This window comes from Primulina eburnea, chromosome 3 (assembly GCF_022965805.1).
Source record: "Primulina eburnea isolate SZY01 chromosome 3, ASM2296580v1, whole genome shotgun sequence".
Taxonomy (NCBI): domain Eukaryota; kingdom Viridiplantae; phylum Streptophyta; class Magnoliopsida; order Lamiales; family Gesneriaceae; genus Primulina; species Primulina eburnea.
Genome location: NC_133103.1, coordinates 45,147,117 through 45,219,205, shown reverse-complemented (window position 1 = coordinate 45,219,205; position 72,089 = coordinate 45,147,117). Strand labels below are relative to the sequence as shown.

At 34.6% G+C, this 72,089-nt stretch overlaps 2 protein-coding genes across 5 annotated transcripts in view; both read left to right on the top strand.

Moving 5' to 3' along the window:
• Positions 1-1,040, top strand: part of LOC140827627 (uncharacterized) — a 12,533-nt gene extending 11,493 nt beyond the window's left edge. For all 3 annotated transcript variants that reach the window (XM_073190382.1, XM_073190380.1, XM_073190381.1), the window contains 2 exons: positions 396-453; positions 546-1,040. In XM_073190382.1, the coding sequence (XP_073046483.1) occupies positions 396-453; positions 546-602 (115 nt within the window). In that variant the 3' untranslated portion in view covers positions 603-1,040. The remainder of the gene's footprint in view (positions 1-395; positions 454-545) is intronic.
• Positions 1,041-28,949: 27,909 nt separating this feature from the next.
• On the top strand, positions 28,950-33,879 carry LOC140827626 (probable xyloglucan glycosyltransferase 12). Of its 2 annotated transcripts, XM_073190378.1 has the most exons (6): positions 28,950-29,070; positions 29,578-31,089; positions 31,236-31,544; positions 31,985-32,275; positions 32,516-32,629; positions 32,730-33,879. In XM_073190378.1, exons 2-6 carry the CDS (start codon positions 30,334-30,336, stop codon positions 33,351-33,353), a joined length of 2,094 nt encoding a protein of 697 aa, XP_073046479.1. In that variant the 5' UTR covers positions 28,950-29,070; positions 29,578-30,333; the 3' UTR covers positions 33,354-33,879. The 2 variants fall into 2 exon arrangements, with proteins under 2 accessions (XP_073046479.1, XP_073046480.1); XM_073190379.1 differs by lacking the exon at positions 28,950-29,070 and having other exon boundaries at positions 29,516-31,089.
• The last annotated feature ends 38,210 nt before the right edge of the window (positions 33,880-72,089 follow it).

The window sequence follows — 72,089 nt, the reverse complement described above, 5'->3', positions numbered from 1 at the left end:
TATTTTCCTGATCTCTCCCGTAAACTTTGAAGGTGTATTATATGTGTTCCTTTTGCTACTCTTTTAGTTTTTGCCACAATTATATGAGCAAAAAATAAAGTAGATAAAGATCCAAATGGTTCTACAAATTGTTTTGTTGTGATATTCTAGCAAAGAAACATTGCCTAAAATCCCAAATTTCTTTTGTTGTGCCGAAACAATATCGGTAGACGCTACTCCATCTATCAGTGTATGATATAATATAGTGCCTGTACTCCACTTGGATCTTGAACTGCAACCATGTTGCGGGTATGGGACAATTGTGTTGTGAATGATGGGACCTTTTTAGTTCTTCATGTTTTTGTATTTGCTCGTCTAATTGTGATAATCTTTCGTATCTCCTACATTGTTCACAGTCAGCATTCAGAGTTAAGGCAAAGGAATTTCACCCTGATCAGAATCAGGACAAAAAAGGTGTTGATTTCACTACCGACTGCATATTTATTTTGAACTTTCTTTCGTCTGATTGATTAGTTGCTCTACCTGCTCCACTGTGTCTCATCCAGAGTTTGCTGAAGCTAAATTCAAGGAAGTTATGGTTTCATACGAGGCTATCAAGATAGAAAGAAAGAATAATAGGCAACAATAAGAAGCTTGAAGGAAGTTGCTACTCTCTGTTCCCAGGGTGTCGTGAAACTGTTGGTTTGATCATCTCAACGTACATGTGATGGTGCAAAATTTTCATTTCTCTAAAGTTTATGGCAATATGCGACGCAAAACTGTCTCATCTTTTCTGGGTTGGTGGCATTGTTGACGATCAAGAATGAAATCCAGTTTTCGAGGTTGAGTTGTGCTAGGACAACTAAAGGTTGTGATGCTTGTATTCAAGCATACAACCAACCATGTATAAAAGAATATACACACAAACATGACTGGAATAGTTGGAATATTACGATTTAGCATCGAATGAACGATTTCTACCAGTAACTAATTCCTGTGTGTTCTTACTCTGAAAAAATTATTGATCCAAGCTGCTAGAAGAGTTGATTGTACACACCAACCCTTACAAGTCTCTTTGTGTCACCTCAATATTTCAATGAATCCGTTTTCCTGAAAACAAATATTTGAAGAAATAACAAATTTTTAGACCTTGTGTTTTGATCCATTTTGTGCTATTACTCGCTTATTCATGCATCAAAATGTACATATTTTGTATGGAAAAACTTCTTTAAAATATGAAAATTTGTTCACTCCTACCGTCCATTCTTCCTTTGGTGCATTATTAGTGTATTAATTATCATGGATGGCATCTCTTCACGGTGATATTGTGATGCAGGACCAAGTATCTTTATCATTCCAATAACAGTGCACGTGACTATTTTATGAACACCTACTAGTCCAAGTGCTTCAGTCATGGTCTAAATCTAATCATCTGTAAAAAATTTGTTCTTTCGATTACAACTCGAATTATATATACTCGAACTTGAAAGTTTCGAACTATGTCGTAACTTTTTATCGGGAGATTTTATTGATTGTGATTTTAGTTCCCAAGTATAGAATCAAGAAGAAAGTGAAAATTTTGGTTGTCTCTTTCTTGATTAAGGGAAAGCTTTCCAAAACTTTGGTCTCTCTTTTTAAGAGGTGGTCCTCGGTTGTATTATACACTCTTTATTTTTGTTTTATTTTATTTTTTATTAGGGACAAACCATTAAGGACACAAAGCCCCAACAACCAAGGAGTTTGGCTACAATTTTGAGTGGTTGAATATGAGTGATGATCACACACTTGACACAAGTTTTTAAGATCAATGCAATACACACACAAATACATATATAAGTTTTTAGGGAATTTATTTAAAACTTGGACATGAACAATTCAGTTCAAGTAGATACATATCCCTTTGCTCGGTCGTGTGCTCGATTATAATTTATACATGGTTCTTACAAAAAAATCATTGATGAACTATAAAAAAATGGCAAAAACTTGTGTGAGACGGACCCACGTGTCGTATTTTGTGAGACGTATCTCTTATTTGGGTAATCCATGATTAGTGTGTATTGTTTTCATAATTAAAGACATGTAACATGTGCATTGAGGAGTAATTAAACCTTGTAGGGTTGATTAAGCACTATTGCAACAGAAAATTAAACTATATTATAATTGGATAGATAACAATAACCGATAATTTTAATGTCTTGTTGATCTCTAGAGAGGTGGTGAGCCCTTTGAATGATCATTAAAAGTCTATGTCTTTATGTGGTACCTACCATGCACATTATTATGAATCAAAATATATATTCTTGATTTTTAAATATATTTGATTCATTTTTTCTCATTATTTTGTTGTTTTTTTCATTTACGAAATCCATATTCATGAAGTGTTTAAGGTAAAGTGATGGCTTCAATTAGGCTCAAATTAGTCGTCATTGTTTTGTTTTTTCATGGAGTCTTTACCCAAAATCAATATCTCGAAATTAAGATTTTTATTATGCTGAAAAAACAAGTTTTTTGTCATCCTCGTCCCGTCTCCGAATTTCATCTCTACTGTCATAGTCGCCTCGATCCCCATTTTTTTCGGGTTCAAAGAATCCCCAAATTCGAAACCGCGGAGATCAACTTCTCATCCGTGCTCTCATCTTCATTTCAAAAATATTAATAGAGCAAGACGAAGACGGGTTCGAGGATTTTCTAAAACTAAAACTTATTATTATCTATTATTATTATTATTGATAATATTAATATCAATATTAATAATAATATTATTATTATTAATATTTTAATGAATAATAATATTATTATATTATTAATATTAATAATAATATTATTTTTATTATTGATATTACTTTTGAGACAGGTTCGGGGATGGAAATAATAATTCCATATCCGTTCCGAACCCGAACCCAAATCTGAAAAAATCGAGATCTCTATTTTCGTTTCGGGTTTGGTGACATCCCTGCTAGTGGCAAGCAATGTATTCTAAAATCTCTCGCCTAATAAATTTAATTGTTTTACTTTCAGTTTTATTATAACAAACAATTTGATTGTGCATGCCTACGCGTACAATTTTTTTTTATAAAGTAAAAAATAAATAATATAGACTAAGTTCTAAATTACCAAATCAAATTATTTACACGTATATTTTGATTGGAGCAAAAATATTATTTTTAGACCCCTTTTGTGTTTTTTCCCCGAATGAATTTATTATACAATACAAATACAAATTGCAAAATAATTATTTTCTTTGAGTGCTAACATCAGGAATTAAAACAATCACTTTCCATGAGTTTGAATTTGCCGTACCAATTATTTAAAGAATATATCTATTGTGAGACGATCTTATTGAATAATATTGTCGTAAGATGAATCAATTCGGTCTATATTTAAAGTGGAAATTAATATTTTTGACGTAATAATAATATTTTTTCTTGTACATATGATATCGGTTTAATAAAATTGATCTGTGATACAGTCTTATACGAGTTTTTGTGTTATTTTAAAACATTATAATTCTAGAGCGACAATCCGGACTTGCTTCGTAACAGCTAATTAATTGATCATGTAATTTTTCTATTCAATTACTAAAACGTGTTGATTTAATTGTACAGAATTTAAGAGTCTCCGACAATTTAATTATCATATTATTTAATAGAATTAATAATGAACACAGGCATGCTTTTTTCTGATAATCGTATTTCATTTATAATTGAACAAATATTAAAAATAACAAATATATTTACTGATTAGTTTTAATTTTAATTTTAATTTTAATTTGAACATATATAGTAATAATTTATTAAGTAACTAAAATTTGACTAGTTTTCACGGTACTCGTTAATTATATTTCACTAGAAAAATAGTCTAAAAGCTACTTTTATTATCTCTTATATTTTTCACTGTTTCTCAAAAATATTATCCACTCCGCTAAAAAAGTTATTGAGACGTGATATTTGAGATAATGTACGATTTAAGAAATTAAGGTTACGTTATTCTCATATACTATAATTTTTTATAAAACAACAAATATTTGATCATCCATTACTAGAATTTTTGGAAGTTGAATCGAAAAATGTGATGTGTTTTGATAAGTTTTCCAAAAATATACACATTTATCTTTTATTTTAAATTTCATTTTACATCAGATTTTGTTCAATTATCAACATTAATTATATATATATATATATATATATATATATATATATATATATATATATATATATCGAGATACAATATAGTAATATAGTAAAATAGACATCACATAGTGTGGGATCATCCTTTAGCACAAAGTGTCGGTGGATGTTTTCGACATTTCACAGCCTTTCAAAACCATTGATTGAAGGCAGACAGACAGCACATTGTGAATTGCAAACTCCATGTGGATTGTCATTTTTCAGTAAATTTTTATTTTAACCATATACTTGGATTGATGAATAAGTATTAAAAATATGCAGATATATTTTAAGGTGAAAGGTGTTTAACTTTTTTCAAATCATGATAATTTCATCTATCAATTAACTATTTTTTCCTAAAATTATATGTTTTATATCACACATGTAATGTTAGCATAACAAATGTGTTCCTAGGGAGTGAATAAATATTTTAATTTTTTTTTAAAACTTAAGTTGACCTTAAAAGTTTTTAGTTGTTAATGTTTGTTTTTAGACTGACTAGATGAAGATGATTTTTTTTGTAGCAGAAAAATCATATATATATATATATATATATATATATATAAATCAAACAGTATTTTAACATAGATCTACCATGCATATATCTGAAAACATATAGAAATTAAATGACTGAAACTAAGGAATACAATATATATGGAAGTTCGAAGGTAATATCATTCTCTGTCTCCTTTTTCTTCACTCAAAGATGAAATCCACTAAAAAACTTTGAATTATTCAACCCTTACACAACTAACTTCAACTAGTACACTGAAACTCTTAGTATCAGTTCGACACAATACAAACTCAAATTGTCCATTGAACCAACCCTTGGTCCAAACATATACAAAACAACTCTTGTAACAAATTTTGAGCAGCTAGAGTTAGTAAGGTACCATAAAATGATCCCAAATGATTAGATATGACCAATATATGTGTACTATATAGCAGCTTGAAGATAGATCAGTAAAAAGTGCTTGAGATTTTGATAAGACTTTGTGAAAGTTTCAATAGTCTTCTTCAACTTTGAATCATATATTTATATAGAAGAACTCATTTTAATGGTCAGATCTTCATCAAATGGATATTTGCACTGATGTCGACATAAAAACAAGTCTTCTTTCCTTTCGTAGTACACAATAATTAATGTGACTTGGCATATATCTAAATAAAACAATAAACGGCTTCTGAAAGTTGAGATATGAGAGAGAAAATCAAGCATGTATCTTTGTCTTATTAGAAAACATTCTTAAACAACTTGAGATATCGGATAATGTGCATTTATTAGTCAAGTGATCTTCTGAAGTGTCGGGCTGGTATGTACATAGACTGACTTCCACAACAACTAGATCTTTTGTGTACTTAGCCTAATTGATGAAAATGTTGTTGTCTAGTTTCTCGACTTGCAATCCAAGAAAGATTTTTAATTCTCTCATTATGCTCATTCCAAACTTGTCATGCTTTAACTTAGAGAATTTTTCACATAACTTCATGTTAAGAATGCCAAAGATAATATCATCAACATAAATTTAAACAAGTAAAGTATGATTACCTTTAATGAATTTAAATAACATTGTATTTCCAATAGCAAAATCATGATCAAGCAAAAACATAGGGAAAGTATCATACCAAGCTCGTGGAGCTTGCTTTAAACCATATAAGTCTTTCTCCAGTTTAAACACATAATTGGGATGTACATGGTTTATAAAATTAGGTTGTTGTTCAACAAATACTTCTTCATTTGATAAGCCATTAAGGAAGGAAGATTTAACATCTATTAATATACTTTAAATTTTTTAAAGGCGTAAATTTAAAGAGGATTCTAATAGTTTCAAGTCTAGATACAATAGCAAATGATTCATCAAAATCTATGATCTACCAGTCACTTTATTTCTCACCACAAAATCATTTTCATCTTGTTTGTTTCTAACTACTTATCTAGTTTCAATAATATGTTACTACAATTTCTTCGTTTAACAACACCATTTTGCTGAGGTGACATACGAGCAGAGAACTCATGTTTGATTCATTGGTCATCTAAATAGGATGAGAGTGTTTTGTTTATAAATTCCGTACATTTATCCTTTTTAGCCTGTCTATCACAATGGATTTCTCATTTTGAAGATCTTTTAAAATTTAATTAGTTGGACACTTGTCTTGTCTTTTGATGGCGAAAAGATTACCCAAGTAAACCTAGAATAAAAATAATCTACAATAACTAGATTATATCTCATTCACCTAAAGCTCTTTACTACTGTAGAGCCAAACATATCCATATGCAGAAAATCCAAGCATTTGGTTGAAGAGTTACACCTATTATTTTTAAAAGTAGGTCTCAATTGCTTATCAAGCTAAAATGCAATACAAATCTTATATTTGGTAAAATCAATTTTAGGCAATCTAGTAACCAACTCTTGCTTACTCATATTGAAAATAGACTTGAAATTTTGGTGATTCAATTGTTTTTTCGTCAACCAATTTGTATTTCCATTTAAATAAATAAAGCATGTAAGAGCAACAAGCTGTTTATCATTCCAGCTAACTTTATAGGTGTTTTTTTATCGTAATCCGTTAGCATGATATCATTATTAGCATATGTGACAGTACACGTGTATTTATAAAACTCAATAGAATATTCATGATCACATAACTGACTAATGATAATCAAGTTATAGCAAATATTTCAAATTAGTAACACATCTCTAATGATTACTTTGATATGAATAATGTTAAAATTACAAACAGTCTTACACTTAAGAGTCATACAATGGTGATTCTTTGTCTTTTGCATTCAATGACTTCCAAGAGTAGCTTGACATTTCCTGTAAGGCCCAAGAATTATAGAATTGATAAACCAAGATTATTAATCTTCATTAATATGAGAATCGGAAGATATGGGAATGCATGACATGCAATGAGGGTAGAGAAGACATGAGAAAATAGGGTTTGTAAGACCGCACCCGCACTCAGAACAGGAGTGCACCCGCGGTCATGCAATTATGGAATTTTGAAGGTGAGGCCGAAGCATCACCACACCCGCGGTGCAACCAAGACCGCACCTGCGGTGCATGGACAGAAAGTTGGGGAATTTTACAGAAGCCACACCGCACCTGCGGTAAGAACAAGACCGCACCCGCGGTGGTGTTACCGCACCCGCGGTCTAAGATGTACCGCACCCGCGGTCGTGCATTTTAGAAAATGATAAGCATGCCGAAGCATGAGCGCACCCGCGCTGCTGAACACACCGCACCCGCGGTCATGCGTGGTTGCTGAAAAATAAGCCACGTTTCCCAGCTTTTGCATGCAATATATATAGACGAAGGACACATTAATTCCTCAGAAAATTCAGTAAGAGGCGAGGCTTTTAAGAGAAAAATCCTTACGCCTTTTAAAGTTGCGATTGTGAGAAATCCGCCCGTCAGAATTCAAATCCGACTTCAGTTCTGAGTTCCTCTTGACACGAGCTACACAAGGACGTAAGTTTTGTTACGTTTTGAGATGTTTTGAAAATATGATGTTGTCAGAACTGAATATGATTCAGATATGGTGTTTCTACTACTGTAGACATGGTAGAATTGAAGTCAGATTAAAGAACAGATTGTTTCGGTAATTGTTATGATTTTTTTGAAAGATATTGACTATGATTTTGATATCAGAATTGTGTATCACTGATTTTGAATATACCGATATTGAGATTATGAGTTCTAGTATTATATCTGTAATGTTGAGTTTGACGGGGTTATTGAGACTATATCGATATACCGTCGAGATATCAGTTGAGTCAGATTGATCAGATTCAGATATGATTTCGATTATATTGTGATGTCGATGATATAAATTGAATTGTATCTTGTTCAGATATTGATCAGATTATGTAATGAGTTGAGTATTGATCAGAACAGATTGTGAATTGAGATATTCACTGATACAATGTATTCGATATTGTCATTTCAGATTTGATATGGACAGATTTGACTTCGATACTTCGTCTTCGTCAGACCAGGACGATAAAGGTATAAGTCAATGTGGTATTGGGAGATCGACTTGAGTCGGATTAGACTTGAGTTTCCCTAAATCACATACTTTACTTTATTGCATTGATTTGACTGATGTACTTGTTCTCTGGAATTATAGATAGCAGGTATCAGATGAGTAATCTTGTGACAGAAGTTCCTGATAGTGGTGGAATCGCCACGGGAACATTGCACGATGTCTCAAGATAGAATATTAGCGATAGAGCTATAGTCCATGACGGTTAAGTCAGGACACCGGATGTTGGTTATATCGAGTAATAGGATTGGAATTCTTCTATTACGGAATTCGATATAGGAACATCATATTTGGTTATATCGAGTAATAAGAAAAGAGTTCCTTCTATTACGGAATTCGATATAGGAACACCACATTTGGAAACCGGGATCCCTAGACTAGGATTGAGTCTAGTCTGAATGATTGTTTATGTTTCAGATTTTGATACATATATCTGTTACCTGATTACATGCTTTATATTTGTTTATATGATTGCATATTTCATTGATTTATACTGGGGATTTATTCTCACCGGAGTTATCCGGCTGTTGCCTTGTCTGTATGTGTACATGACAACAGGTGGGACAGGATCAGGGTCCAGGAGAGGAGGAGAGATCGTGATTAGAGTGGAGACTCCGGACTTGGATTATGATGTATAATAGGGTTGTAACACTGGACATTAGTTGTTAAACCTTAGTTTATTTTGAATGCATGCAGTACAGGACTTGTATTGTAGTTTATACTGATATGTATATTAGTTTGATTTCACGACGTTCCGCATTTTAAAAAAAATTAAGTAGACCCTGTTTTATAATTGATTAATTAGTCCCAAAGATGATTAAGGAAAAGATCAGCGTCCGGGTCCCCATATTTCCAGTTATATGTTTGGAATAACCACTATCCAGATATCAGATAGGCTCTTTGACAATCTTTTTATTTTGTACCGACAGTAATTGAAATAGAATAATTGGTATCTAAATCTTGTTGGGTCCTAATCAAATTAAAATTTTCGGGACTCACTGTGGGAGCCCGGATGCTAATTCATTTCTTAATCATCGTTGGGAATAATTTAATTCATTAAGATAAACAAGGTCTAAATTTTTTTATACAAGTGCGGAACGTAATGGAATCAATCTTATATACATATCAAAAGTAAAAGTACATGTTTTGTACTAAATACATTCCTGTCAGACTAGGGTTCACTACCATATATCAAGTGCTGAATCCTAATTTACTTCTGGGCCGGATCTCCACGTTAACTGTAGTCTCTTATCCTCTTCTTGACCCTGATCTTGTCTCACCTGTTGTCATGTACACATACAAACAAGACAACATCCGGATAACTCTGGTGAGAATAACATTCCCAGTATAAACAACGTATACATGCAATCATATAACAAATATAAAAGCATGAAACAGATATCAATAGCATGTATCAAATCTGAAAGACATGAATCGATATAAAGCTGTAAATAAACTCTGGACTCGTCATCTCAAACTCGACTCATCTCTAATCTAGGGATCCCGGTTCCTGGATATTACAATATACCGAATCTCCGCAATAGAAGCCGGCTGATCCTACGCAACATCGATATAAATCAAACAACCAGTGCTTTGGCATATCCGCCAAAGACTTGGCATATCCGCCAATACCTAGGCATATCCGCCCATGACTCAATACACGCTTTGCTATGACTCAATAGACTAAGCATATCAATCTCATAAATTGCAAATATCAATACAATAAATAAAGTATGTGGTTTTTGGGAAACTCCAGTCTAATCTGACTCGAGTCGATCTCCCGGTTAACATTGATTTATACCTTTCTTTATCGGTCTCTAACTCTGTCGAAGTCTTGAATTCGAAGCCTGTCAATACTCAATCTGGCAATGACAATATCGAGGAGTATAATATCAATATACCATCTCAAATCAATACTGGATATAATTAGAACTCAATCAAATTCTATTTCAACGGCATAACGGCACAAACTCAATATACCCAGCAATACAATATCAGTCAGATATCAATCCCAACATCTCATAATCGATAACAACACAAATCAGATATCAAATCTCAATCAAATCAGCTCTGAAAATCATAATAATTTCATACGGTATCTGTTCTTCGATCCGGTTTCGATTATACGATATCTACCTATCAAGAACACCATATATGAATCATATCTGATTCCTTCAATGTCATAATTTCAAATCATAACAAAATGTAACAAAACTTACGTCCAGTTGAAGCTCTCATCGATAGAAACACGATACCAAAGTCGGATTGAAATTCTGACGGACGGATCTTGCACAAACTTCAAATTCCTAAAATAAAAGGCGTAAGGATTTCTGGAAATTACTCTGAAGCTTTCCTCGGCCTTTTTTTTTGTTTCCTCTGCTGAGTTATGAAGGAATGAAGAGATTATATATATATCTCGTGCATGTCCAAGCCATATGGCTAAGTCTTTGCGCTGCACGTATCGCGCATATACGTGACCCTCCTCGGCGCATATGCGTGAGACATTCTGTCTTGGCGAGGGTGAGGGCGCGCATATGCGCGAGGTTCTCTGCCATACTCGCAAATATGTGCGGGTCGTGTCGCTTATATGGGCGAGGTTCTCTGTCTACCTCGCGCATATGCACCCGGCTGGGTCGCGCATATGCGCGAGGGCTCATCCTCGTACATAATTCCAATATGTTTTCAGGCTCTCCCGGTTCTATCCGTTCCGTCTAAAATCACATCAATTATCAATAAATCATTTCAAATTATAATAACAAAATTCTCGGGCATTACACTCATTGTTGAATTAGCCTAATTGGTTTACCAGTGTATGTATCCAAAAAAATGTGAGGTTGTGCATAAACATGTGTAGTTGTATGTTGTATTCTCTGCCTCACAGAATTTTGTTTGGGCATTTAATCATTTTCTTTCATTATGTATCTCTTTTTTAACATGCTTGCAATTATAATATCGGCTATGTTTTTCTTTCCAAAATAATGTTTGGCTGGACTAGGCTTTTGGCAAGACCAGTTCGAATTGATATATTAACCATGACCAGCTGAACTTTTTTTACACTTATCCATGTATTTTTAGATTTGGAACTCTCTAGTTCAACATGTCCAAGTCTTTTAAGCTTAGCCTTATTCTCATAAGTCACAATTCGATTTGTTTAGACTTTTGGCAGATCATGTTCGTATATCGTTTTGGACTGAACAAAGTGCATCATTTTATACTTGCATTTGTCCAAAAACGATTGAGTTGTAGCCTCAGAGAGGATGCATTCGTTGTTGTCAAACCCTAGGATAGTTCTATCATCGAGTGGTTTTTTGCATCTCGTACATTTTCTCAATAGATGTAAAAGACTTGTTCTAAGTGTTGAGTATTATCATCGACTGCATATTTTTATTGTTTGTGACTTGTAACACTCTCCACAGATCATCATTTAATTTTCCAGTAGATTAAGCTTTACCCTTAGACCGTCAAGCTCTTTTCAGTGTATGCAGCTAGAGTCCATATACTTGTCTATTAGGTTTTTTTTGCTGCCTTTACTTCCTCAAATGAGTGTGAAAGTCTATTAAACCCATCGAGCATGCCATTCAGTGCAATGATAAGGTCCTCTAGTGTGAATTCATAGAGTTGAATTCAAATATCATGTCATCAACAATATTCATCTCATCTTATGCAGTTTTCAGTTCAATATCAGCCATCAGGCACTAAACTTTCTTTTCATCGCTCTCGCAGGATGATGTTTCTGAATTGGATGGATCTGAATCTGAATTTGCCTGCTTGTTTTTGTTTTCCTCAGAAACAAGTGCTTTCTGATCCTTCTTCTTCTTTAATGATCTCTTATAATCTCTCGATCTTCTCTTCTCAGAAGGTTTATCTTCGTTTTTATTTTGCGTGTTACATTCTGCAATAAAAAGATCGTTCTTTCTACAGTTAAAACAAGCTTGATTATAATCAACTTGATATTTTTTAATAAAATAATTAAATTTAGATTGATAATTCTCATAACTTTGCTAAATTTATTAACACACAAAGACATAGCCTCATTTCTTACCTGGCCAGTATATTTTCTTCTAGATGATTCTTTACCAACAGTTGATATGGAAGCATTAGCAGCCAGAGCTTCGATAAGTTGAGGTGTGGAAGGATCTTCTTATGTCCGAATCTCAACTCGAACTCATAGGCTTTTAGATCTGCAAATAAGTCACGCATTTGGAGCTTTTTGAGGTCTTTGAACTCTCTCATAATAACTGTCATCATATTTCATTCTCTGGACAATGCTCTCATAATCTTTTAATGCAAGTTTACAGTTAAAATATTATTTTCTAAGAGAAGCAAGCTCAATAAAAATGCTAGTGAAACGTTCATCAAATTCATTTAATGTAACTTCAGGTTTCATCTTAGTATTATCAAATTTTTTAATTGCAACAATAAGCTTATTATCTTTAGTCAGATCATTTTCTTCGCATAATGAGCTAATTTTTCCTATATCTCTTTAGCAGATGTACACATTTAAATCTTACTAAAATATTCTTATCAAAAGTATTGTAAAGAATATCATTAGTCACATTGTCGATGTTGGCTTTCTTCTTATCATCATTGGTTTACTCTGACCTATACTTTTCAATCATTAGAGGTGTACCCTCAGAGATAGCTATAGCAGGCTTTCAGGTTTCCCCGTACCAGCCCCCGTCTTGCTCTATTAATACTTCTGAAATGGTGATGGAGTCGGAGATGGGAGTTTGATCCCCGCGGTCCCCGAACCCAAAAAACGGGGATCAGTGTGTGTATGAAGGCTGGGATAGAATTCAGAGACGAGGATGGATGGGGATCGCAAACTCGACCACGCCCCTCCCCATTTCCATCCCTATATATGATCATATATCAACAATATACGTGTGCTATAGAGCAACCTGAAGATAGACTAGTAAAGAATTCTTAAGATCTTTCATAAGGCAGATTTTGAAAACTTCAATAATCTTCTTCAATCTTGAATCATGTCTTTATATAGAATAACTCCTTCAATAGTCAGATCTTCATCAAACAGATATTTGTACTGATTGCCGACACAAAAGTAAGTTGTATTTTGTATTGTTTTCTTTCATAGTATATATCATTTCCACCTTATAATGTCTCCAAATATAACAATAAATGACATCTGAAAAATTGATATATGAGAGAGAAAAACACCAGCGTATATTTGTCTTATTAGAAGACATTTTTGGACAACTAAAATGTCGGTGTATCTTTTTCTCCTACCCAAGGTACAGCGGAAGTTTAAATTTTTATTTTGATATTCAAAATCATGATTGGGGTACTTTTATGATTTTAATTTGACAATAGGAGGTTTATTTTTATTTTTTTATCTTTAGTGAATAAATCACTTGACTCCAACTATTTAGGGATTAGCGGAGATATCTCTTGTTGTATATCCTTATGAATAATAAACTAGACAACGTTGTTCTTCAACGGCCAATAATCAAGTCCATGATTTTTATCTACAATCCTATTCTAGTTTGCACTAGAAAATATGAAAGATTTTTGCATTGAGAATAAATTAACACGATGAAAATTATAGTGCAACGGGAGCACGATGACATAGAGACTGACTGTGTAGTGTGAAGGTGAGGGATGGCAGAGAATTGTTGAAGACAAGGATGTAGCCAGATTCTTGAAGATGCGAGGAGAGACAAATTTTCTAGCATCGACCTTTGACGTGTTATCTCATATTTATAGATATCATGGATAAGGTAAAATCCAACTACGATTCTCATTATGAGATTTAATTGTCAAATATTGATTTGATTGTGTTATCAACTTTTGATATGATATATTTATTTAATCTATAATCTATACTTGATAACTCTACATGTATTATTTATAATCTTATTTAGAATTGTATCATATCATCCACAATTTTATCTAGAATATTAAATAGATTATCTAGAATCTTATCTATAACTTTATATAAGATTCTACTTATGTGATTTGACCAACTAGTACATATACTAGATAATGTTTGATTAAGACTTTGGATCATTATGTCAAAAATTCTAGTTAAATTTTGATTAGGGCTCCAGTCTAATTATTCAAAACTCATACTGGGTGTTTTTTCTAACTAGGACTCCTGCTAGTTAGAGTTTTACTAGTATACTTCAAGTCTAATCCACAAAACAATCCATGATAGTGGTTTCTTTATAATCACGATTGACGATTAGACATCATTGATATGACTATGGTAAACAACTCATTGTAATGATGTAAAATCAAAAGTTTCAAAAATCACTGATTCAAAGTCAACTAGTCAAAGCTAACCATCCACTTACCCAAATTTTGGCAGTTGTCAATTTTGGAACTCCTTCACAAAATTTTGACAGTTGCACTCTCTTCACAATTTTAGTAGTCTCCTAACTCTCAAAACTTCCAAATATGGAATCCACTTATAAACCTTTTTACTAGCCAAATATTTAATCTTCATTAAACTTTAATCACCAAATTCAAATACTTGAATTTGACTATCTCGAAGAGAATACATAAATCAATACTTGTGTGACTCTCAATAGTTCAGGAATACAACTAATTGTGAGTTCATAACTCATGTGGTTCGAGAAAATGTGTGTCCCTTATACAGGCTTACCCTAATTAACCTTATTTTATGCATCAACCCCTTGATCATAAGAATATCAGAACTTATTTCTGACTGTACTTATCGAATCATGGTAAGAGGGTCTAGTTAACATCACTTCATTATTTCCTAAGTATTATTGATATTGTACGCAAGAATTAGTAGGTTATGGTTAACCTATAGTACAGTCATTTTATCACATATATCTCGATCGAATCTACAATTGTTGGTATATCAAGTGTTGCATATGAATTCGATAACGATGCGATGTATCTTTGACTGATCATAGTGGTATTGCATGTATAACTAGGGAACCAATTTACCCTATAGCATATCTCTCTGGCCAAAGATTCCTTGCACTATTAGCTCATCAGATCACATATAATATCCATACTTATAAGTGATCAGCGAATCCTAGACTAAAATTTATTGGCTCCTACATATGTTTATACTACACTAACATTGCCACCTGATGACCCTTGTGAAGCCATTAAACGAGTCAAAATGTAGAACTAGTATGTATAGCCTCTATGTTGTCCCAGATTGTAAGGACTAATATTGTACAACTATAACCGCGAATTTATTCACTCGATAATTGATAACCAATTGAAAAATTAGAGAAATGGTTGTTCAATGAACTCATCATATTTTATGTGGCTAAATCGAGTAGAAACGTATTTAGAACATATAGTAACATTTAAATGTGTTTCATTATCAACATCATATTTACGACCTCGTTGTGCTATAGTAGATTCAAAGTCTTTATCTATACATCTTACATAGATATACATATTTAGTAAATGTCATAATATATAAAAAACGTAAAATATTATTAAAATAAATATCATTTGTAACATAAGAGTCGATAAAACCAAACTTACCGTTGGCTTGTTAGACACATCACTACAAGAAAAATGATTTTCCGCAGCACGTCATCAACAACGTGCATTAAAAGCACACTGTGAATACTACTTTTCACGGCATGCATCCATATGTGCGCTGTTAATAGTATTGCACTTATACTATTAACGGCGTGCATTAAAAGCACGCTGCGGATAGTAATATATGCAGCGTGCTATTATGTGTGCTGCTAATAAATTATATAAACCACAGCATACAGTTATATGTGAGTTGTTAATAAATAAACTATGCAATTTTCGCAGCGTACAATAAAGGCACACCGTTAATAGTATTATTAACAGCGTGCACATGTACGCCGCGGATAATCTTGAACTTTCAACAGCTTACAACTTTGCAGCGTGTAATGCGCGTTGCGGAAAACCTATATGTGCGCTGCGGAAAGCCATTTTTGTTGTAGTGCATACTCTAACATAAAAATGTAGGATAATGTGCATTGATTAGTCAAGTGATATTATAAAATGTCGGGCTGGTATGTACACAGACTGACTTGCACATCAGGAAGCAATAATATTGTAGTTTGAGCTTTCTAATGCAGTTCGGTTAAAGTCTTAGAAACTGCTTGCTAGACATGCAACTTTACTATCAATATGGCTTTGATATATTCAATCCAGCAATATCTTGAAGATTAGGTTGTCTAGGTTGACTTTATATTGTTCAGCGAGAGAACTATAAATATATCAAAATAGCAGCTGGACTCTCAAACAGTTTGAAACTATTTGTATCACTAAAACGAAGATATTTTTCAATCTAACATGTAATATATATGTTTTTTTTTTATCTAGAAGAAGGATTTGTTATAATTAGGTCGCATACCCGAAATCTTATTTTAAATTTAAGAACTTGATACCTAATGAGTTATAAGTCAATTTTACATGTTCTAAATATGTTGATTATCTTATTGTGCTACAACTACAGGGGTGTATCGGCTATGTTTCATTAGAATGTTTTTTCTTCCTATGTTGCATGCCTTGCAAGAAACTACATATATAATGTTTATAAATAATTTACCAAGACACGTAGATCCCTCAATATGTAAATAATTTGGTATATAATATATTGTAAATATTAATTTTAAAATAAAATATGCTCATATATGATCATAACTAAAAAAAATTACCAATTTCCTTTTTTAAATTGTGTCCGGAATCCTTGCTCGTTTAATATGAAATAAATTTGCATAAAGTCATAAATTGAGTCTGAATTAGTTAATTCATTTAAATACAATTTTGCACAATAAGTTCACACCAAGGATAATTTTAGTATCGCTTTGAAGTGGCCTAGCGATTAGTTTGAGTTGGTGGAGTAAATCATGAAAACGGTGTCTAATAATCACGAGATTGATTATATTACCAACACTTTCTTGATCGAGTTGCACAGAACCTGCCTAACAGAGTGATCGACTGACGTGATTTGGAGCATTCATCTCTGTCATCATATATACACAGAACATGTCTAACAGAATGATCGAGTGAGTAGTTCCCAAATCACGTCAGTCGATCATTCTATTAGGCAAGTTCTGTACAACTCGATCAAGTATACGTGTGTGTATATATATATATGTGTGTGTATTACTATTATTACTATTTAATAAAGCAAGATGGTATATAGTAACAACTTTTGGTATTTTAAGTGAACTTCCAAAAATAACCCTGTAAATTAAAAAGTAGATCGAATATGTAATTAGTAATTTCAATTTATTTTCTTACAACTTTTTAACAATTTCACCTGTCACGTTGGCATATTTTAATTTCAAAAGTAACTTTCACCCGTATATAATTGCTTGATGTTGGTTTCTTATTTTTTTGAAATAATTAACAAGATTTACATATAAACGATATTTTAATAATGTAATTTAATAAACACATGTAATATATAATATTTATTGATTTCGTCACACAATTAATACTTGTGTGTGGTTTCCTAGTATATATACAGTTTTGATATATTGCACACTTACCGTAAATATAGATAGAAAAATTGCGCATACATTGAGTGTCATTTTATTGGTAACTAGTATTCCACCCGTGCGATGCATGGAGTGTTATTTTATATAATTAATAATTAAAATTAGTAAATATTAAATAATTATTTAAAATTATTGATTTAATATAATGAATATATTTAATTTTTAAATATTATTATCAAAAATTATTAAATCAAAATATTAATGTCATTTGAAATAACGCTCAAATAATGATAACAATATTTTATCGTTGAATTGATTTATTATCTTGGTTAAGTGGGACTGCTATAAATATAAAAAATAGAAAAATATTTAAAAATCTTATATTATTTTGTTTATCAAAATTTTATAGAATAAATAAACATTTTTTAAAAATTTCAATTTTTTTTTGTCATTTATTAAATGAATAAATTTTGACTAAAAAAGTAATTATTTTTTGGACATGTTAAAAATATTTATATTAAACTTCTATTAAAATGCATATTTTAAATGTCTATTAAGATACATAACAATAATAACAACAATTTATGGACACTATTTTAAAAAAAATTGTAAAACATAATATTATATAAAAGATTTTAAATTTTATTTAGTATGATAGAGAATAGTAAACATAAATTCTATAAAAGTAACACACAATTTAAAATCATAAATGAAATTAAATAGAGTAATATAACCAATGTAGATACTTAAATGTAGTTTATAATTTCAAAAATATCAAATTTGAATTTAAATTTTAAAAAATAAATTGAAAACAATTCATATTTAATTACATATTTATTTCCTATTTGTTTCAAATATTAATACGGTACGTGTGGGGACCCGGACGCTAATCAAGTTCTTAATCATTATTAAGACTAATTAATCAATTATAAAACAGGGTCTAAATTTTTTTTTTTAAAATACAAAGCGGAAACGTAATGTAATTTACTCAAATTACATATTAAACATGAACATGCAAATCTTGTGTTATCTACAAGAATTCAACTAGGTTCAACTACATATCAGTGATGAATCCTATGTTGCTTCGAAGCCCGGATCTCCACGCTATCTAATCTTCTCTCATCCTCTTCTTGACCCTGATCCAGCCCCACCTGTTGTCATGCACACATACAAAACAAGACAACAGCCGAATAACTCCGGTGAGATATAAATATCCCAGTATAAACAATGTATACATGCAATCATATAAAAACATATACGAAAGCATATAAGAATTATTCATAACATATCTCATAGCAGAAACATAAAGCAATATCAAGCATTCAATAAACATGAATGATATAACCAATGTAAATCAACATGGCGTATCAGACTCAACTCAACCGACGCGTCGTCTCAGACTCGACTTCACTAACGCGTCGTCTCAGACTCGACTCAACTCTAACCTAGGGATCCCGATGTCTGGATATAGGTAATTATATCGAATCTCAGTCGATAGGAATGAATCAATCCCTAAACGGCATTGATATAATTCATATATCAGTGTCTGGGCGAATCAACCGCAGAATTGACGAATCAGTCAAGAATTAGGCGAATCAGCCACTAACCAGAAGAATCAGCCTGTAATTAAGCGAATCAGCTAAAGTTTAGACTAATCAGTCAAGATTAAGCGAATCAGCTATAATTAAGCGAATCAGCCAATAAATAGACGAATCAGTCAATAACCAGACGAATCAGCCGGTGACTAGACGAATCAGCCTATGACTCAACTACTCAATAGTCAATACATGCATTCAGTATTTAAGCAAATCAGTCGATGACTAACGAATCAGCAGTCATTACATGCAGTGGCTATAAATCAATAGACTACAAATATTAATCTGATCATACATTAGCTATAACTCAATAGACTACAATCATAAGTCTCATCAATTGCAAATATCAATGCAATAAATGAAAGTATGTGATTTAGGGAAACTCGAGTCAAACCTCACTCGAGTTGTGCAATCTCAACTCAACATTAATTTATACCTTTCTTTCTGTTATTCTGACTCTGTCGAAGTCTCGAACTCCAAGCCTGTCAATATTCAGTGTCCAGTTGTAGCCTACGTCGATAGGAACTCAGTACCGAAATCGGACTCAAAATCGGACGGGCGGATTTCTCACAAAAGGTGTAAGGATTTTTCATTTCTTTTCCCGAACCTTTCTCGATTATCTTTTTAAGGATTTCTGAAAAATTGAAGCTTGATACATATATTTATATATTGCATGCAACCATAAGATACGTGGCATGATTTTTCATAAACCACGTCTCGTGCTCGGGCGGTAAGAAAGTACCGCTCGAGCGCGGAACTTTCTGCCCGGATGCTCGGGTTTATCACACATTGGCGCTCGAGCGGTAATATTCTTCCGCTCGGACGCCACAGGTTCTGCATGAAAATCACATAACTCATGTGTTTTAACTAATTTGATCTCGGAGCGGTCCAAATATACTCACATCCATTCGTAATCACTAAATCATCTCAAATTACAGTAATCAAATTCTTGGGCATTACATTTCTCCCCCTCTTAGATCTGAGTTCGTCCTCGAACTCGTAAGTAATCAATTCAGATATATCAGAAGAAATGTATATAGAGTTTAAATCAGAAACTCATCTCAATGAATCTGTTCTGAAATTTCAATCTCATATCAAGTTCTATTTCTGGAAATAGCTCTGATAAAGTCAATCTCGCAATACTGGTTATACAACATCTGTATATACCCAACTACCAGTTCGTAACAGCTCAACAGCATCCGCTGTTATTAAATCTGTTTATCTCAATCAAAGATATATTCGATCTTTGGTCTCAAATACCAACAGTCATCGTCCGATGTTGGCATATTCAGTCTGTTTATTATGAGCTGTTTTCATTTTCTTCTGAATTAGCTTCATCTTTTCAGTCATATCTCTGATCATTTCAGATCTAATCTCAAGAATCTCAGCGATATCATTTCAATAAAGAGAGAATCCATATATCTTTCCGTACAATGCTTCGAAAGGAGTTATCTTCATACTCGTTTGATAGCTGTTATGGTACGAAAATTCAAAAAATATCAATGAATCCTACCATTCAGTGTTAAAATCAAGCATTACAGCTTTCAGCATATTCTCCGAAATCTGGATAATCCACTCTGACTGTCCATTAGGTAGTGAATACTATTCAGTATTCAGATATAATCTAATATCTAACTCTTATTGTACATTCTGTCAGACGTGCAAAATCAACCAAAATCACGGTCTAATATACTCAACTCTCCACACTCCGTGAAATCTAATCACTTTTCTGACAAAATCTCAGTAATATATCATATTTGTACATCTTCATGTACGGTTTAGCACTCGCAGACTGGGTCAGTCTGTCATTCCTAACTCAATCAATACTCAATTCCGAGAGGAATGTAGTAACTTCATCACGATATCCCTGGAAATGTAATCTCATTTCCATTCAGGAACCGACAAGTTATATAACCCATCTCTTGGTTTCTCTCTTTCTATCTTTATCTGTCTGTAGTTCAGACATTTCAGTCCAAACTCTGCCATATCTAATCTCATCTGTTTCTATCAAAACATTTTCTGCTATCAAGATGCTTACTAAATCAAGTATTGCACCATTTCTGACAATCTATGTCATTTCACATTCGAAATATCGGGCACAAGCAAATCAGTTATTAACATACAATACAGTATTACTTACCTGATTCAAAAACGGATTCAGAACGACAGCAAGATTCAATCAGATTCAAAACATCACTCATCGGTATTGATCTGTTAAACTCATAAACTGCAAATGTCTGACATCGATTTCAACCTCGGCTGACTAATCACGGTTTAACTCTGCTAAAATCAACAGATACATCATTTTCAGATATAAAAATCCCTGAACATTGTGTCTCAATCAGGATTCAAAATTTCAACAATTTCTACTATCATTTCAAGGCTAAACTCAATCTCTCTGATTGGAATCAAATCTGAAGTCTTATTTGGGGAAAACATTAATAACTTTTTTATCATTGGTAAATCAGCCAATGATAAAATCAACTTCAGTAAATCAACTGAATACATAAGGAGTCATTCCGCTCCTTTCTGTAATCATCGACTCATAGCTAGTACGAATATCAAAGGAATTCTCAGTCTAGAATTCTTATCGTACAATATTCATCCCTTAGCCATCTCAGGTTCGATTCTCACCATCTTCTGGAATTAATCTAGGGTAGCTCTGTACTTGGTCAGCATATCAATATCAGTAATGCAGTCCCAAAATCAGAGAACACTAGCACAACAAAAGCTACCACACGATCTAACTCGATCTCATTCTCATCCTACTGTAGTATACAAGATCTAACAGAAATCACTGATACAAGATCTTTTCCCGGAGGGAAAGAAACAAATACTACAGTAAATAGGGACTCAACAGATAATGCATGCATCAATGTAAATCTTTCAGAAATAAAGGTATGTGAAGCACCGGCATCACTCAATACATATGCAGGATAATCAAACAAATCAGTTACCTGCAACATCATCATCTGGTGCTTCCTGAGCCTGCTCCTCGGTCAAAGCAAATACTCTGGCCTGCTGTCTAGGAGGCTGGCCAACTGTCTGGCTTCCTCCTGGCCTCTGCTGTGACTGAGATAGTGCTGGCTGAAATGAATGAACAGCAGCTGATCGTCTACTTCCCTGTGCCGCTGATCCAGATGATTCGGCTCCCTGGAATCTTTGGGAACCCCTCTGTGGACATACTCTGGAAAAATGTCCCTGTTGTTTGCAAAAATGGCAGCTACCAAGTACTCATTGGCATTGTTCAGTAGAATGTCTCCCTCCACAATTTCCGCAGTAAGCCCCGGTATAACTCTGCTGAGAACTACTGGAGCTAGAAGAACTGCCGCCAGACTTCTTAAACTGCTTTCCTCTAGCCTTCAGAAAATCTTTCCTTCCACCACTGCTACTGCCACTCTCGAATCGGGGAGGTGGTTGCGGTGGTCTCGACACTGGAGGAACAAATTCAGCTCCTCTCTGCCTTATCAGGCCCGCTTCAGCGCCCTTTGCTCTATTCATGGCATCAGCAAAATTATTCGGTCGCCCTGTGTTCACCAATGTAAAGATATCGGGGTTCAATCCATTGATGAACTGGTCGGCAACCGCTTCGTCATTTTCAGCCACATGTGGAGCAAACTTCAACAAGGTAGAGAACTTGGTCACATATTCTTCAATGTTCAGCTGACCCTGTCTCAAATTGAAAAACTCCGCCCCCTTGTCTTTCCTGTACGACACTGGGAAAAATCTCTGATAAAACTCAGTTTTAAATACATCCCAAGTAATAATCGTACCTCGTTGCTCCAAGGCCCTCTTCATCGTAATCCACCAGCTTTTTGCAACATCCAGCAACTGGTGCCCAATCAATTTAATTCGGCGCTCATCACTGTACTCCAGTGAATCAAACAGCATCTCAATGTTACCTAACCAACTCTCACACTCAACTGATGTCTCAGTACCCTTAAGAGTCGGTGGTTTGGATGACTGAAACCTCTTCAGCAAGGTTTCCATTGGAGTCGGTGTTACATCCATTGGAGGATTTGATGTACTACCCTGTTCTGGTATTCTTCTGGGAGGCATATCTGAATATCACCAGGATTAGTAAACCAATCCAACAAACATGTTTCAATTCAGTCTCTCCTCCGATCATCTTACTGCTGATCGAGAATCAGTTCGAAATCAGTTCGAATTCATTTCAAATAATACATACTACAAAATCAAATCAGATAATTCAAGTAACATGTATTATATAAAGCAGTAAGCATAATAGATTGCTAGCATGCAAAAGCAAGGAAGAAAACTCAATCTACCCCGCTCACTAGCCTCTTCTATCTCAATCTAAAGGATCTATCGCTCTGATACCACCTGTTGTGGGGACCCGGACGCTAATCAAGTTCTTAATCATTATTGGGACTAATTAATCAATTATAAAACAGGGTCTAATTTTTTTTTTTAAAAATACAAAGCGGAAACGTAATGTAATTTACTCAAATTACATATGAAACATGAACATGCAAATCTTGTGTTATCTACAAGAATTCAACTAGGTTCAATTACATATCAGTGCTGAATCCTATGTTGCTTCGAAGCCCGGATCTCCATGCTATCTAATCTTCTCTCATCCTCTTCTTGACCCTGATCCAGCCCCACCTGTTGTCATGCACACATACACCTGTTGTCATGCACACATACACCTGTTGTCATGCACACATACACCTGTTGTCATGCACACATACAAAACAAGACAACAGCCGGATAACTCCGGTGAGATATAAATATCCCAGTATAAACGATGTATACATGCAATCATATAAAAGCATATACGAAAGCATATAAGAATTATTCATAACATATCTCATATCAGAAACATAAAGCAATATCAAGCATTCAATAAACATGAATGATATAACCAATGTAAATCAACATGGCGTATCAGACTCAACTCAACCGACGCGTCGTCTCAGACTCGACTTCACTGACGCGTCGTCTCAGACTCGACTCAACTCTAACCTAGGGATCCCGATGTCTGGATATAGGTAATTATATCGAATCTCAGTCGATAGGAATGAATCAATCCTTAAACGGCATCGATATAATTCATATATCAGTGTCTGGGCGAATCAGCCGCAGAATTGACGAATCAGTCAAGAATTAAGCGAATCAGCCACTAACCAGACGAATCAGCCTGTAATTAAGCGAATCAGCTAAAGTTTAGACTAATCAGTCAAGATTAAGCGAATCAGCTATAATTAAGCGAATCAGCCAATAAATAGACGAATCAGTCAATAACCAGACGAATCAGCCGGTGACTAGGCGAATCAGCCTATGACTCAACTACTCAATAGTCAATACATGCATTCAGTATTTAAGCAAATCAGTCGATGACTAGCGAATCAGCAGTCATTACATGCAGTGGCTATAAATCAATAGACTACAAATATTAATCTGATCATACATTAGCTATAACTCAATAGACTACAATCATAAGTCTCATCAATTGCAAATATCAATGCAATAAATGAAAGTATGTGATTTAGGGAAACTCGATTCAAACCTCACTCGAGTTGTGCAATCTCAACTCAACATTAATTTATACCTTTCTTTCTGTTATTCTGACTCTGTCGAAGTCTCGAACTCCAAGCCTGTCAATATTCAGTGTCCAGTTGTAGCCTACGTCGATAGGAACTCAGTACCGAAATGCTGGTAGATCGTATCAACGAACTAATAAGAGTAATTTTTGTTTTTTAACAGTTTGGGGAATAAAGTTTAAGCTCTAAATGTATTTTTGAATGATTTAAAAGTAGATTGAGTTTTCAATTGAGTTCAATTTTAAATTGAATAAAATATATAAAAAAACACATAATTCATAGATTACATATAAATTGATATAAAAATGAATTAAATTTAAATGTTAACTAATAAAAGATTTGATATAATCAATTCAAATAGTAATTGAAGTTTATATTTTCAAATTTTTTTCAATTCACATTTGATTTTTTTTTTAAAAAAGAAAATATATAATTCTTTATTACAAAATATCAATAATATCGCATAAAATTAATTGTTTTCAATCATTTATTGCGGTACTTATTTCGAGATTAATGATATATCTCTTTTTTAGAATTATCATTTTTAAAATTAATTGTTTTCAATCAAATTTTATTCAGCACAACCTCGTTGATATGAATTATGTGATGGAACAAAGATATTAAATCATGTGATAAAACCGATATCAAATTTTTGAATGTTATTTATTTTTTCAAGATAATTAGATTTAAATTTGAAATTAAAAGTGAAATTTATATTTTCAAGAAATTCAATTTTAAAACTGAAATTTGAAAAAGAATTTGATATATTTTAGAAAAATTTTATTAATTTTCATAATTTATTTAATTACATATTATTTATCAAATATATCAAATTGTGATATCCAATAGGCATGGAATTTCGAAAAAAAACTTTGAAAAGACAACTCATTTTATTGTTATTAAAAATTGTAATATTATTAAATATATTAGGAAATAATTTTTCTTTTTTTTATTTTCTAATTTAATAAAATTTTTGGCGGGAACTTACTAAATATAGTACAACTCTACTTTTATATATATATATATACTAGTATTTAACCCGTGCGAAGCAAGGGATGATTTTATTAAAAATTAGTGAAAAATGAATAGAAATTTAAATTGAAAAAATAATATAATTATAAAAACTATTTTTTCGCTAATTTTAAAAAACTTTTTTAAATATAACGCATGTCGATCACCAACCTTAATACAAATTTAATTCTTTAATTTTTTTAAGAAGCTATATATTATTATTTTTTAATATGTGATAAAAAATATTTTTAAATCAAATTCAATAAAATCAAATAGAAATACTTTTTTTAAAACTCAATAATTTCATCTAAATCCACATTCACAAACAATTTTGTGACATGACACGCGTTTGACAAATTTGAATGATAACAATTATTGTTTCATCAATATCTTTATCAAAATGGGTTGTGATTTTATTTACAAAAACTCTTCCATAATATACACAACAGCCTATTATTTCTAAATAAAAATGAAATGCGATTATATATAAATTATATATAAATCAGAAAAGTTATTTTATTAACATTTACTATGTGTATTCCAAAACAATGCCAATAAATTTAATAATGTGTCTCCTAATAAGACGCGTAATTTCTTTAGAATTGCTTTAATCATTTCCATTACGGTCATTTATACTATCATGTATTCATGAACTTTGTAGTATAGAATAAAATTATCACATTAGTAAATATGTAATAATTAAAATTTTGTACAAATAAGAGTCAGATTTCAAACTTAATGTCTCGTTGTTCCCATATGTAGGTAGTTCATAACAACGAACAAATCTAAATTTAAACGAACATTACATCTTGGAAGGATTCAACTCACATATAGTGCTGAAAAGATGAGTCATTTCAGAATTCAATTTTGAAATAGATAAATTTAGTAAGATAAATAGAATAAAATTGGTTTTTAATATAATAATACACAATATTACATTATTTATAATTTAAAATTCAAATTCTCAAGGGCCAAAAATTATACATTGGATGCTTTTGGTAGAATTATATCATATATTAACTCTTTGAAATTATGAAAATCTCGAATTACATGCATTGGGTGTCAACATTTTTTTTATTGAGGGTAATATACATATTTATTGAGAGTAATTTAATATCCACTTGAAACTAAAACTCTTTTGAATTTATCTATTTTAATTTTCTTATGCTCTCTTATTTGAATGTTTAAGAAAACAATTCTAGATATACAATATACGTATGGTTTTGGAATAAAACTACAATACATTAATTCTTTCAAATTAAGGTAATCTCGAAATAATATGCATTTGAGATTTAAAAAAAAATTATGATTATTAAACGGTAATTTAATGTCCATTGGAAAACCTTGTTGTACTAATAACTTTTAATACTCGATCGATATTATTTTTAGAAAATTAAATTAACTAATTAAATATTATATTTCTTTTTTAGTAAGTAATTTGTACAGAAAATTACTTAAAATAGAAAAATATATTTTTGAATGATTTATCTCATGAATGATACTGAACATTGCAATCATTTTTATTTTAAATTTATTTATACAGTTTTTCATTAAATTGATTGATATAATCAATGCAAAAATTTTAATATAGTTTATGTTTTCAATAGAGTTTAGTTTTGGTTTGAATAAAAAAATTAAAAAAAATATATAACACATAAATTACATTTGAAATAATATTAAAAATAATTAAATTCAAAATTGAATTAAATAAATTGATATAATCAATGCAAGCAATAATTGAAGTGATAATTTATTGCAGTACACATATTTCAATATTCATGATATATCTTTCTTTTTTTAGAAATGACATTTTGAAGGTAAATTACTATTTTTGACAAAAACTCTGCTTATATATATATAGAGATATATAGATTACATAAATATACACCGTGGATGTGAATATATCAAAACAATATGTAAATCATATATATATATATATATATATATGTGTGTGTGTGTGATGTGGCAAAGTTTTGGTTTCGACATTATATTTGGCTTAGCGCAAATTATGCCGATATCTAGTCAAAGTAAGCAAACGATTAGCCGTTTTGGGAACACCCTAAATTCTAAATCTCTTTGCAATCAACGCCTGGCCACCTTTTACCAAGAAGAAACTTGGTCATTGAATTGACATTTCTTTTCTTTTGTTTAATATATATATATATCAAGCGTAGAATAAATGTTTAATCGTAAAAAGTGAGACGAAAATATAATTTTTTTTTATAAATACTATTACCTTTGAATATGCCAGGAATGTATATTAATTTTAATATAAAATATAATTATGAATATATTAATTTTTTATAAAGTAATTGTGTTGGAATAATTTTTTCAGAAAATATACTAATTTGGTTTTGTTTCATTATATTTATTTTTATTTGTTTTTTGTCATTATATATATTTTTTATAAACATAAAAATTTTATGAAAAGAATTTCCTTGGGGAAATTGGTACGTTTTAAAGACTAAAAAGTAGTTTTTTTTAATGAGTGTTACAAGTCATAATTGAAAATATAGTATTGACGATATTTTAATTTTGGAAATAATTAGGTAACCTAAATTTATCAATTTTTTTATAATATTAGAATTTCAATACGTACTGAATAAAGAGCGAGTCTCATGTGAGACCGTCTCACGGATCTTAATATGTGAGACGGGTCAACCCTACCCATATTTACCATAAAATGTAATACTCTTAGCATAAAAAGTAATAATTATTCATGGATGACCTAAATAAGAGATCCGTCTCACAAATACGACCCGTGAGACCGTCTCACACAAGTTTTTGCCTTGAATAAAATATAAATTTATCACAAAAACTTTTATGAAACCGTTCACAGCTGAATTTTATAAAAAAGATATTTTATCTGACTCGTTCTATGAAAAAATATTAATTTTTATGCTAATAATATAATTTTTCATTTTGGACATAAACCGAATCCACGCGTTTCATATTATTTATATATGTTAATTCATATATACAGATACTTTTACCATCGAAGCCAAACCCATGAAAATTTATTACTTAAAACAGTAAATAAAATAAAATAAAAATATAAATATATACTTTAATTCATATATATTTTTGAGATTTTTATCATTATCCAATTAGATAGAACAAATACATATATTATTTTCCAGCCTTTTTTATTTCCCCCTCCTGCATGCAGATTAAGCAGCTAGTTTGCATGATTCTCAGATGCAACAAATCTCTGCAAAAAATATTAATTAAAGAAATTTGGAAATCATTTCTTGAGGGGTCAAAGGTTAGTGAATGCCACCATTTATTTTGCAATTTATGCTCATTAATTTTCACTAAATTCAGTATATTGATGAATTCATACGCGTAAAGGGTTAATTTAGAATGGTAAAGGAAATTGAAGTTTCCATCTTCCCGTATTAATTATTGATTGATTGCATCACGGAAATTCAGTCAATCATGCGTTCTTTTTGCCCATTTTTTGTATTACGACTACGAAATATTAAATCGGCACTCTTGAAATATTTATTTGTTATTATTTTCAAATTTGAGGGAGGATTATCTGCCGTATTCGATTAAAAAAATGCAGCTGTAATGGAAAGATTATTGTACTACAAAAAGCCTATTGCCCACTTCTTCTTGTCGGGATTTTTATATTTCTTCTGTTTTTTGTTTTCTCAATTATAAGTTCTTTCTGTAGTTTAGACGATTTCTGATTTGTTGTCGTTTCCAAAGGGTGAGTGAATTATTCAAATTAATGTTGTTTTCTTTCGTATTTTCTTGTTTCTTGCAGGTGAAAACTTAAAAAAGAGAGATTTTCTTGCTAAAGCGATTTTAATTTCTTGTTTTTTTTTTTTTGTGGAAAACGAAAGGTGGGCTGGTGTTGTTGGTGGTGATTTTGACACAGAACGTGCTCCAGTCCTATTTTCTGTGTTCACAATTAGTGTTTTTCAAAAACAAAAAATTCAAATTTTGAATCCAAATCAAATACGTGAAAAAGAATTTTTAATTTCTTTTTACCGCTGTGAACGTGAAGAATCGTTTTAAATTGGTAATGCTTCGGCCATTAATGTACAGTGTTCCGATGGAACTACACTGCGCCCCCCACGCCCTGTCCTTTTCAGTTCTTTAATCTTGCAAGCTTTAAATGAAACTTAATATTCCCTCGATTTTATATTTTTCACCACAGAAAATGGGAAAATAGTTTAATATGTTGTAGTAATTTTTGCTTCTGCTTTGGAATTTCAGTTCCCTTATAATCTCCATACGAGTGTCTTCTTCCATCTTCACCTTCCCTGTGCTCCGAATCTAGGTGTCATTTGAAATGAAGCTTTAGTAGCATTTTTGTGGCCGTTTCTCTTTGTATTCTGGTGTTGTTTGTTCAAGAAAAAAAGTTCCCAAATCCTTGATTCTCCAGCATTTCATGAAAACTATTCGAAATTTAACTTTGAGGGGCATTTCTTGATCACGTTAAATAAGTGTAAAAGATACTGATTATATATACACTTTGGACACATTTCAAGAAAACAAAGCAAACTATTGTGGTATAATGGCACCATCTTTGTATTGGTGGGAGAAGGAAACTCACGGGGGCACCCCTGTGGTAGTAAAAATGGAGCATCCAAACAATTGGTCAATGGTGGAGCTAGAATCCCCCTCGGAAGAAGATTTCATGTACCCGAACGGTGCTGTTTCAAAGGGCGGCCGCAACAAGAACGCCAAGCAGCTCACTTGGGTTCTTCTTCTAAAGGCCCACAAAGCAGCCGGCTGCCTCGCATCAATCGGCGCCGCATTCTACTCCCTCGTTTCCATCGTCCGGCGGCGCGTCTCTGCCGGAAGGACCGACTCCACCGACACCTCGGAGGCCGAGAACCCCGCTGTCAAATCTAGATTCTATACTTTTATCAAAGTATTCCTTGCGCTATCTTTAATCATGCTTGGTTTTGAAATGTCTGCATATTTCAATGGGTGGCATTTCGGGGCTCCAGATCTTCAATTGCAGTATCTGTACACTTTAGCCGATCCTCAAAAAGTAAAGGGTGTGTTTGATTCAGTTTACTCCAGTTGGGTTTTGATCAGGGTTGAGTATCTTGCTCCACCACTCCAGTTCTTGATCAATATATGTATATTGCTCTTCCTTATCCAAAGCGTGGATAGGCTAATTCTTTGTTTGGGTTGCTTCTGGATCAAATTAAAGGATCTCAAACCAATTGCCAAACAAGGCCTTGCAGATCTCGAGTCTGGAGATGGAGATGGTTACTTCCCAATGGTCTTAGTTCAGATCCCAATGTGCAATGAAAAAGAGGTAACACTCTCAAATACATTTCTTGTTTCTCAAAAGTTTGAAACTAAACTTGCGAATAATGGTCCAAACAGAGCAATGAACTGTTCTATTCTGGTTTCCTGATTGGTTTGAAAGAGTAAATCTTGTTAGTTTTTTACTTGTGACAGGTATACCAACAATCTATTGCTGCCGTGTGTAGTTTGGACTGGCCTAAAGGGAGATTATTAATTCAAATTTTGGATGATTCGGATGATCCAACGACTCAGTTGTTGATTAAAGACGAGGTTCATAAATGGCAGCAGAACGGTGCCAATATTATCTACAGACATAGAGTTATTAGGGATGGATACAAAGCTGGCAATCTGAAGTCTGCCATGGGTTGTAGCTATGTTAAGGACTATGAATTTGTTGCTATTTTCGATGCCGATTTTCAGCCTACTCCGGATTTTCTTCAAAGAACTGTGCGTCATTTTAAGGTATTCATCTCTAAATTTGAATCATGACTTAGGAATGAGTACTTCAACTGGAATATTAAATCTGTTATCTTGAATTTCGATATTTTCCATTGACAGAACCTGTTGTACTTCATAACTTCGTTACTATGTGTATTATTTTGATTATTGTTAATGCATGATGGCGAGTGGTGAAGCGAGAGGAATGGCAGTGACGGTGTCTTCTGAAGTATAAACGCAAATATAATTTTGACCCCTAAAAATTTCAAATTTTTGTTTTGCCCCCTCAGCCGACTTTTGGTTCCGCCCAGTGGGAGAACCAAGACTTCAGAGCTGACGGCAGTCTCCACTAGTTCTTACTTGCACCGTGGCCATATGCATAAATTTTAGCATTTATATGTGTAAAGTTTGAATTTTTCTAACATATAAGGAAATAAAAGACGTGCCTTGGTTTCAAATTGTAGGACAACGAGGAACTGGGATTGGTTCAAGCGAGATGGTCATTCGTGAACAAGGATGAAAATCTACTGACAAGGTTGCAGCTCATTAATTTAGCTTTTCATTTTGAAGTGGAGCAGCAAGTCAATGGACTTTTTCTAAACTTTTTTGGGTTCAATGGCACTGCGGGTGTGTGGAGGATCAAGGCATTGGAAGAATCAGGCGGATGGTTGGAGAGGACCACAGTCGAGGACATGGATATTGCCGTTCGAGCCCATCTTCATGGTTGGAAATTCATTTTCCTTAATGATGTTGAGGTAATTAAAATACGCACTAAGATATTGCGTTTCGATGGAAACAATATGCTATAGATTTTACGTAATTTGCTTTTGAGTTTTGAAAGTGTCGTGTTAATGTGTAATGGATTGTATTGTTTAGTGATGTTAGGTGAAAGTTGCCATTTTGAAATGCATGGTGAAACCCTTTGATCAAAATCTAAACTAGATTTAATGGCATTTCTCTGTTTGAGTTGCTAATGACAAATTTGAAATTTTCAGTGCCAATGTGAGTTACCAGAATCTTACGAAGCATACAGGAAGCAACAACATAGGTGGCATTCGGGGCCGATGCAGTTGTTCCGTCTCTGTTTGCCAGCCATTATTCAATCAAAGGTTTGTGCTAAAACTATGCGCTGTGTTGAGCATTTAATTTTTTTGCTCATTGCACCACAGTTAATCTTGTTTGCTCTCAAAATTCGCCGTATATTTGCAGATCAGCATTTGGAAAAAAGGGAACATTATATTTCTCTTCTTCCTGCTACGAAAACTTATACTCCCGTTTTACTCTTTTACGCTTTTTTGCATCATTCTTCCGATGACCATGTTTATCCCAGAGGCAACACTTCCATCCTGGGTTGTTTGTTACATTCCGGCTGCCATGTCGTTTCTCAATATTCTACCTGCACCCAAATCGTTCCCTTTCATTGTACCTTACTTACTATTCGAGAACACAATGTCAGTAACCAAGTTCAATGCCATGATCTCTGGTCTTTTTCAACTTGGAAGTGCATACGAGTGGGTTGTCACCAAGAAATCTGGCCGTTCATCTGAGGGTGATCTCATATCCATGGTTGAAAAAGAAACGAAGCCTCAGAGAGGCGGCTCGGAGTCAAATTTAGAAGAAATGCGAGTGGGAAAACAGCAAGAAAAGAAGAAGGATTCTCGTAAAAAGAAGCATAATCGAATATATACTAAGGAGTTGGCTCTAGCTTTCCTTCTATTGACAGCTTCAGCGAGAAGTCTATTATCTGCTCAAGGTATCCATTTTTATTTCTTGCTCTTTCAAGGCGTGTCGTTTTTGCTCGTTGGGCTAGATTTGATCGGCGAACAAGTGTAGTTATACAAAGTTATATGGCTTCATATTCATACCAAACGTGTAAATCGCATGCATACTGAAGTCTACATATGGGAATGGGGAAACATGGACCTCTAAGGATCAAGAAACACTGTCCCTTTTTTCTCTTCGTAAATAAAAGGCGCGGGGATGATCGATTACCTACGGGGCACATCATTTGTGAGTCGAAAACACACTGCTAATGGCATTGCCTTGGGTACAATATGTCTCGGAATCGAAGGAACCAGAAGGGAATTGTGATGTTCATCGTCATGGAATATTTCCTTTTTCTTGTTTTATAATGTTGGGTTAACTTTATTTTATTAGATTTTTTGGATTCTTTAGTCTTTTTTGGTGATGATATAATATTTTTTTGTAAGAAGAATTTGTTGAAAATCAGACCACTGAGTTATTTCATTGTTGAAGGGGAAATAAGAGGATTGATGTTCGTCACTTATTGATTGAGCCTTTGTAAATGACATATTTATTATGTCTTATTATTTATTGAAATACAATATTTATTTCTCAATTTTGTATGAATTGCAAGTTATATGTTTCCGTGGGAGATAAATTTTTTTCTTTATTGCAACTAGGGGTGGGCAACGGTCGGTTCGGTCCGGTTTTACTCTACAATGGTTCGGTTTTTCGGTTTCGGTTTTGAATATCTCTAGTCCAAAACCGAACCATTTTATTACGGTTCGGTTTTTTGTAGTACGGTTCGGTTTATACGGCCGGTTATATACGGTTAGCTAAAATTTGTTACAAAATAAAATTATATGTCACTTTATGCTTTTAAATCTAAATCATAGTATTTTTCAAACATATAATTTGTGAGACTTAATTTTTTATATAAAAAATAAAGAAATATATATAGAAAAGAAAAGAAAAATCGACTGGTGAATGATGAGAAAGAAGAAAAAACGATCGGATTGAAAATTGAGAGTTAATGATATTAGGTTCTTAAATCTTAATAGGTCAATTATACATAAAAAGCCTTATACTAAACAATAATATGACCCATTATACATAAAAACCTTATAATTAACAATAATATGGCCGGTTCGGTTTTTCGGTTTTTTCGGGGATTAAAACCGAAAACCGAACCGAAAAACCGAATTTCATAATTTTTAAAACTATAACCGACCGCAAAACCGATAAAACCGAACCATTTAAACCGAATTATTCGGTTCGGTCGGTTTTTTCGGTTTTTCGAGTTTTATGCCCACCCCTAATTGCAACGTACATTAATGATTAACCAGTTAAAATAATATGTGTGCATATTGATTGATCCTCCTGTGTCTTGCTTGTTCTTCGACACGTGTGCTTAACGATCTCAAACTCGAGTCTTAACATTTTTAAGTTGTGAACAAGAAATCCAATATATATGTGGATGTACAACATGCCATTACAACGATATTCACATAGACGTTCACAATGGATGTTCATCGTATCAAAACTGTATATAATCTCTGGTTAACGATCTCAAACTCGAGTCTTAACATTTTAAGTTTTGAACAAGAACTGCAATATCTGTGTGTATGGATGTACATGACGTCACTTCAACGATGTTCACATCAAGTATCGCTTCACCGATATTCACCGTAACAAAACTTTATACAATATCATGTTGGAAGTGTTTATTGTAATGTTTTTATTTTTAAGGCAACGACTATTTCGGCCATGTTGTAGGGGACTCCAATGGCATTGATGAATGGGACAGTCTTCAAATAAATATGTTTGGCTGTAATAATAATTTAGGAGTTATACTCCAACGGCTACTGAAATACAACGTGCCCACATGTCATCCATAATAGACAGCCTAAATAAACGGGCCAAATATTATAATTTATGATATATATATTTTTTTCTCTTTTTGAAAAATAATAATACATTTTTTTTATTGTTTTGATAGAGAAAAAACGGTAACAAAAATAATACAAAATACTATAAAATAAATAACGTTAGCAAAAACTTCAAGCCATCTCTCTTCGATATCTTGTTTTTTTTTTCCCAATTTGTTTTTTCTTGATTATAAAATAATAATTTGAATGATATTTTATAATAAAAAAATCATAGTTATTCGAGTTCGAGTGCTCAAATTTGAGATATTGAAGTTCGAGTTGTACTCGATACGTTTCCGAGCTGTTTGAACCAAGCCGAAGTTGAGCCCGAGTCGATATTCAAACAACTCGGTACATGTATATAATACTTACAAATGATATTAGTTATTTCCACGAACTCCACCTGACTAGCATAAACAAATTTCATGATAATTTTTTATGATATTTCTTCTTACATTAACAATTGATTGTCATGTTTCCAATTTTTATTGGTTTGACCGTTTTTAAAATATGATGAATTATTTAAAAAAAAAACATGTATAACGTGATACAGTGACAATTAATTATTAGTATAACGTGGAATGTTGCGATAATTTCTACTGATGTCACACAAGAAAATGTATTCTAAACAAAATAGAGAACATGATCCTTTATATGTGAAGGCCAAACTGGTATATAGAAATGAATAAATACTAAATGTATAACAAATATATCGTACATCGATATTTATAACTGTTATATGGTTAGATTTTACTATCATATCGGGAGAGTGTGAATGACATAAAATATAAAATATTACTAAATGAACTAGATTTTCAAAATTTTCCACACTAACCAACAAGAAGTTAAAAACATAGTGCAAATTCCACATAATATCGACAATAATGTAAAACATCATTCCTGAATTTCATCAGACAATCAGATTACAACGTTTACATTAGAAAATGGAGACAAATAATTCTATCGACAAAATAATATTTCAAAAATAAAAATATAATTACTCGAGTTTGAGTACTCAAACATAAGACATTAAAGTTCGAGCTGAACTAGAGCCATTCGACCCAAGTATTCACTAAATCTCATGATCATGTGCAGGTGTAGAGATATAATACTTTGAAAGTGAAAATACAATTTCATTGTGGAAGGATGAGTTGAAAATGGAGTAAGCTAAGTGACATGTTAGGACCAATGAAATCCGGATATCTCCACATTGTTATGATATTGTCCACTTTGGGTTTTAACCCTCATGGTTTTGCTTTTGGAACCACCCAAAAGGCATCATACCAATGGATATATCATTCCATCTTTATTAACCAATGACCTTTCTCTAAATCTTCCAATGTGGGACTTTGGTTGCATCTCAACAATCCTCCCCTCAAACAAAGTTCCACTATTATTCTCATGATCCGAGCCTCCCCTCAAGCCTTATTCGTCCTCCAATCGAGGTTACTCCACTTCACTACGTTGAAGTGCACGCCTTACATGAACACTGGGAGCATTAACCGCCCCGAGAGTTTAATCAAGAATTTTTATCGGGAGCTCTCACATCCTTCGTTTAGGTATCGAGGATTCTACCCACACGGCTCGATCTAGACCATGGCTATGATACCACTTGTTAGGACCAATGGAATCCGGATATCTCCACACTGTTATGATATTGTCCACTTTGGGTTTTAACCCTCATGGTTTTGCGTCTGGAACCACCCAAAAGGCCTCATATCTAGATCTTCCAATGTGGGACTTTGGTTGCATCCCAATATGACAAATACTAATCTTAGTTAGGGATGAGAAACAATACCGAAATTTTCGGTATACCGAAATTACCGTACGGAAATACTTAATATATCAAAATTTTCGTTATGGTACGACAACGAATGAAATTTTAAAAATTTCGTAATGTATCAAAATACTGAAACAATATATTTAGAAATAAATAATATTTTAAACAATAAAGTAATAAATTTAAATACATATAAGGTCTTTTTTGTGTATATATATACATCAGTACCAAATTTCGATATACCGGAATTTTCGGTATAATTGCATACCGAAAATTTTTGTAACTAGAAATTTAGAGGTGCTACGTATAGAAAACCATATTATTATATACCGTACCGAAAATTATGGTACAAGAAAATATATATCAATATCGTAAAGAAACTTTCGATATACCGGTTATTTGATATTTAGAGTTCGATATTTATTCAAAGTCAAGAGTTGGTTTTGTAACTAATGTATACATATAATAATTTGAAGCTCGTAAAGAAACTTTCGATATACCGGTTATTTGATATTTAGAGTTCGATATTTATTCAAAGTCAAGAGCTGGTTTTGTAACTAATGTATACATATAGTAATTTGAAGCCCTGATTTGCACTTCAAATGGAAGGACTAACATAGTAATATCTCTTTGTTTCTTCTGCTTCTATATCTTCCATCATATCGGCAGGAGCTTGGGCGTTTGCTACTGTTGCCATGTTCAACCAAAAACATAAGGCTGCTATGTGTTTCTTTCTCCTTGCTGATCTTGCTGCCAAACTTAACAATTTTATTACATAAAACCATATATTATTACAAAAAACCATATATATAGATCTATAGTCAAGTCAATATCATAAATTAATAATTATTCCAAATTAAAAATAGAACTAGAATAATTTAGTAAAATATTGTTGGGATATTCGGGTGACTCTCAAGTTCTGGGCCAAAAACAGTTAGTCCAATGGTTGTGGGCTTGGGCTATTAACAATCAGTTGGACAGTTGCTAGTGCCGTGGAGTCTGTATACTCAAGGAGAGAGACTATATATAGACAGTTGGACTCCGAGAGAAGAACAACGAGAAGAAAACACGCTTGAAGAAGATATACCAGGGAGGACTCTGCACAAAAGCAAGAAGGAGAGTTGAAGAAAGGTTTTGAGGGAACAATCTCAATTGTAATCCAACTTAGTTTCTTGGTGATGCACTTGTAAAACTCTCTGTTATTTCTAATAAAGAAAGCTGCTCCTTTTCTGCCGTGGACGTAGGCTATTCAATAGCCGAACCACGTAACTCGATCGTCTTCTTTATTGTGTCTTTCGTAGACTTGATCCGTTGTGAGTGCATGAGTTGTGTGCTGTGAATCGTGGTCAATTATTCTAACAATTGGCACCGTCTGTGGGAATCGAAGCCACATCCACCAAGAACAACAAAATGGGTTCTATGAAACTTGATATCGAGAAGTTTTCAGGAAACAATGACTTCGGTCTTTGGAGAATCAAGATGAAGGCCATTTCAATACAGCAAGGATTAATAGAAGCACTAAAGGGCGAAGATGCAATACCAGGTAATTCGAAAGAAAAGATGCAAATCCTCGCCAAAGCACAAAGTGCCATCATCTTGTGCCTTGGAGATAAACCTCTAAGGGAAGTTTCAAGAGAAACCACGGCCGCTAGCATGTGGAACAAACTCGAAAATCTGTACATGACGAAATCCCTGGCCAACCGATTATATATGAAGCAACGTTTATATTCATTCAAGATCGGAGATGACAAAAAGGTATCTGTACAGATTGATGAATTCATCAAAATTCTAGACGATGTTGAAAATATAGATGTTAAGATGGAAGATGAAGATAAGGCTCTAATCTTGTTAAACTCTCTCCCAACCTCATATGATAATTTACGGGATGCCATGCTATATGGCAGGGAAAATACCATATCTCTTGAAAAAGTTCAATAAGCTGTACAAGCCAAGCAATTACAGAAGAAGATCCAATCAAATGGACATATTCAAGGTGAAAGTCTTAACATCCGAGGGAGGAATAATTTGAGACCCTCAAAACCTGACAGAAATCGATCAAGATCCAAAAGCAAAACAGATACAGATGTTTTTTATGTCATAAAGAAGGCATTTTAAAAGAAACTGCCTGATAAAGATAAAAAATTGTACATTAATTAAATGTTTTATAATATAAATATATAGTTTTTGTTTTATTAAATGTTAAATATTACATGTTTTATAATAAATTGTATAAAACAAGAATAAAACAAGAATAACCTTGGCGTTGCAAATGGGATTAAGATGATTCTTGGACCTGTAAAAAGTTGATTATAATATCTACAATATTGTTGACAAACATGAGAAAAAAATCATCTCACAAGTGAGATCAAATTAAGAAACAATTAAAGTTACCAAAGGAGTGGCAGTTTTACCATGCTCTAGTATTTTGACCATATCTCTCAAATTACTTGGTCAAATATTCTGAAAAAAATACCACAACTAGACAACTCAATTATCCACATGTTTCATTTTATGTGAAGAAGCAAATTCGGAGAAGAAGATTTTCAAAAGTGATGTGTAATATAATATTAATTTCTTGGAACACCAATGAAGACTTATGTGTAAAAAATAATATTTTATTTGTGGTTGTCTCCCCAAATTTGGCTATAAATAGGGGTGCATTGTAATGTATTGGGATATCCCTCATTCTATGAACAAACCTTTGAGTTCATAATATTTCTCTCTATATTTTTCTTTTATTTCTTCATTTAAATATAATTAGCATGTTAATTTCATATTCAAAGTTTTACACTTTGAATAATGAATAGCTAACTTCCTAAAGTTGAGATGATAAGGTGAAACTCTTGGCATGATAATAAGGTTATTAAAAGGTAAGAATCTATGTTTTATATTATTTAATCATTATTTATTGTTTATGTTATATTTATTTCTTTAAGCATTTTTATACCCTACTTATAAGTGGGAGTTTTGATTTATTGTTGCTATATGTTACACTAAATTCTTGGAACCATTTAAATGTTAGTTTGGTATTACCAACCATTTAAAGTGGATGCCTTGATTTATTATATATAAATATATTATAATATTAAATTCTTGGAACCATTTAAATGTTAGTTTGGTTTTACCAACCATTTAACTTGGATTCCTTGATTTACTATATATAAATATATCATAATAATATTTTCTTGGTACCATTTAAATGTTAGTTTGGTTTTACCAACCATTTAAAGTGGGAACCTTGATTTAGTGTTTACAAATATATATATATATAGCACAATAAATACTTGACCACATTTATAAGTTTTGGTATATATTATATATTTATGAGATAATAATTTATAACATAATATAAATATGATTATTTAATATATTGGAACCATTTTATTAAGTGGATTTCAATATTGTTCGTTAATGTTAACTTTATTAAAATACCAAGAGTGGATCCTTTAATCTCAACTACTTAAATTAAAATTTGAACAATTAAAATTTACCCATTAAATATTCAAACAATTAAAATTAAAAAGAAACAAAAACAAAAACAAACAAAAAGACATTGTAGTGGACTTGTAATTACCTTAGCTTCCCTGTGGATACGATATTCGGACTCACTGAATTATACTACTTGTGTGGACAACCTGCTCTTGGGAGTGCAACAATCAAAGTCGCAACAAGTTTTTGGCGCCGTTGCCGGGGAAGTATAATTTAATTTCAAGTCTGTTTAATATTGTTTATAGTTTATTTTTCTTTATTTGAATTTTTATTGCTTTTGTGTGTTTTTATTCTTTTGCATTTGCATTTGTATTTGCATGAGCATTTGGTCATGTACACTTAGTGGTCGACTCATTCGAAATAACACTTTATTTTTTACAAAACATGGCGGAAGAACCCATCCAAGAAAATGAAGATGAAATTCAATCTCAACATGATCATGATAGACGAAGAACACTTAGAGATCACATGAATCCTACACGTACTAGTGCACCTTCATGTATAGTTTTTCCCCCTGATGCATCTCATTTCAATTTTAAGCCTGGTATTATCCAACTTTTACCCAACTTTCATGGCTTAGATTCTGAAAATCCATACATGCATTTACGAGAGTTTGAAGAAGTGTGCAACACATATAATGATTTAAATTGTAGCATGAACACCATTCGACTTAAGCTTTTTCCTTTTTCTTTAAAAGATAAAGCTAAAACTTGGCTACAAAATCTTAGATCGGGATCCATTCGAACTTGGGATGAATTGCAACAACAATTTTTGAAAAAGTTTTTTCCATTTCATAGAACAAATTCTTTCAAAAGGCAAATCATCACTTTCACTCAAAAACAAGGAGAAACTTTTTATCAGTGTTGCATTAGATACAAAGAATTGCTTAATCTTTGTCCACATCATGGTTTTGAAATTTGGAGAGTTGTTTCTCAATTTTATGAAGGCTTAACACCTAAATATAGGCAAATGGTTGAATTTAAGTGTAATGGAACATTTGAAGATAAAGATCCAAACGAGGCAATTGAGTATCTCGATTCATTACCTGAAAATGCTCAAAATTGGGACACTATAGGTACAATCGAACCATCAAACAAGATTCAATCTCCTACATCTGGTGGAGGTATGTACACTCTCAAAGATGAACATGATCTTCAAGCTAGATTTACCTCTTTGGCAAGAAAATTTGAGGCACTTGAATTGAAAAAGAATGGTCAATTAAAATCTGTTCAAGAAATTGCGTGTCATATATGTGATACAAGTGATCATTCTACAAAAAATTGTCCCATTTTGCCCTCTTTTAAAGAATGTCTCCATGAACAAGTCAATGTTTTGAACAATTTCAAAAAGCCAAATTTTGAACCATTTTCTCAAAATTACATTCCTGGTTGGCGAAATCATCCAAATTTTAGTTGGAGGAATGATAATGTTGCACAATTTCTGCAACCAAAATTTCAAAATCAACAAAATTTTCAAAATTATGCACCTTATGTTCCTCCACCTAAAAGGAATTTGGAAGATTTATTGAATTCTTTCATTGCAAAGTAAGAGTCTATCAATACTCAAACTGCTCAAACCATGACAGATTTGAAAGATACTCTTGCTAAATTTGCATCTGCACTTAATGTTCATGAAAAAGGTAAATTTCCTTCACAACCTCTGCCTAATCCCAAGGATCATCATTCACAAACTGGAACTTCTGGAACTCAACCGATGGATCAGGTAAAATCTGTTATTACCCTTCGAAGTGGTAAGGTTGTGGAAAAATCCATTCTTGAACCTTGTGAAGATGATGATAAATCAACTTCAAAGGGTAAGGAAGTGGAACCCATAACTTCCGAAGAGGAGGTTCAACAGACAGTGTCACCACCATTCCCTCATGCATTGAAAAATACAAAAAAATCAAATTTGAATTCTGATATATATGATATTTTTAAACAAGTAAAAGTTAATATTCCTTTATTAGATGCAATAAAGCAGGTACCATCATATGCTAAATTTTTGAAAGACTTGTGCACTGTGAAAAGAAAATTGAATGTGAAAAAGAAAGCATTTTTAGCAGAACAAGTAAGTGCAATCATTCAAAATAATAATGCTTTGAAAATACAAAGACCCTGGTTGTCCTACTATTTCTTGTATGTATTAGGAGAACGAAAGATGAAAAAAACCTTGCTTGATCTTGGAGCTAGTGTGAATTTAATTCCATATTCAGTTTATCAAGAACTCAATCTAGGCGAGTTAAAACCTACTTCGGTAACACTTTTACTTGCTGATAGATCTGTTAAAGTGCCAAGAGGTATGGTAGAAGACGTGTTGGTCCAAGTTGATAACTTTGTATATCCTGTCGATTTCATAGTTTTAGATACACAACCTATCGAAGCTTGTAATGCAATTCCTGTAATTTTGGGTTGTCCATTTTTAGCAACTTCTAATGCTCTTATAAATTGCAGGAATGGAATAATGAAGTTGTCATTTGGTAACATGACCTTGGAGCTCAATGTTTTTAATCTTTGTAAGCAACCACATGACAAAGGAGATGAAAGTGAAGATGAAAATCTTATTGAAACTCTTGTGGAAGAAAACATTCAAGAAGGGAGTACTCGTGATCAATTAGATATTTGTTCAATTGAAACTGTTAAAGAAAATATTGAAATTTATCTTGATGATTTTATCAGGTATCACTCGTTAACAGGATCAGAGAAGAATTTGATGCAAAATATGAGAACAAAGACGAACCACCAATATTGGAGTTAAAACCCTTGCCAGAAGAATTGAAGTATGCATTTCTTGGAGAAGATGAAACATATCCAGTGGTAATTTCTTCCAAACTAGAAAGTGATCAAGAAGGTAAATTAGTTGATATGCTTAAAAGACATAAAAATGCAATTGATTGGACACTAAAAGACCTTAAGGGCATTAATCCACTAATTTGCACACACAAAATTCACTTAGAAGAAAATGCAAAAACATCTCAACAACCACAATGGAGATTAAATCCACACATGAAAGATGTTGTGAAAACTGAAGTTCTCAAACTACTTGATGTTGGGATTATCTACCCTATTTCTGATAGTAAGTGGGTAAGCCCAACACAAGTAGTTCCGAAAAAATCTGGCATCACAGTGATAAAAAATGAAAAAGGTGAATTGTTAACAAGTCGAGTCCCATCTAGTTGGCGGATGTGTATTGATTATAGAAAATTAAATGATGCCACTAGAAAAGATCATTTTCCATTACCATTTTTGGATCAAATTTTAGAAATAGTAGCAGGTCATCCACACTACTGTTTTCTTGATGGATATTCAGGTTATTATCAAATTCCCATTGCACTCGAAGATCAAGATAAAACTACATTCACATGTCCTTTTGGAACATTTGCATTTAGAAGGATGCCATTTGGATTATGCAATGCCCCAGCAACATTTCAAAGATGTATGCTAAGCATTTTTTGCGACATGGTTGAAAATTGTTTGGAAATTTTCATGGAGGATTTAACTGTCTTTGGGAATACATTTGATAATTGTCTTGAAAATTTGGAAAAAGTTTTAAAAAGATGCGAGGAAAAAGGTCTTATTTTAAATTGAGAAAAATGTCATTACATGATTACTTCTGGAATTGTTTTGGGACATGTCGTGTCATCTCATGGAATTGAAGTTGATAAAGCAAAAGTTGATGTCATTGCCAATTTACCCCCTCCAAAAACCATTAAAGAAATTCGCTCATTTTTGAGACATGCTGGATTTTATAGGAGGTTTATAAAGGACTTTAGTTTAATCTCTAAACCCATTTGTAACCTCTTAACAAAAGACACTGCATTTGAGTGGACTCAAGAATGTCAAAATGCTTTTGATAAAATCATTCGACATTTAACATCAGCTCCTATCATGCAACCTCCTGATTGGTCTTTACCATTTGAAATCATGTGTGATGCGAGTGATTATGCAGTCGGTCCAGTATTGGGTCAAAGAAGAAACGGTAAGCCTTATGTGATATATTATGCAAGTAGAACTTTAAACAATGCTCAAATGAATTACTCCACAACTGAAAAAGAACTACTTGCTGTAATATTTGCATTAGATAAATTTCGTTCTTATTTGATTGGATCAACGACTATTGTGTTTACTGATCATTCTGCTATTAGATATTTGTTGACGAAACAGGATGCAAAGCCACGACTGATACGATGGATTTTGTTGCTCCAAGAATTTGACATTGTGATCAAAGATAAAAAGGAACCGAGAATGTCGTAGCCGATCATTTATCGAGACTAGTAACAGGATCATCTTGTGAAATGACACCAATTAACGATAATTTTCCTGATGAGCATCTATTTTCAGTTACTACTACACCTTGGTTTGCTAACATAGTAAATTTTCTTGTGACAGGAAAAATGCCACCGCAATGGAGTTCTCAAGATAAAAGAAAATTTTTGAATGAGGTAAAAAACTTTTATTGGGATGATCCGTATCTGTTCAAGTATTGTCCGGTTCAAATTTTTCGACGTTGCATACCCGACAATGAGGTAAGTAGTGTCATTAAATTTTGTCATTCAGAAGCATGCGGAGGACATTTTTCTTCAAAGAAAACGGCTGCAAAAATTTTGCAGTGTGGATTTTATTGGCCCACTTTGTTTAAAGACACACACGAAATCTGCAAGATCTGTGAAAATTGTCAAAAATTGGGTGCAATTTCAAAAAGAAACATGATGCCTTTGAATCATATCATTGAAATTGAAATCTTTGACTGTTGGGGAATTGATTTTATGAGACCTTTTCCACCGTCGTTTGGATACTTGTATATTTTAGTTGCAGTTGATTATGTTTCCAAATGGATAGAGGCAATTCCATGTCGAACAAATGATCATAAAATCGTCATCAAATTTTTGAAAGAAAATATTTTTAGTAGATTCGGAATTCCTCGAGCTATGATAAGTGATGGGGGAACTCACTTTGTTAATAAACCATTTGCTTCATTAATGAAAAAATATGGTATTACTCACAAAGTAACAACTCCTTATCATCCTCAAACAAATGGACAAGTTGAATTAGCTAATAGGGAGACAAAGCAAATTTTGGAAAAAAACTGTTAACTCAAATAGAAAAGATTGGTCTCTGCGACTTAATGATGCACTGTGGGCATATCGAACAGCTTTTAAAACATCATTGAATATGTCTCCCTATAGGTTGGTTTATGGAAAAAATTGTCATTTGCCTGTGGAATTGGAACATAAAGCTTATTGGGCGATCAAAACTTTAAATTCAAGCATGGATGATGCCAACAAATTGCGTAAATTGCAACTTAATGAACTTGATGAACTCAGAAATGATGCGTATGAGAATTCAAGGATTTATAAAGCAAAAATCAAATCATTTCATGATAAAACAATTCTTAGAAAATCTTTTGAGATTGGTAAAAAAGTTTTGCTTTATAATTCTCGACTTCACATATTCCCAAGAAAATTACGATCAAGATGGACAGGCCCATATGTTGTAAAGCATGTGTATAATTATAGAGCTGTGGATATTGAAAATCCTAAAAATGGTGATATTTTTAAAGTAAATGGACAAAGGCTTAAACCATTTTTAGAAAATGAAATCTTTCAAGAAGAGTTTATTTCCCTTTCTGATCCTTAAATTTTTATGTTGCATTTAAGTTTGTTTGTTTTTATTTCAGGTTTTCTTAATCTTTTTATTTTCCCGGTTAAATGGCGGATAACGGTACTCCGTGACTCTCATAGTCGGTTAAATCAGTTTCCCACAATTGCTGATATAAAAATAAAAAAAAATCATTTCTTTTCTTTTCAAAATGGATGAAATTCTCTCAAAAATTTGTAAATATTTTCCCTCTGTTTCTGAAAATGTTCTAAGAAAAATTTATGCAGGAAGGTGTGAAAGATTGAGATTGCTAATGCAAAAAGGAATTCCAGAAGATATTCGTCTTGTAATTGAAGCTAAGGTCCGATTAGGAGGAGAAGTTCCACAATCATTGCTCATTCGGTATTTGCCTGGATTAGGAAAAAACACTTATGCGAAAAAACGAAGGGCCAAAAGTTTAGGGGTTTGTCATAAGTGTGCAAGATGGACTTGTGACAAACGATGCAGATCTTTGGGATGTGTTTACAATAACAGAGAAGATAAAATTGATTTCATTAAGAATGGGCTGAGTAAGGAGTCTTTAGATAACATCTTATTGACTCTTGAGACGCATTCTAGTGGACATGTGCATATTGAACTTCTCCGTTTATGGAAACAATTTCAAGATGAGCGTCATAGTCTTGGGAATCTGACTAAAAACGACCTTGTTTGCCAATTTATAAGAAAATTGGATGGGAAGCATATCCTCGACTCATAGAAGGCGTTGAAGCCGTTTCTGGACGTAAAACCAGAGGAAAATTGTGAGCCACAATCACACTACTGTTTATAAGCACGTGTGTCATTATTTTTTTACTATTTATTCTGTTTACAGCTGTGACCCATAGTTTTGTCATGATAACATATTACCCCTATAAAATCTCTCATCTTTCTTTCTATTTTCGCAGACAAAAAAAAAAAGAAAGTAAAAACATGGCTGGATCCTCTGCACAAACATTGAAAAATATTTGTGTATTTTGTGGGCCGAGTCCTGGAAAAAATGAAGTGTTTGTAGAAGCAGCGAATAATCTTGGAAAGATATTGGCTGAGAGAAAAATTCACTTGGTATATGGGGGAGGTAATATTGGGTTAATGGGATCTCTTTCAACATCTGCTCATCTTGGAGGTAGTCAGGTTTTGGGTATTATTCCTATAGCTTTAGCTGAAGGAAATATTACAGGTGTTACGATTGGAGAGGAATTAAAAGTTTCTTCTATGTATGAAGAATCACCAAAATGATTGAAAATTCTGATGCTTTTATCGCACTACCAGGTGGTTTTGGTACATTAGAAGAAATTTTTCACACTGTTTCTTGGGCACAACTTAATATCCATAATAAACCTGTGGGCTTGTTGAATATCAATAATTATTATGACAGTTTGTTGACATTTCTTGATAAAGCTGTGGAACAGAATTTCATTTCAGAAAATTCACGACGGATGCTCATCTGTGCTTCTACTGCCGACCAATTAATTGATGATTTGGAAGCTTTTGTTCATAAGCCTGATCCGATGATAGAAAATATCAATTATTGATTCAAACGTCGTGGATTGGTTTGCGTTTGTTTCAGTTTTTATCTTCAATAAAATTCCAGGTGATATCTCTTTCATTATGTACTCTTTATTAATAGCTATTTTGACATTAGGGACAATGTCATATTCTGATTGTGGGGAGAACACATTTTAAAAAAAAAACAAATTTTAAAAAAAATATTAAATATTATTTTAAAATAAAACCATGTTTATTGTTTGTACCTTAGTAATTTTTGCAAAAATCTCATACATTACATATTTGAAAGATTTAAATTAGAACATGCATTAATCTATTTAAGAATGTTTAAATTTTTATTTGAAAAAAAGGTCATTTTTAATATTCTGATCAATATAAAAATATGATTTATGAAATCTTTTTGAGTGATTAACAATTGTGATAAAATTAGGTATTAAAGTATATGGCCCAAGATATACCTTATAAGAGTGCCTAAAATTTTTGAACTCACACATATTTTGTGAGTGAGTGGAGAGTATTGAGAAAACAACTTGCGAGCCTTTATTGATCATCGGAGAGGCTATCAATTGTTTAGATCTTGAGTTCTTATTTTGAAAAAAAAAATTGATATTTCCTGAAAAAAAAGCGAAGAAAAAAAAAATAAAGAAAGATGTTGAAGATTTATGTAATTTAAGTTATATGCTGCGACCCATTTTTCTCTCATAAAATACAAATAAAAAAAAAAGAAAGAGAGAGAGAAATACATTGTACAAATTAAATAAATATGTGGTCAAGAAGCATAAACTTAGTTTGATTCCATGATGTAAAAAAAAAATCAGGAAAAAAAATATATATAATAAGAACAACTGGATTTTAAATCAATGGATTTCCTATCTTTTGATTAGTTTGGCTCGTTTGTTTGTCTGCATTCTGTAAACCATTTTTCTGAGCATTTATCTGTATTCCAACTCCATGAGAGAAATCGTTGCCATAAATTGAAACATTTATTAACCTGTGAGGATTTGGAGTTGAGACTCTTACTAAGAATTTCTAAAGGCCGTATACATTTAACTACCTGAAATAAGCTTTGAATTAATCATCTCAAATTATTTCATAAATTATAATTATGATGATCTTTATATAACTTTGACAGTTTTCAAATTTAATTTAAACACTTAGATAGTTCTGATTACATTTCTATTTAAATTAATCAATATGTTTTGTATTGCTATTAACGCTTAAATTGCTAGGGACTAGCAATAAGCTGGTTGGGGAGTGTGATAAAGATAAAAAATTGTACATTAATTAAATGTTTTATAATATAAATATATAGTTTTTGTTTTATTAAATGTTTAAATATTACATGTTTTATAATAAATTGTATAAAATATAAGTTGTGTGTAATTATAAGTTTTTACTATTTTTTACAGGTTCGATAAAACAAGAATAACCTTGGCGTTGCAAATGGGATTAAGATGATTCTTGGACCTGTAAAAAGTTGATTATAATATCTACAATATTGTTGACAAGCATGAGAAAAAAATCATCTCACAAGTGGGATCAAATTAAGAAACAATTAAAGTTACCAAAGGAGTGGCAGTTTTACCATGCTCTAGTATTTTGACCATATCTCTCAAATTACTTGGTCAAATATTCTGAAAAAAATACCGCAACTAGACAACTCAATTATCCACATGTTTCATTTTATGTGAAGAAGCAAATTCGGAGAAGAAGATTTTCAAAAGTGATGTGTAATATAATATTAATTTCTTGGAACACCAATGAAGACTTATGTGTAAAAAATAATATTTTATTTGTGGTTGTCTCCCTAAATTTGGCTATAAATAGGGGTGCATTGTAATGTATTGGGATATCCCTCATTCTATGAACAAACATTTGAGTTCATAATATTTCTCTCTATATTTTTCTTTTATTTCTTCATTTAAATAAAATTAGCATGTTAATTTCATATTCAAAGTTTTACACTTTGAATAATGAATAGCTAACTTCCTAAACTTGAGATGATAAGGTGAAACTCTTGGCATGATAATAAGGTTATTAAAAGGTAAGAATCTATGTTTTATATTATTTAATCATTATTTATTGTTTATGTTATATTTATTTCTTTAAGCATTTTTATACCCTACTTATAAGTGGGAGTTTTGATTTATTGTTGCTATATGTTACACTAAATTCTTGGAGCCATTTAAATGTTAGTTTGGTATTACCAACCATTTAAAGTGGATGCCTTGATTTATTATATATAAATATATTATAATATTAAATTCTTGGAACCATTTAAATGTTAGTTTGGTTTTACCAACCATTTAACTTGGATTCCTTGATTTACTATATATAAATATATCATAATAATATTTTCTTGGTACCATTTAAATGTTAGTTTGGTTTTACCAACCATTTAAAGTGGGAACCTTGATTTAGTGTTTACAAAAATATATATAGCACAATAAATACTTGACCACATTTATAAGTTTTGGTATATATTATATATTTATGAGATAATAATTTATAACATAATATAAATATGATTATTTAATATATTGGAACCATTTTATTAAGTGGATTTCAATATTGTTCGTTAATGTTAACTTTATTAAAATACCAAGAGTGGATCCTTTAATCTCAACTACTTAAATTAAAATTTGAACAATTAAAATTTACCCATTAAATATTCAAACAATTAAAATTAAAAAGAAACAAAAACAAAAACAAAACAAAAAGACATTGTAGTGGACTTGTAATTACCTTAGCTTCCCTGTGGATACGATATTCGGACTCACCGAATTATACTACTTGTGTGGACAACCTGCTCTTGGGAGTGCAACAATCAAAGTCGCAACACTGCCATAACAGAATAAATAAATCCCAAGAAAGACCAAAGGACAATGCTGAAGCTGTTGTGTCCTGTGATGGCTATGAATCTGCTGAAGTACTCTCAATAACAGAACAATGTACTTGCAACGATTGGATACTTGATTCAGGATGCTCGTTTCATATGTGCCCTACTAGATCATGGTTTGAGACTTTCACAGAAGTTAAAGAAGGACTGGTATTACTGGGAAATGATTTATCATGCAAGGTGAGGGGCATTGGTTCCATAAGACTCAAGATGCATGATGGTATGGGGAGAATTCTAAGTGAAGTAAGATATGTCCCCGATCTCAAACGAAACTTGATCTCTCTAGGGTCACTTGACACAAGTGGATACACATATAAAGCTGAAGGTGGTATACTCAAGATTCAAAATGGGTCATTGGTGATTATGAAAGGACTTAAAAGGAACTCTCTCTATATACTTCAAGGATCGACAATGGTAGGCAAGTCTGCCTTGGCACAAACCTCAAAAGACGTAGCAAAACTCTGGCACCTCAGGCTAGGACACGTCAGTGAACAAGGATTAGCACATTTATCAAACCAAAACCTGTAATGTGGAAATCAAGTGTCACGTCCCGAAACTTGGGATTTGACACCGGCGTCGTTTAACAATCACACAATTGAAACGACCAGCCTCGCAGCATAGTATAAACCGAAAACCAGTTTATTATTCATAATTTCTCAAAAAAACCAATGTCTTTACAATTGAAATGAAAATAAATTTGCGGAAACGTCTAACATAAAATTTAAATTTGCTAACTTTAAAAAAATATCTAATACTAAATCTCGAAATAACAATTATTCACCAGCCCCAAAATTGTTCAGATTCTTCTTCTTCTACCTGTTCTTCGGATTTATCTGGGGAATGTTGTAAGGGGTGAGTATTTTGGGAAATACTCAGCAAGTGGGGGGAATATCGAGCACAATAAAACAACATGCATAATTTCCGAAAACACATACTCGCATAAAATTTTTCACATGCATCACTTTTCCAAACACTGCGATTTATCTACCTTCTATGGTTTACTGATATCAGTCCCTAATTTTTACTCCTCTAAGGGAGCGAGGCTGATAGCGGTTATGTCCCCCACCGCGTAAGGGTACGTCATGGTTGGGATTCCCCACCCATATACAGTCGATTCCTCACAGTGTTTTTAAAATCGTATGACAACACAAAAGTAGAAGAAATAATGTACTCGATTATTTATTTATTTTTTTTTCAAAAAATTTCGAAAAATCCCATATGCATAACCGAAATTTTAAAAGTTTAAAATAGCCCACTTACCTTAAATTCTTGAAGAAAAACGTGAAAATTACTACGATTGTTTGCACAGGAATTTTCGAAAATTCCTCTTTGACGGCTGGACTGCGGCAGCGCTTCGCTTTGCTCAAAATTCCTAGGGAGACTAGAGGCACAAATCTCGAAATTTTGGGTGATATGAGGTGTGATTTTCGAGTCTACATGGCCCTCCTATTTATAGGGGTTGGCTGCTATCGTGATCGAGTGATATCGCGTTTGAATTTGAATCAAATCTTGGATCATGATATAATCGTGATATTGGTTGAAATCTAAATCTTTTATTCCCTAATTTTCGAAAATTGCATGATATGTACTGATAAATTTCGAATTCTAGGTATATTATCTCATGTCTCAAAATTCTACACACGATAAATTAACTACCTGACTCAGATAACTATGCATCAAATCCTTTATTCTGAGATAATAATAATAACGTTAATATCCAAGATTATATCATCAAATTAATAATCTGGTAAGATCACGATTGTACAAAATCCCGGGTTTCACATCCCTCCCTCCTTATGGGAAGTTTCGTCCTCAAAACTTGGGTTGACTTTATCTGAGAAGAGGTATGGATATTGGTCCTTCATTCTTTCTTCTAGCTCCCACGTGGCTTCTCTTTCCGTGTCGTTAGACCATTGCACTTTGACGTAGGGAATTATTCGCCGTCTCAGTATCTGGTCCTTGGTGTCCACGATTCTTATGGGAATTTCTTCGTACTTCAGCTCTTCCCCCAAGTTGCTTTCGATCATGAGCGGTTCTGCTTCCAACACGTGGCTTGGGTCCGAGATGTATTTCCTTAGTTGGGACACGTGAAAAACGTTGTGAATTCTAGACATGTTTGGTGGCAGTGCTAACCTGTAAGCTAACGTGCCCACCTTTTCCAAAATTTCAAAGGGTCCCATATAACGAGGGTTTAGCTTCCCAGCTTTGCTGAATCGGAGGACTCCTTTCATAGGCGATACTTTTACGTAGGCCTTCTCACCAACGTTGAATTCCACTGGTCTTCTTTTCAGATCTGCCCAACTCTTTTGTCGATCTTGAGCTGTCTTGAGTTTCTCTCGGACTACGGTAACCTTGTCTACTGTTATCTGTACGAGCTCGGGTCCTACTATTGCTTTTTCTCCCATTTCATCCCAATAGAAGGGTGATCGGCATTTCCTCCCATACAGAGCTTCGTATGGAGCCATCCCAATACTGCTGTGATAGCTATTATTATAAGCAAACTCTATCAATGGTAGATGATTGCTCCAATTGCTACTGAATTCTAGAGCGCATGCTCGCAGCATATCTTCTAGGGTTTGAATTGTTCTCTCGGTTTGTGGATGATAGGCTGTACTAAGTGTCACTTTCGTTCCCATGGCCCCCTGAAAGCTCTTCCAAAAACGGGAGACGAACCTTGGGTCTCTGTCAGACAGGATGCTCACTGGTACTCCATGAAGTCGTACAATATTATACATGTACAGTGTAGCCAACTTGTCCAGATTGTAGTTCATACGGATGGGTAGGAAGTGTGCGGATTTTGTAAGTCTATCTACGATTACCCATATTCCGTCATGTCTTGGTCTTGACTTTGGCAACCCTACCACAAAGTCCATGGAGATATGCTCTCATTTCCACTCAGGTATCTCCAAAGGTTGCAATAATCCTCCAGGTCGCTGGTGCTCTGCCTTGACCTGTTGACACACTTGGCATTTAGCGACAAATTCTGCCACATCTCTTTTCATTATATTCCACCAAAAATTGCTTTTAATATCTCTGTACATCTTCGTACTCCCTGGATGGACTGAAAATTTGGACTTGTGTGCTTCTGACAGTATTTCTTGGCGAAGGTCATCGATGTCCGGTACACACAGCCGCCCTTTCATCCACAGGACTCCTCTGTTATCAATTTGTAGATCTTGAGACTTCCCGCTTTCGACTTGTCCTTTAAGTTTCTTTAGTTCAGGGTCTCGATCTTGGTTTAACTTGACGGTTTCTTGCATACATGGCTGAGCGGAGAGTGAAGCTAGGGTGATCTTGTTTCCACTTTTCCGACTCAAAACATCGGCCACCTTGTTTGCTTTACCCGGATTGTAACTTATGATTAAGTCATAATCCTTCAGCAGTTCGATCCACCGTCTTTGCCTCATGTTCAGTTCTTTTTGGGTGAACAGGTACTTGAGACTCTGGTGATCTGTGAAAATTTCACACTTGGTACCGTAGAGATAGAGCCTCCAAATTTTTAAGGCAAAACTACTGCTGCTAGCTCCAGATCATGCGTAGGGTAGTTCTGCTCATGCGGTTTCAACTGCCTTGATGCGTAGACTATTACTCTTCCCTCTTGCATGAGTAGGCATCCCAAACCTTCCTTAGATGCGTCGTTGTAGATAGTGAATTCCTTATCTTCAGTGGGTAAGATTAGTACTGGCGTGGATGTGAGCTTTTCTTTTAATGTCTGAAAACTTTTCTCGCAACCTTCGTCCCAGACGAACTTGTTATTCTTCTGAGTGAGTTTAGTTAGTGGTATGGCGATTGAGGAAAAACCTTCGACAAACTTTCTGTAATAACCTGCCAGTCCAAGAAAGCTCCTGATGTCTGTGGCATTCTTAGGTCTTGGCCACTCTGTAATCGCTTCCACTTTCTTGGGATCCACTGATACTCCTGCTTCAGAGATTATGTGTCCTAAAAAGGATACACTCTTTAGCCAGAACTCACATTTCTTAAACTTAGCGTAGAGCTCCTTTTCTCTCAATTTCTGAAGTGCAATGCGCAAATGCTCTTCGTGATCTCTCTCGTTGGAAGAATAGACGAGGATGTCGTCAATAAATACCACTATAAACTGATCCAAGAATGGTTTGAAAACTATGTTCATTAGGTCCATGAAGGCTGCAGGCGCATTGGTCAGCCCAAAAGACATCACTATGAACTCATAATGTACATATCTTGCCCGAAAAGCTGTCTTAGGGATATCTTCCGCCCTGACCTTCAGTTGGTGGTATCCCGTCCTCAGATGCAGTTTAGAAAATACTGCGGCTCCCTTAAGCTGATCGAATAGGTCGTCAACCCTCGGGAGGGGGTACTTGTTCTTGATGGTGATCTTGTTCAGTTCTCTATAGTCGATGCACAATTCATACTCCCATCTTTCTTCTTTACAAAGAGTACTGGAGCTCCCCATGGGGACACACTGGGTCGGACTTGCTTTTTGTCTAACAATTCTTGGAGTTGTTCCTTTAGCTCCTTGAGTTCAGCGGGTGCCATCCTGTAAGGTGATTTAGAAATTGGGGCGGCACCAGGAACTAGATTAATCTCGAACTCAACTTCGCGGTCCGGGACTATCCCTGGAAGTTCTTCTGGAAAAACATCTGGGAACTCGCATACTACTGGGATGTCCTCTATCTTCAGTTCAACTTCTCCTTGTACTTCGCTGATCATGGCCAGGTAGATATCTTCTCCGGATTTCATGGCCTTCCATGCTTGGGAAGCGGAAAGAAGTGATTTCCGTTCCTTGGATTTACCATGATACACGATCTCTTCCTGATTTGGGGTTCAGAGCTTAACTCTTTTCCCTTTACAATCCACCATTGCATTATTTCTGGCTAACCAATCCATTCCTAGGATGATGTCAAAATCAGCCATAACTATCTGTATCAAGTCTGCACTGAAAGTCTGATTACCGATACTGATTAAACAGTCCCTGTGAATCTCTTGAGTTTCGATGGCCTTACTTGTCGGGGTGGCTATTCGAAAAGGTTCGGCTAGTAATTCGGGCTTAAGTCCTAATTTATTAGCAAATCTCTTAGATAAGAAAGAATGCATAGCACCACAGTCAAATAACGCATAAGCAGGTACTTTTTGAATTAGGATGGTACCTGATACGACTTCATTGGCGTCGTCCACATCTTCTTGGTTCATAGCGAAAACCCTGGCATTGGGCTTGTTCTCCTTTGGTTTGTTGGGGTTAGCTCCCACATTCGGCCCAGTTCCTTTGTTGGGCCAGGCTGCTTGATTGGCGGCAGTAGAACATTCTGCGATTCGGTGCCCTGGTTTCCCACATCTGAAGCATACACCACTAGCTCTTCAGCACTCCCCCGTGTGTCTGAAATTGCAGGTTGGGCACGGCTTAAGTCCTTGATGGTTTTCCGTGGAGGGTTGCCCTGAAGAAGGTCCGCCTGATTGACTGGGCTTTTTGAACTTTTGTCCACCCTGCGAAGACTGACCGGTATAGGGACGCTTGTTCTTGTTCTCTCCTTCCCTGCAGCGAATTTCGGTTTCAGCTCGAACTGCTGCACCCATAAGATCTGCAAAATTGGCGGGCTGATAAACTGCTAAGGCCGACTGGATTCGGCTGCTCAGTCCTCTCTTGAAATGGTGCAGTTTCAAAACTTCGTCCGCCATGATTGCCGGCGCATAAGACCCAAGAGCGTTAAACTGGGAGGTGTATTCCACAACTGACATATCTGGGGCTTGGGTGAGATTTTCAAATTCACTCAGTTTCTACAGTCTGACCTCGGCTGGATAATACTGTTTCAGAAAGGCTTCTCGAAATCCCTGCCAAGTGATTGGTCCTGTAGCTGTCATGGCTGGCGAGATTGCTTCCCACCATTTTCCTGCTTTATCGTCTAGGAACGGCACAGTCACGTCCACCTTCAGTGCCTCAGGAACTTCCAATAGTCGATGCTGAGTGTCCACACTCTTCAGCCAACCCTGGCTGACTTCGGGGTCTGCAGCTCCACTGAAGGTTGGACATATATTCTTGCGCAGTGATTCATAGTGGAACTTGATTCCATTTGGTGGTGGAGGTGGTGGTGGCTGATTGGCGTTCCGGTTTCCCAGCCCTTGCAATGTCGTCGCCACTATGGTGGCTATGGCCAGAAGATCAGCTTGGATTAATTTGACTGCAGGTAGGGGTCCATTTGCCTGTTCATTCTCCTGTCCGCCTTCACGGTTGGCATTAGCGTAACGCGGGTTGCGGTTATGTCTCGGGGGTCTACCGGCCATTTCCTACAGATTGCAAGTTCTAAGAATTTGTTGTACGAGTAAAGTTCATACAATAGATTGTGCTGAAAACAATAAATTGAAATCAATGAACCAAATAGAATACATTTTTATTGATTTCTAAAAGAAAGAACATGACCAATCTAAAGGAAATAAAAGTCGTACTGAATAAAATAGCAACAACGGAAAAAGAAAAGTAAAATAAAACTCCTAGAACAGAATCACTAAGGCATCTTAGTCTAATCCTCTATCTCTCCATCTCCAATGGCTGCTATCGGCTCTTCAATCTCTATGGGCTCTTCCTCTTCCGGCTCCTCTTCCGGCTCTCCTTCTCCTCCGGCTCTCCTTCCTGAAGAAGTTCTACCATATGAGTGAGCTGGGCATTCTTTGTATTAAGCTGAGCCACTTGTGTCTTCCACCGTTGAACGTCTGCCTCTGCCTCGTCCAACATATCAATGATAAGCTGATGGCGCAGTTCATAATCCTTCTTATTCTGCTTGATTTTGTTCTTCAGTACCTCATCCTGTTGAGCCAGATGCTGGTTCACCTTAGCAATGCTGCATATAGCTTCACTCAAGTTCTCCAATCGCTTCTTGCTCCTGGCATTTTTCTGTTTTTCTTCCTCCAATTCTGTACGGTATCGATCGATATCTTCTTGCAGCTTTTTCTCTCGATACAAGCCGTGCTCTATGCCATCCCTCAAATCCATGTTATCACCTCTTACCAACTCTCCCTGATAGATTGCATTGTTAAGTTGGGTCCGAATTTCCTCTTTCTCTGCGGCTAAGGTCGCATTCTCCCGTCTTCTCTCACCTAGTCTGGCTCTAAAGTGCTTTATTAGGCGCGACTGATTATCAATGGCAAGCTGCTTCATGTGGATGGCAGCTTGGGCACGAGTGCGGAATCGGGGAGACATTTCCTGAAAAAAAAAATAAAGGGAAATGCTCAGAATATCATAAATATGACAGAATAAAATATCAAGGACTAATCGAGCAGGGTACCGAAATATATAAATATTTTCAAAAATTTCCTAAAATAGAAGGATGAATGTTGGCGGGTTGACCCACTGACTCGACCGGGTTGACTCGCCGGAGTATGGTCGGAGAAAGGCGTGTGTCGGCGACGGCGTGAAAGTCACGGAACCGGTGGCGGCACGGAAGGAATCGGTCGGAAAACGACCCAGTTAGACCGAAAACTCGCGCAACTCGGTTGACTCACTCGAATATGGGCGTTTCTGATTATTTGATCCGAACTCGAAATTGATGGTTGGGAAATGTTACCCATGGATCGTAGATTGTTTTGGTAAAATTAATTGAAAATCGGAGTAGGATTGGTAGGGTAATTGGACAAAATAATTTTCGGGTTAGGGTTCATATGCCAAATTCGTAGATCTGAAATTCCGGTTGCATCTGAACGAGAAATCTGAAATTGGTTAAGGGCTTTTGTTCGTCTCTTCAAGACGATTCTGGAACTGGTCGCCGATCTAAGAAATACTACCGGAAGCGACCGGAATCAGCGAAAAAAGAGGCGGCGCGCGTAGGCGCTGTTTGGCCGAAAATTTCCGAAAAAAATTTCCGATTTTTTTTAAAATTCGATTTTTCCCACTCAGATTATGAACCTGGCGGCTCTGATACCACTTAAATGTCACGCCCCGAAACTCGAGATTTGAAACCGGCGTCGTTTAACAATCACACAATTGAAACGACCAGCCTCGTAGCATAGTCCAAACCGAAAACCAGTTTATTATTCATAATTTCTCAAAAAAACCAATGTCTTTACAATTGAAATAAAAATAAATTTGCGGAAACGTCTAACATAAAATTTAAATTTGCTATCTTCAAAAAAAAATCTCTAATACTAAATCTCGAAATAACAATTATTAACCAGCCCCAAAATTGTTCAGATTCTTCTTCTTCTACCTGTTCTTCGGATTTATCTGGGGAAGGTTGTAAGGGGTGAGTATTTTGGGAAATACTCAGCAAGTGGGGGGAATATCGAGCACAATAAAACAACATGCATAATTTCCGAAAACACATACTCGCATAAAAATTTTCACATGCATAACTTTTCCAAACACTGCGATTTATCTACCTTCTATGGTTTACTGATATCAGTCCTTAATTTTTACTCCTCTAAGGGAGCGAGGCTGATAGCGGTTATGTCCCCCACCGCGTAAGGGTACGTCATGGTTGGGATTCCCCACCCATATACAGTCGATTCCTCACAGTGTTTTTAAAATCGTATGACAACACAAAAGTAGAAGAAATAATGTACTCGATTATTTATTTATTTTTTTTTCAAAAAATTTCGAAAAATCCCATATGCATAACCGAAATTTTAAAAGTTTAAAATAGCCCACTTACCTTAAATTCTTGAAGAAAAACGTGAAAATTACTACGATTGTTTGCACAGGAATTTTCGAAAATTCCTCTTTGACGGCTGGACTGCGGCAGCGCTTCGCTTTGCTCAAAATTCCTAGGGAGACTAGAGGCACAAATCTCGAAATTTTGGGTGATATGAGGTGTGATTTTCGAGTCTACATGGCCCTCCTATTTATAGGGGTTGGCTGCTATCGTGATCGAGTGATATCGCGTTTGAATTTGAATCAAATCTTGGATCATGATATAATCGTGATATTGGTTGAAATCTAAATCTTTTATTCCCTAATTTTCGAAAATTGCATGATATGTACTGATAAATTTCGAATTCTAGGTATATTATTATCTCATGTCTCAAAATTCTACACACGATAAATTAACTACCTGACTCAGATAACTATGCATCAAATCTTATATTCTGAGATGATAATAATAACGTTAATATCCAAGATTACATCATCAAATTAATAATCTGGTAAGATCACGATTGTACAAAATCCCGGGTTTCACATCGAGTTCACCACCTGGAACAGTGTGAGTATTGCATTCTTGAAAAAGCCAAGAGAGTAAAGTTCTCAAAAAGAATTCATATCACAACGAGACCATTTGAGTATGTTCACTCCGACTTATAGGGCCCCTCGAGAACTCCAAGACATACCACAACGAGACCATTTGAGTATGTTCACTCCGACTTATGGGGCCCCTCGAGAACTCCAACACACGCTGGAGGAAGGTAATTCATGTCAATTGTTGATGACTTCACAAGAAGAGTATGGGTCTTTGTTCTGAAAACCAAAGATGAGGCACTGATCAAGTTCAAATACTAGCTCACTGTCACTGAAAATAAACTTGACAAAAAGTTAAAATACTTAAGGACGGACAATGGCCTGGAATACATGTCACAACAATTCAAGGAGCTTTGTAGAACCAAGGGAATCACAAGACACGTGACAGTCAGTGGCACTCCTCAACAAAATGGATTGGCCGAGAGAATGAACTGCACCCTCCTTGAAAGAGTAAGATACATGATACTAAACGCTGGACTTCCAAAAACCTTTTGGGGAGAAGCCATAACCACGGCATGCTACATAATAAATAGATGCTCATCTAATGCAATCAACTTTAAAACCCCAATGGATTTGTGGAATAACAGGCCAGCAAATTACTCAAAACTAAGAGTCTTTGGGTGTCTAGCCTATGCTCATGCTAAGCAAGACAAGCTGGAAGCAAGGGCTGGGAGGTGCATCTTCATTGGATATCCAGAAGAAGTTAAAGGGTACAAGGTCTGGAACCTTGAAAGCCATGGTCCAAAATGCTTCAATACCAGAGATATAACTTTTGATGAATTCAAAATGGGTTATCAACAGAAAAAAAATGCTCCTAGTGAAGGCAGCCTGATCATTGATGATATGCAAGTTGAGGTGGAGCCCAAACAAGACACCCCAATCATAGAGAAAGAAATAAGCCATGAGCCAAGTCCAGATCAAGAAGTGCATACTCATCAAACAGAACATGACTTGGGGACCTACAAATTAGCCAGGGATAGGCAAAGAAGGGAAATAAAACCTCCGGACAAATTTGGGCATGCTGATATGATCCATTATGCACTAACAGTAGTAGAACAACTGGAGCATGATGAACCAAGTTCATACGGGGAAGCAGTATCAGGAAAAAATAGACATAAGTGGATCAAAGCTATGGATGAAGAGATGACCTCCCTGTACAAAAACAAAACATGGAATGTGGGGACCCGGACACTAATCATCTTCTTAATCGTTATTGGGATTTAAATTATCAGTTCTGATAAACAGGGTCTAAAAATTTTCTTTTTAAATTATAACTGCGGAAGGTAATGGAATCTAAATACTATACATGTCTGTATATAAAATACAAATTCAGTATTAGAATACAATAATGTACAACATTCTAATCTAAGGTTCACTACTAAAGTTCTTGTAGTAAAATCCAATCTACTGCAAGTCCGGAATCACCACGCTAACTCGTCTTCTCTCATCGTCATCTCGACCCTGATCCAGCCCCACCTGTTGTCATGCACACATACAAAACACGACAACAGCCGGATAACTCCGGTGAGAATAAATCCCAGTATAAAACATGGTAAGCATGTATATAAACAAACTAATTCATAAACCATGCGATCATGTATAAACACAATATATTTCATAATCTATGAAATTAAGCATGCAACTCAAATCAGATAAACATGCATATAAACAATCTAAATCATAAAAACATGATGTCATAACTGAAAGCAATAACAATTGGTTCCAAAGTCTATGAAACCAATTCATATAAGCATGCAGTCCTAATCAAATCATATCTAGACTCGACTCAATCTATAACTCTAGGGATCCCGGGGTGAATAAGACGTCACTGGCTGTCACCTACCCAACCACTCGGGGCGACTGTACGTCTTATTCCTAGACTTCGGTCCGAGCTGTATCGACGGCTGGCAATAGGAGTAATGGCTACTCCTAAGTTGAGATACACCGAACGTCTAGAAGTCTGACAATGGCTGTCAAGACTTTCCTATCTTAAATGCAATGAATAAAAATCTGTAAACAAGCATAATCATATTCATAACTGAATATCACAATTATCTTACCTGCTTGAATACCATTCTATAACCAAAGCATAATCAGGTAACAATATAAACAATAATCTAGTATGTGATTTTATTGGGAAACTCAAATTAATCTAATTTGAGTTATGCTTCCCGAATATCACATGAATTATACCTTTATCTTCCCCGTCTGAGGAAGACGAAGTCTCGAAGTCCAGTATGTCCATCTTCAATCTGAAATGACAAGAATAAATACACTGTATCAATGTGTAGCTCAAAACACCATCTGTTCTGATCAATACCCAATTCAGTACAAAATCTGATCACATCAACATTATCACAAGATAACAGAAACCAATACTGAATCTGATCAATCTGTACCAACTGATGTTTAGACGGCATAACACTATAGTCTTGTAACCCCGTCAGTCTTAACATCACAATTACACTACCAGAATTCCTAATAAATCTCAGTATTTGTACACTGTACAATGAGAACAGCATAATTCTGATAGCAATTTCAATCAAATCAACTCTAAAATTCATAACAATTCCATAAACAATCTGTTTCTAAATCTGACTTCGATTCTACAATATCTACTACAACAGAAACATCATATCTGAATTCTATTCAGTTCTGACAACATCATAAAATCAAATCTTGTCTAAACGAAATAAAACTTACGTCCAGTCGTAGCCTGCGTAGATAGGAACACAGTACCGAAGTCGGATTTCAATTCAGATAAACGATTTGCTCGTAAATCAATTTCTAAAGAAAAGAACAAAGCTTTTCCCTAAACCCTCGATTTTCTCCTTCCAATTCTGAAGAATTGCATGCCAATATATATATATATATATATATATACATACCTTCCGTGCATGCAAAGCAAATGGCACAACCTTTGTGCAACACGTCTCGCGCATATGCGCGGTCACTACTCGCGCATATGCGCCATTATTTCCGCGCATATGCGCCACCCCTACTGGCCCTCCCGCGCATATGCGCCATCTCTGTCGCGCATATGCGCCGATGGTACTGGCCTTGCCGCGCATGTGCGCGCATTATCTCGCGCATGTGCGCGTAAGCCTCGGCCAGCTCCGCGCATGTGCGCCAATCCATACAGCGCATGTGCGCGGGGCTCTTGCTTGGCACACACACATTTACACCTTTCTCATGTGTTCTAGTCCGATCCGTTCCGTCTATACTTATCGCGATTAATTCAATAAGTCATTTCAGATTACTCTCAGCTTACGGTAATCGTATCCAAATCATTTCAGATTACGGTATTTAAATTCTCGGGTATTACATTTCTCCCCCTCTTAGATCTGAGTTCGTCCTCGAACTCACCAATCATCAAACCACATTTATCAGAAGAAATATATAACAGAGTTTAACATCCAAACTCATCTCACTAACAACACTTTGAGGTATCTTTCTTTAACTCATTCTAGCCGAATCAATCTCGGATTGTAGTCTGGAATCAGAATTCATCAAGTATTTCAGTCGGATAACATTGGCTATACAACATCCATATACACTAATTGCAATCCATAACAAAGCAATACCACCTGTAGTTGCTATCCCATCTGTTTATCCCAATCAAGGACCTATTCCATCTTCGGTTTCAAATACCAATCGTCATCATCCGACATTGGTTTCCTACATCTATCCATTCTGAGTTATCTTGATAACTAGTGCTAACATTCAGCACTGGAGTTCTACCAATATCTTTCAATATCTGAACAAGACACTCCGACTACCTGTCAATTTGTGAACAATCTGCCAGAGAGAGCTTATGATATAATCTACCACAAGTACACACTTAATCGTAATCATAGTCTGATATACTCTACTCGAAATCATCATTCTAGTCAATCTGACTATTTCTTTGACAGAGATCCCCCTAGTTCTGTTTGTACATCATCTTTACAAACTACTAGATATAGATTGAACAATCTATCAATCACGATCATACCATATCCCAATCTGAAGAAAATGGCGATAATTTCATTACATCAGTCCTAGAAATGTACTTCCATTTCTATTCAGGATTATACTAAGTCGGTAATAATCTTCTGAGTTCTATCTTTCTAACTTCTACTGTTAGCGATTCGGACACATCGGTACAATTTCTGCCAACATTTCGGTACAAATTCTGTTATAACTGATCAAATCTGTCTATACCAACACTATTTGTTCGAATATCATACATTCTGAAATATCTGAATGAAAACTGAATCCCCTGCGGTGCATTTCTGACACTACTTGTGACTTCAGATTCGAACTATCCGGTATCAACAATCAGTTAATAATATAAAATAATGAAGAAATACCTACCTGGCATTCGACTCTGACTACCCATATCAAAAGCTATAATTAATTCTGAAACATTCTGACATCACACAATAGAAGTAATCTGTCTGATACAAACACAAAGTCACATATCTAGTCACTGTAAACAATACTCTGCTCTGATTTCAACTGTTTACAATAAACTGTATTACACTGATTCACAATAACGGTAATATCACATCGAATTCTGAATAGAAAGAACCTATACAGATCTAGTGAGTTTAAGAAACTCATAACATAATAAATTCTGGCTGGCTGACCAATCTTCATACTGCCCAGATTAACTGCTATATCTCATCTGCAAGTAGAATATACTCCCAACCAATATAAAATGTCTCAAATACTGATTTAGAACAATAACAATACTCAGCAGATATACAGCAATACGCGAATAAGATAATCAGAAGAAGATAATCTGCCCAAACCAGCTAATAAAGTTCTGACATCTTTAACATTCTGCTAATTTTGATATTTCTGATACTGCATAGTCTGAAGAAAAACCTGTATCAATAACTGTATACCGGATTCCTACCTGACCCATCTATGTATACAAGCCTAAATCTTCAGAATATTTCTGAATACAGACTCTATCAATCTAGAAACAGAATCTGAAATATCGACTAACAAATACTCAATCAACTGTATTCTTCAGCCCCTACTTTAATCTGTCAATTCTTTCACTTCATTCTGTACTGAATTCTAACTAAACACAGTACTTGGTATCGATTCAATTCTAAAATCTATCTTTCTAATACAAAACAAATCTGACATTTTATCTAACGATTAGCAATCTACTCGTACATTACTATCAAATTTGAAATTGTTAGGCTCGATTTCAGTAGATCTACTGGATACATAAGGATGCCATCTGTTCCTTTCTGTAATAATCGAGCCTTAAACAATACAATTTTCTAAGGGATTCTGGATCTAAAATCCTCATTTATCAACTAGATCGGGTCTAAATCTTACCATTTCTGGAACACATTCTACGATATTTCTGTACTTGTTTAGCATATACATGTCAATAATGCCATCCAAATCAGACAATTACAAGTACATCATAATCTAATCCAGTCCCATCCTCATCTAACTGTAGTATATAATATGTCACAGAAATTTCTGATATCAACATATTCCTCAACAATCAAGGAATTAATACTACAGTACACACAGACCCAACAGATACAGCATATCTCCAGGCTATTCAATCACAGATACTCAAAAATGCATTCGTACATATCAATACATCTGCAATATAATCATAAAGAATAGTACCTGTTGTGTATTCTGGGTCTGTTTCTCAGTCATTACCACTAATGACTCTGCTCTTTAAGATCTTCGAAACTGTCTCTGCGGACAAACTTTAGCAAAGTGTCCCGTCTGCTTACAGATATTGCACTTACCAAGCACTCCCTGACATTGTTCTGTGGAATGTCTCCCTCCACAAGTCCGGCAATATATTCTAGTATAGCTCGGGCTGGAACTAGACGAGCCACTTCCTATTCTCTTGAACTGCTTCTTCTGAATTTGCAAAAGTTCTTTCTTTTTACCACTACTACTACCAATCTCTACTCTAGAAGGCAGTTGCTGTGCAGTCCGTTCTGGAAGAACATACGATGCTCCCAGTTGTCCTATCAGAACCGTTTCTGCTCTTTTTGCTCTATTCAAGGTATCAGCAAAATTACTTGACTGCTTCACATTCACCAACGTACGTATTTCTGGATTCAAACCTTGAATAAATTGACTAGAAATAGCATGATCATTTCTAGCCACAAGTGGAGCAAAACGTAGAAGTGTGAAGAACTGTGCCAAGTACTCATCAATACTCATCTGGCCCTGTCTTAGGTTTGCAAACTCTGCACTTCTGTCCTCTCTATATGATACGGGGAAGAATCTTTGATAGAACTCAACCTTGAAAATCTTCCACGTAATCACTGAACGACTTTGCTCTAAAGCTCCTTTGGTGAGTAACCACCATCTTCTGGCCGACTCTTGCAACTGGTTTTCAACAATCCTAATTCTACACTCATCTGTGAAATTCAGGAATTCAAATAACATTTCTGTCTCCTCAAGCCACTTCTCACAATCTACTGACATCTCTGTTCCCTTCAGAATTGGCGGCTGAAACGACTGAAACCTCTGTAACTGTGTTTCCATCTGACTCTCTGGCAAATCTATCCGAAGTTCTGACATACCTATCTGATGTTCTGATCTATCTGTCTGAGCATACGAAGTACTGCCTCTTTCCGGAATTCTGCGGGGAGGTACATCTGATTACCAAAAACGTTAGTAACCCAGTACTACAATCTGGGCCAATCTTTGCTGATCATGATCATCTTACTGCTGATCATGAATCCGATCTGATTCATATTTAAGAATACATAATACCAATTCAAGTCATATAATCAGGTAAGCATGTATCATAAAGCAGTAACATATAGTCTCATGCTAGCATCACAATGTCAATCAACATGAAAATTAATCTCATGCTAGCACAGACATGCAAGGAAAGAAAATTCATCTACCCCGCTCATTCTCTTTTATTTTAATCTAAGTCAGTCTAAAAGATCTATCAACTCTGACTATCTCAATCTAAAGGATCTATCGCTAACAGATCTATAGCTAAAAGATCTAACCTCTAAAGGAACTAACTTCTACGATATCCAGTGCTAAGGAATCTATAGCTCTAAAAGAACTATCCTGGCTCTGATACCACCTGTTGTGGGGACCCGGACACTAATCATCTTCTTAATCGTTATTGGGATTTAAATTATCAGTTCTGATAAACAGGGTCTAAAAATTTTCTTTTTAAATTATAACTGCGGAAGGTAATGGAATCTAAATACTATACATGTCTGTATATAAAATACAAATTCGGTATTAGAATACAATAATGTACAACATTCTAATCTAAGGTTCACTACTAAAGTTCTAGTAGTAAAATCCAATCTACTGCAAGTCCGGAATCACCACGCTAACTCGTCTTCTCTCATCGTCATCTCGACCCTGATCCAGCCCCACCTGTTGTCATGCACACATACAAAACACGACAACAGCCGGATAACTCCGGTGAGAATAAATCCCAGTATAAAACATGGTAAGCATGTATATAAACAAACTAATTCATAAACCATGCGATCATGTATAAACACAATATATTTCATAATCTATGAAATTAAGCATGCAACTCAAATCAGATAAACATGCATATAAACAATCTAAATCATAAAAACATGATGTCATAACTGAAAGCAATAACAATTGGTTCCAAAGTCTATGAAACCAATCCATATAAGCATGCAGTCCTAATCAAATCATATCTAGACTCGACTCAATCTATAACTCTAGGGATCCCGGGGTGAATAAGACGTCACTGGCTGTCACCTACCCAACCACTCGGGGCGACTGTACGTCTTATTCCTAGACTTCGGTCCGAGCTGTATCGACGGCTGGCAATAGGAGTAATGGCTACTCCTAAGTTGAGATACACCGAACGTCTAGAAGTCTGACAATGGCTGTCAAGACTTTCCTATCTTAAATGCAATGAATAAAAATCTGTAAACAAGCATAATCATATTCATAACTGAATATCACAATTATCTTACCTGCTTGAATACCATTCTATAACCAAAGCATAATCAGGTAACAATATAAACAATAATCTAGTATGTGATTTTATTGGGAAACTCAAATTAATCTAATTTGAGTTATGCTTCCCGAATATCACATGAATTATACCTTTATCTTCCCCGTCTGAGGAAGGCGAAGTCTCGAAGTCCAGTATGTCCATCTTCAATCTGAAATGACAAGAATAAATACACTGTATCAATGTGTAGCTCAAAACACCATCTGTTCTGATCAATACCCAATTCAGTACAAAATCTGATCACATCAACATTATCACAAGATAACAGAAACCAATACTGAATCTGATCAATCTGTACCAACTGATGTTTAGACGGCATAACACTACAGTCTTGTAACCCCGTCAGTCTTAACATCACAATTACACTACCAGAATTCCTAATAAATCTCAGTATTTGTACACTGTACAATGAGAACAGCATAATTCTGATAGCAATTTCAATCAAATCAACTCTAAAATTCATAACAATTCCATAAACAATCTGTTTCTAAATCTGACTTCGATTCTACAATATCTACTACAACAGAAACTTCATATCTGAATTCTATTCAGTTCTGACAACATCATAAAATCAAATCTTGTCTAAACGAAATAAAACTTACGTCCAGTCGTAGCCTGCGTAGATAGGAACACAGTACCGAAGTCGGATTTCAATTCAGATAAACGATTTGCTCGTAAATCAATTTCTAAAGAAAAGAACAAAGCTTTTCCCTAAACCCTCGATTTTCTCCTTCCAATTCTGAAGAATTGCATGCCAATATATATATATATATATACATACCTTCCGTGCATGCAAAGCAAATGGCACAACCTTTGTGCAACACGTCTCGCGCATATGCGCGGTCACTACTCGCGCATATGCGCGAGACCACTATCTCGGCGAAAGTACTACTCGCGCATATGCGCCATTATTTCCGCGCATATGCGCCACCCCTACTGGCCCTCCCGCGCATATGCGCCATCTCTGTCGCGCATATACGCCGATGGTACTGGCCTTGCCGCGCATGTGCGCGCATTATCTCGCGCATGTGCGCGTAAGCCTCGGCCAGCTCCGCGCATGTGCGCCAATCCATACAGCGCATGTGCGCGGGGCTCTTGCTTTGCACACACACATTTACACCTTTCTCATGTGTTCTAGTCCGATCCGTTCCGTCTATACTTATCGCGATTAATTCAATAAGTCATTTCAGATTACTCTCAGCTTACGGTAATCGTATCCAAATCATTTCAGATTACGGTAATTAAATTCTCGGGTATTACATGGAAGCTTGCGAATAAACCTAATAACCAAAGAGTGGTTGGATGCAAATGGATATACAAAGTTAAAGAAGGAATGCCTGGGGAGGAAAAGACAAGATATAAAGCACGGTTAGTTGCAAAAGGTTTCACGCAACAACTAGGTATAGACTTCAATGAAATATTCTCCCCCGTGGTCAAACATTCCTCTATCAGGATGATCCTATCTTTAACAGTACAATTAAACCTTGAGCTCGAGCAACTTGACGTGAAGACTACTTTTCTTCATGGTGAACTCGAGGAAACGATCTATATGAACCAACCTGAGGGCTATGTCAATCTAGAAACCAGTGGGATGGTGTGTCAACTTGCCAAGTCACTCTATGGTCTTAAACAAAGTCCAAGGCGGTGGTATAAAAGGTTTGACGAGTTTATGCTAAACAACAACTTCACGAGGTGCAGCTATGATAATTGTGTGTACATCTACAAGGAAGAAAACAATATTAGAACTTACCTTCTCTTGTATGTAGATGATATGCCAATCGCCAGCACAAGTAAAGTCAATATGGAAGCTATTAAGTAACTTGAGCTCAGAATTTGATATGAAACAACTAGGAGAGGCCAAAATAATCCTAGGGATGGAAATCATGAGGGATAGGAACAAGAACAGAATGTTCTTGTGCCAAAACTCATACATTAGCGAAGTACTTCGAAGATTTAACATGTATGAGTCCAAGCCGAGCACTATACCTATCCCTCAGTATCTTAAACTAACTCAAGGGCAGTCCCCTGTTACTGAAGAAGAAAAAGGAAACATGCTGCATATCCCCTATGCCAGTGGAGTTGGTAGTATCATGTATGGAATGGTATGCACAAGGCCTGATTTATCCTACAGCATAAGTGTGGTGTCAAGGTATATGGCAAATCCCGGTGAAACTCTTGGCAAGCTCTCAAAGGAGTGTTGAAATACTTGAATGGTTCGGAAAAAATTGGGTTGTTGTTTGAAAAACACAACAGCCTGGAGAATCCTATAGTTGGATATGTAGATTCTGATTTTGCTGGGAACATAGACACAAGGAAATCTCTTTCAGGTTTTATATTCACAATATATGGCACAGCTGTAAGCTGGAAAGCTTCATTACAGTCTGTAGTAGCTTTGTCAACTACAGAATCAGAGGACATAGCTCTCACAGAAGGGATCAAAGAGGCGCTCTGGTTGAAGGGAATGGTGTTAGAGTTGGGCATACCTCAGGACAAGGTGGAGGTGTATTGTGATAACCAAAGTGCCATACACCTGTCTAAGCACCAGTTCTATCATGAAAGATCCAAACATATAGATGTCAGGCTACATTTTGTCAAAGATGTGATATCTAAAGGAGAAGTTCAGGTGAAGAAGATTGATACAAAAGACAATCCAGCTGACATGATGACCAAGTCACAACCTCAAGCCAAGTTCATGCATTGCATGAACTTAGTCAGGGCAATGAAATGGAATTGAACTAAGAACAATAAGGGAGCAGCAAACTTTAGAGTCAAGGTGGAGATATTGTTGGGATATTCGGGTGACTCTCAAGTTCTGGGCCAAAAACAGTTAGTCCAATGGTTGTTGGCTTGGGCTATTAACAATCAGTTGGACAGTTGCTAGTGCCGTGGAGTCTGTATACTCAAAGAGAGAGACTATATATAGACAGTTGGACTCCGAGAGAAGAACAACGAGAAGAAAACACGCTTGAATAAGATATACCAGGGAGGGCTTTGCACAAAAGCAAGAAGGAGAGTTGAAGAAAGGTTTTGAGGGAACAATCTCAATTGTAATCCAACTTAGTTTCTTGGTGATGCACTTGTAAAATCTCTGTTATTTCTAATAAAGAAAGCTGCTCCTTTTCTACCGTGGACGTAGGCTATTCAATAATCGAACCACGTAACTCGATCGTCTTCTTTATTGTGTCTTTCGTAGACTTGATCCGCTGTGAGTCCATGAGTTGTGTGCTGTGAATCGTGGTCAATTATTCTAACAAATATGATTTTGGTTTTTTGCTTAAATTTAAATCTACTTGGATTTCATCTTTAATTTTTCTCATTTCATCCAATAGCTTTCGTGTTACATTTAGATGTATCGAAAATATGGATTAAACTCACCCCCCACAATATAAAATAAGTGTGTTGGATTTGTAATTTTTCAACCCACCAAAATAGCGGGGCAAAGCGCTGAGTCAATCCACCCCACCACCTATTTAGGTGGTTTGGGTTGGTGATTTCTGAACCCGCTAAAAATTCGGGCCAATCCGCCTTGTTTAATGACGGGTTACGATGGCTCCGCTAGCCAGTTTTGACATCTCTAGTTGTGTTTTCAAACTACAACAAAAAATTGTGAAGAATTGTTGTCGATATAACACCGAATGCATTTAATTCTAGTGTAATGAACTCAGATACAAGTGAGTTATATTCTAATTATAGTTGAATTTTATTTGATTAATTAATACAAAAATTAAAAAGAATAAGTATAATTATAAATATATTTGTAAAATGAATTTTATTTTTTTTACATTAATTCAAAGAATATGATACAAATATTACAATGATTTTTATGTCATTAAATTATTTTCACGAAATTGGAAAAATACTCTTTAAATAATAAATTATTAATTTATCCATAAATTAGTATCTCTTTAAATTAATATATTATAGAGTTTTAATGTACCAGACCTTCTAACATCATATTTTTTCTAATTCTATTAGCAATAAGCATTAATATGTGTGATACTCACGAGAAATTTAGGGTCCGATTCCAGCAAGTGTCACCAGTCTAAACGCAGGTTTCAAAATTGCCCCGAGCCTGAAATCACTAATAAGACCGTTAGAAGGAGGTCAAGAGGGTGTCCTGGCGTAGCTCCTCCGACGCTCAAGTAAGAGACTGAGGATATAAGTGGAGAAGAGCTAAAGGTACCGCTGAAAAACAATATAGTGAATATGAATGAATTAAACACTCAAACCTGATATTTATAGAGGAATATATGGACCTTTGATGAGCATGTCTTCTATTTGAACTAAAGATGGGCCAAGGATAGTGATGAGTCATGGGTAATGGGCCTATTTATCCATGGGGTATCAATGTGTCTCCAAGATTGTTGTTTTACCCAGT

Coding starts and splice junctions, on each gene's coding strand:
- LOC140827626 (XM_073190378.1), top strand. CDS start 30,334: ATGGCACCATCTTTGTATTGGTGGGAGAAGGAAACTCACGGGGGCACC. Junction 31,090..31,235: donor CAATGTGCAATGAAAAAGAG/GTAACACTCTCA, acceptor TACTTGTGACAG/GTATACCAACAATCTATTGC. Junction 32,276..32,515: donor TTTTCCTTAATGATGTTGAG/GTAATTAAAATA, acceptor TGAAATTTTCAG/TGCCAATGTGAGTTACCAGA.